Source organism: Amphiura filiformis, chromosome 3 (genome assembly GCF_039555335.1).
Source record: "Amphiura filiformis chromosome 3, Afil_fr2py, whole genome shotgun sequence".
Taxonomy (NCBI): Eukaryota; Metazoa; Echinodermata; class Ophiuroidea; order Amphilepidida; family Amphiuridae; genus Amphiura; species Amphiura filiformis.
The window spans coordinates 62,243,308-62,304,255 of NC_092630.1; the positions used below are offsets into that span (position 1 = coordinate 62,243,308).

At 36.7% G+C, this 60,948-nt stretch overlaps 1 protein-coding gene across 1 annotated transcript; it reads right to left on the reverse strand.

The window, feature by feature from the left end:
• Positions 1–7,166: 7,166 nt before the first annotated feature.
• On the reverse strand, positions 7,167–49,739 carry LOC140148903 (tumor suppressor candidate 2-like). Its single transcript, XM_072171001.1, has 3 exons — positions 49,346–49,739; positions 16,579–16,699; positions 7,167–9,954 (listed from the first exon to the last, which is right to left on the reverse strand). The coding sequence occupies exons 1-3, from the start codon at positions 49,495–49,497 to the stop codon at positions 9,874–9,876; spliced, it is 354 nt and encodes a 117-aa protein (XP_072027102.1). The 5' UTR covers positions 49,498–49,739; the 3' UTR covers positions 7,167–9,873.
• Between the last annotated feature and the right edge of the window lie 11,209 nt (positions 49,740–60,948).

Genomic DNA, 60,948 nt, shown 5'->3' on the forward strand with positions numbered 1-60,948 from the left:
TAGTGGAAATAGGTCACTGAACTTTGCACAGAGGGTCAAGTTTAAATTTACTCAAAACATTGTGGATTTTATTGAAACTGGTATCAAATCATTTGGCTTGTTACAAGAAATCAGAAAAGTGTGCTTTCTTATCCAGGTAGTAGCACAAGCACAACAATTGGCCTGGTCAAGTGACTGAATGGATCATCCTATTGTGCCGTTACTGAGGTAACAAAACATCTTACATATGGCAAACTATTCTTTTGCTGATTTCCCATGTCAAGACAAATAATGGAGTCTATTTTCAACAAAATAAGAGCACTTTTCATTTTCTCCCCTATAGAGCTCAATGTTTTCTCTTTGCGTATAACTCCATTACTGTATATGTCGTAGATAGGTCAAACTATCCTTTTTTTTTATCCTTAAGATGAAAGGGACATAAGTAGGTTTCTTTTTATGTAATTTCAAATAATTATGAACTCGACCCATGTGTAAAGATTCAATGACCTTTTCCCACCAAGTAAAATGGGGTGCTGTTGAAATCACAGCCTATAATGATCAGCTCTATCAGTATTGTATCTCTCTCAAATACAGCAAATGTATCACCATTTGCATGATGGTTACAGAAAATCTACATGACACCTAAACCAAGCAAACACATTGTTTTTATCATTTGGTTCACCTCATTTAAACATAAAATTTCTATAGTTCTTAATAATGCTACTAAATTTGAAAATTTACTTTTCACAACATTATTGTAAAACTGTTTTCTAAAATTATAAGATCAAACAGTAATTGCATCCCAAATACATCTGTGCAATGCAGCATCTCTTAAAGTGATTGACTATTTTGATATGCTTTGTAAATGATTCCAGGTTTAATCTGTCCTATACACACAATCATATTTACTAGTAAACATCACTCTTCTATCATATATCTTACAATATTATTGTACATTTAATAGAAAACATCTTATTATTTACATATTGCATGTATTTTAAACATATACATTATACAATTTGGCTTCTTCGATGCAGTATCGTATGCATGTGATACACACATGATCAAATACATTGTATCTGTAGGGCACAGTCACTTTGCACTGCATCACACACGACAGATGCACCGTCTTTGATTTTGTGTGTATCACACGCATATGCTACAGTGTCGAGGTGGCCACTGGACTGTTATAGCACTATGAATAAGGGGATCTAAAAAGATTGAGGAGCAGAAAGAGAGAGAGAAGTGAAGTGAATGAATGCAACATCTTGACATAATGTGTTACTTCATCCATAAAGAACCATCAGTGGTGTGTTATGAACAGAATAAATATTGAAGGTCCAACTTCCACAACATTCAAAATACATTTTGCCACAGGTTAGGCTCAATAAAGTAAATCCACCACTCAGTCTCCTTCCATGCAGCTTTAGGAGCATGACAACTTTAAAGGTACTTCAACACAGTAACTTCTCATTTATCTGTGGCATGTAAGTTACAGAGAAACACCTCAATGCAATTTCTTCCACATTTACAAGAAATTATATATCCTTTTGAGATATTTAGAGAATTTGTGATTTAGAGGAGTTGGTAGCATGGGGGAAAAGTCCCAAAAGTTGAACTTTGCCCCCAATCAGAAAAAAAAAACCACCAAAATAACTGATAATAACAGACAAAATTCCTGGTGCAGTGGTGCTGCCTCTGTCCAGAGTCCCACTTTCACCCTGCCCTAGAATCGGACACTATCCAAGACCTCACCTCCTTTTCCCTGGGTAAAAGTAGTTCACAACATTTCATATTATTTTTACCAGGAGTATGAGTATTATGATCAGTACAATGAGCATATTTAGTATTTTATTTGAGCTGACTTGATCCATATTTCCTTTCTTCTGATGACACTTACAAATTTTGATATGTATGAACAAAAAACAAAAAAGTTTATTTGTTGTTAGAATAGCTTGCGGCTGTTTCCTATGCAAGTCGTTTCCAGCACATTCAGGAAATTATCATCAGGGCAGGGGTTGTTAGAAAGTTTGAAGGGAAAATGCCTGAAGTTTGTCAAAGCCTGGATTTCACTCAAGCGACTTAAATCTTAATTGCAGGAAATTGCCTGTAACATTATCAGAATGCCTGAAATCCTGTAATTGCAGGAAAACTCACATGCAGAGAGTTTGTGACTTAATAATCTTACTGTTGAACCAAATTTTCCAACCTTCCCAGACTTATCACAAAAAAAGATTGATGATTATCATGAAAGATTTGGTTATCTTCTTGCTAAAAAAAGGGTTTTAATGGGAATTTTAGGCAAAGATTCATAGCCAAAAAATCAAGGGTCCAGTTAAACCCAATTTTGTAAAACAAAACTGCAATCACGTCAGATGAGTTCCAATATCAAGAATAAGAAACGGATGATGTATATTGTGCTAATTTAGTTGAGTGCTTGTGCTGTCTAATTGCATATTGAATTTTTTTTATAGTTTTGATTGCAACGCTAGGCACCTATCATCAAACATATAACATTAGCACCTTGTTTAAGGTGAGTATTAAAATGGGCTATTCTATTTGAAATCCACACTACCCCTGTGGAAGATTTCGGAAATATCTTCTACAGGGGAGTGTGTTTTTGAAATGTAATTGGTCAGACTTAATCATTTTGAAACCCACACTCCCCTTGTATTGTGGCTTTACCTATATCTTTCACAACTGGGGTGAGTATTTCAAAAGGAAGTTACCCAATTGTCTATTCTATTTTGAAACTTATCTCCCTCTGTGGGAGAATTTAGCTGAGTCTTCAAGTTCCACAGGGGTAGTGTGGATTTTAAATGGAAAAGCCCAAACAACAGCTTCATCCTCTTAGTCTTACTTATCTCCATAAAACTGAGATTTTGATATCAAAAGAAAGCTCAGGTTTTTCTCATTACCCCAATAAAATTTAAAACCCAAGATATGTTTTGTTTCTAGTGTGAACAAAACTGGTAAAAGATGGTGTACCACATTATCAGAAGTATGTACTATTCTATGGGGCATTAAATTGTAATACACATCTTTGTTTCTAAATATTGTATCCATTAGAGTAATAATATAACTCAACATTTGAAAAAAAGATTGTTTTAATGGTAAGCCTCAATGTAAGATAGAAAACCGAATATGAACAAATCGGCCACCCACCTTTAACTGTTCAAGTACCTTCCTTAAATACAATCTGTTGCGCTATGAAGTTTATTAGCACCATCATTTTGTTCAATATTTTACAAAAAATGGAATCTTTTGACAAACTTTTATGACATTAATACTTGTGTGCATTTAGAGCTATATACACAATATTGTATACTGACATTTCATAGGTTCAAATCCATGCAGCATGCCAGGCTTTTCCCCTAAATTCCATCTTTTTGTTCCACTGTGATGACTGTGTTCAACTTGTTACTGAATTATGTTTGTTTCTTACAATTGTTTGCCCTCACACCAAATTCCTGGTGAGCATTCCAATTTATGAACACAAATTTGCATTCTTTTTTAGACATAAAAGAGGATTGTAAATCACATATTGTGTCACGGGAATAACATGAATAAATTTGGCTCAAAGTTAGTTTACATAACTTCATTTATAACATTCGGCAGGAGCCATGCATGCAAAGCAATGAACTTGAAAGCCCAATAGTGCTCAGAGGCTACTAAATTCAAGGGATGCCAACCGTACATGATGGGAATGGAATATGGAAAGAGGTCCGATTTTAGGTGTTTCATATTAAACATATTATACTATCTTGTTCAAATCACATATTTAGTAATTTTGTTTTGTTTAGACTATGCACATTTGTTTCATCTAACATCAAAAACTTCAAACAAAAATCTGAGGGTTGTTGTAACCCCCTCTGGTTTACAATCTGACATGCTAAGTCTCAAATGACTCAGATTAATAGTACGGCCATCATTGTGCTCCATATTGAGCAAAAAAAAAACATATTTTGACTTTTCACCTTATTACCCTGGCCTGGAAACTGACCAACAAACCTTGTTGGTAGGGGCACCATATATTGTGCTGGAGGCGCTTTACAATAAATTGTTATGCCTCAGTGGTTCAATTACAAATGATCTGGTGACAATCTTGAGTTCATTTAGCCCCTAAATATGGCTGTTAGTTTTTAATTTCTCTATTTTGAGAGATTTTAAGAGATGTACTCAGATCAATGGTCTAGCAGTATAGGACATGCAATATATCAACATCTAACTAAGGTGTTGCAACAACCATATATTAGATGTGCTACAAAAAATATCTTTGTGTATTAAGGGTTAATATTGTAGTTAGGCATTAGACAGAGACCTGAAAGATCCTTGGAACCAAAACTAAAAGAACTGGTATGACCTATTTGAGCCCTGCTCCATCAAAAGCAGGAAAAGGTCACAAAATGATTTGTCGCCATTGTAAAGCAACTTTGCCAGGTTTTATGAAAACATGTTTAGGCTATATGGATGTAAAACAAAGACCAATTCTCCCACATTAAAGCCCACCATTCTTTAGCACCTAAAGCCATAGCCTTGTTCATCCAACTCGGTTCTTGTTCTGCAAAACTGGGCTTATCTGGACCCTTGATTTTTGGCTTTAAATCTATGCCTAAACTAAAGGCTTAGTTAACCCATAAATTTAACACCATTTACTAAAGCCACAGCTTAACTTAAGCTCTTATTTTAACTTTGACCTTTGCATATATTGGCCACTAGGGAGACAATAATAAAATTGAACTGCTATAATATTTTGGCTACTGCATTGTATAAGTGTAGACTGTTGCATATTGAAGAGAGGTCTACATTCAAATTACTAAGCAGTGGTCACTATCAATAACTTATGTGTATACGTAAATAGTTAGTGGGGTAAATTAGTCTTCAGAGACTAGATACACATCAATGCCAGTCTTCAGTAACCTGCATTGCATCGAAGGGTATTCGCCGTAGAAGTGATGATGTAACAGCAATAGGTTAAAACAATTTTTGAATATATCGCACTGCACTAGTATGTTCACGCAGTACCTCTGCATTGAACCATAGATATCAAAGAACAGGGATAAAGACCTGGATCGTAATTCTATAGAATATTCATATCCGAGTGATCACTCGCACCTGTAAGATTTTAATATACATGTAGTATCTTTGAAAAGAGTGGTATTGTATTCAATCTATGATTGCAGGCATACACCGGGTAATGAGTGCAACCTGCTTGTAGTGCAGGGCGATATATTCAAAAATTGTTTTAACCTAAGGCCTATTGCTATGATAGTTAATCCTGTTACATCATCACGTCTACGGCGAATACTGTGATAAAGCACACCGGGCCTCAAAATTCAGGGAGGCCACAAAAGCCATGGCTTCTGTTGCCCTTAATAGATGTTGGCCTTGGTGCCCCTCAATTTCAAAGCATCTTTACATATTGGCATTTCTGTCCTTTGCTCACTGATCTGACAATGAGTGTTCTTTAACATGTGAATTTCAAGGCACGCTGTAATTCACTGTGTGAAAGCAACTTTTACTGCATATCATAAATATGCAAGGTTAAAGCGTGGCTTCTCTTTTTTTGTGTTGCATGATATACATGCACTCACCTCAGATGTTTTCAAATGTTAGAACATTTATGCTGCATGTGAAATTTGTGTGGCATGTTGGTTGGCAATCTCAAAGCGTGTTACGCAAGTAGTTCACATTCGAGCGAACCACATTGAAGTGGATTTCATATTCTGTGTGGATACTTCACTGTCCTAAAACTCGGTGTAATTAGTATCGGACACATACAACATGCGCTTGATTTCTTATACATGAAAGATTATGTGAAGGTTTTACAGAAACCAACTTGCTGTTATGTTCTACATGTAGGTTTGCAAGTCTTGTAATGCCTGTCTCTTATATCATACACTTAAGCACTCTAATACAGATAAATTACATATAGGAGTAACCAATATCAAATACTTCAAGGTATTAAATGAACTTTTTGTGTAGTGTTTCTTGAGGTGCTACTTATCTTTGAGGTATTTATCCAAGTACTATCCATCATATGATATACATTGAGTCCGACCCATACCCCGGACTCATACTAATAGCAAGAAAAATGTTTTGCCAATTCCTTACAAATTAAGCATACTGCCAACTCTCCCACACATATTATTTTGTGCATACTATGAGAGGATTATAATCAAAAAGAACTTGGCAAAACATATTTTGAACATTATTTACTACATCGTTTGTATAATTAAAATGCATAGTTTACAAAAACAATGTTATTTATGACACATCAAGCTAAATGTTCAACAAATTTCAGAATCAAGTTTGATTTCATGAAAATTCTTTGCCCCCTTTTTTACCATCATCCGAGTCCTTTACACATGAGTTGATATGTGTTGCGTTCATCACATCTGTTCTCCGTTATGTAATATTAGGTTATTCTACATGTAGCTAAAGTGGAAATTTCAATTGAATGAACACAGCCTGACATAGCGTGACAAATTTTTACGCACACTGCATGACCATGCCAGCACACTTGTGATTGGTTAGTATTGAATCCAAGGACGTACGTTCGGGTTGTAGTTTGAAATGCGCGATATACAATCACGGTTGGATCGAACAGCTGTTGAAAGCTGTGTTCATTCAATTGGAATTCCTGCTGTAGCTGGGTTTTAAACAGGGTAGTTAACCCTCCAACACTAGGGTTGAGTCTTAGCATTTCCACAATTGGGCTATTATTACAGTTGGAATCCATACACCCTCTATGAAAGACATGACCATGATCTCCCACAGTCCCACACCGGGGATGTAAATTTCAAATAGAGCCACCCATTCAGGTAAACCCATTTGAAATTCACACTCCCTGTTGTAGATAAGGTAAGATGTTTTCCATTGGAGGTGTATGGATTTCAGCTGGAATAGCCTTATTTTCCAAATTACCCTCACTTTGCTTGATTAAGTCACATACTCCTGCACAATACACACTCACTTGAATACAAATGTATCTACAGTAGAACCTCATTATAACGAAATCTGATACAAGAAAAACCCTGTTATAAAGAAGTATTTTTCCAGAACCAAGATACAAAATTCTTTTGTTATTCATTGTTTTTACAACCCTGATATAACGAAATTTTGATATAAAGAACTAATTTCTCTGTCCCTGACAACTTCGTTATAATGAGGTTCCACTGTATCTTTATAACAAAGTCTTATTATAAAAAACATGCATGCATACTCTTACATGACACTTACTAAATTGACATCATCAACATAAATGTGTACAAAAATGGAAGCGTAAGTCTATTCAACATATCAAAGTCCTTAACACATAAAGGAAGAAGTAAGTTAGGGATCATTTTGTAAATTTCACAGCTAAAATGTCTAATATTGGCATTTAGAGTATAAGTGCTATCTAAGTTTCACTTACATGCGTACATGTTTGACCTATAAGTGAATACAGCTACTGCATTCAATTATGTAATTGTATCAAGTTCACTGGTATGTGCACCTGAGCAGTCAGTAGCCCTGTCAGGGATTGAAATGAGGACCTTCAGCAGGCCTTGTGTGTGTTTTAGATTTTTCCAGGTGAGCTGTCAACAGCTCCCCTTGAGAGTATTAAGGAGAGCTGTTCAACCGCTCCCTTGAAATTTTAAAGGAGAGTGGCTGAGCTGTTTTTAAAAAGAGAGTGGTGGTCGAACTAGCTAGGAGAATTTTTCAACATAAAATGCCTGATAAAGGACACTTAGAATGCAAAAAGTGTAATTTTAAATTGAGTAAAATCTATTTTATAGATGTTAAGTATGTTTTACTGATATTTAGTCATAATTTGTGAATAAACTTTTGCAAAACTATTGAGTGAAGTCATAAAAAACAGCTCCCCTGACTGCATTTAAGGGAGTGATTTATAGCTCACACCAGAAGCATTTAAGGAGAGCTATTGGAGAGTGACAGCTCTAGTTCTCCTCAATACAAAAGGCCTGCTCCAGTACCAGAGGTTACTATAACCACCACACCATGCTATCCATGACTGAATGCATTATCAATTAAAAGTTAAATACAATCATGTTACTGCAGTGATACAATAAAACATTTCATTCTTGTTGGGCTATTCAAATTGAAATTCATACACCTCTTATGGAACTCGTGACCTTAATCTTCAAACACAGGGTTAACCCATTTTAAATGGGTGACTCCCTTTGAAATATACAATGTGCACTCCCCTGTGTGGGAGATGAAGAACATGTCTTCCATAGATGGTGTATGTGGATTTCAACTGGAACAGCATTTTTGATCAAGTTGACAGGTGGGATGTAAAGCAAATTTAATTTGCATTGAGAACCAAATTTGGACAATGACAAACAAGCATCACAAAATTTCCTGCACATAGCTAATGAAACTTACAGCAAACAAATTTGATGTTCAACAAAATTTTAAAAAAAAGCAATATCTTAGCACTTTGTGTCACAAAAAAATCTTGTTATAATTTCACACTGTATACATCCAAACAGTCCTGTATGTACAATAGATTTATTGACTTATGGCTGCTCACTTTGATTTTTGCTCAATGTCATAAATGAGGATCAAATAATGCACCTCCAGATTCACTTGCAAGGGCCATAAATCAAACAATAATCCCAGTCTAAAAGTATTTGTTATTACAAATATGTGATATGCAGCACTTAACAAGCATAGTAAACACAATGTATACAGGCTCAGATATCGCAAATAATTGCACTTTATCAAAATTTAAATTTGCCAGGACCAGAGGTACATCATTTGCCCCTCCGTGAGCAAAACCCAAACATAGTGAAGTTCTGACATCTTTGCTTACCTTTCTTTCTTTGAAAATATTTGATCGCATACAATAGTTTGGAATTATTTAAATCTTTTACTGGAACTTATTTTTTGCAAACTTGCTACATTGTACATTACATCTGGAACCTCCAGTAAGATTTCATCTGACAACAGGCAACTGGTCCTGTGATCATGGTGATAGACGGCTATAGGTATCGTCTTGATGGCCCAATCCCATGCATGAGATATGTTAATTAAATCAGAGTCCCCTTTTCTTGTTTAGTGATGGCTGCTCAAGCCGTTCCCAGATGGCTTCCTTGGCTTCTAAAAAGTAAGTTCCAGTAAGAGATTTAACTCCAAACTTTTCTGTTTGCTGCTACAGGATGACAGAGAATATTCCCTAATAATTACATGTAGATCACAAACTTGCATAACATCACATAAGTTTAGAGATGTTTATAGGAACAACCAAAAAAAAAAAGCGTAATCAGATTATTGGTTTGGTACAATTCTGGTTTACCCTGCGAACCCATACAATTCTGATTTACCCTGCCCACCCTATTTTTTAGGGTTAGGGTTGGGGCTTGGGTTAGGATTAGGGTTATACTTGTGCGCAGGCTATACCAGAATTATTCCATCGGTTTGTTGTTATGATTGTCAGTCAGTCAATCAGAACCCCACTTCTGTGTTTACGCTCTGCATGCTCTCAAAATTTTTAAAACTAACATTCTTCTCTGCCAGAAACTGTAGTACATTCATCAAAGTATAGAGTGGTAATACAACCAATGCATAATCTGTATCATTTTAGTATATGCTAATAAATTACAGACCCATTTCCTCAAAATAAGCTTCAATTCTCCTGAGTTCCATTAACTCACTGGTGTCCTGCACCTTCAAGGATCCTCTTTCTAACACACGGTGATTCCCATCATTTCCACATCTCTCTCCGTGGCAACACCACTTTCTCAGCCATTGCAATAATTTTCAACTGCTACTACACATGTAGAAGTCCATTTCTGAATCCATTTTCCAAAGTCTTTCAGTTCATGGAATGTATCAAAAACACAGTACATAAAATGGATGTCAAATGCAATATTTTGTTAGTTTTTGTCACGATGCTGTTTCTGCTTTTTCGTACATTACGACTGGCAGATCAGAGTGTATTCTGGGAATTTCTAGCTGAACTTCACCCTGGATTTAAAACGAAAGAAAAAAGAAATGAAAGCATATGAAATATTGTATTATTTTTAGACTGATAACATAAATAGCTCTGCATACATTTACACTACTCATGATAACATGGATGCATCCCGCTATGTTGAAGGTGTGATACATCAAAAATAACCCTAACCTCAACCATAACCTTGAGGTTAACTAGTCATAACCATATGCAACATAGCGAACCTTATTGCATATTTGACATTGCAAACCTTACTTCAGATATGACATAGCAAACTTTATTTCGTGACATAGCAGACCTTCAACATAGCAGTACACCAAAAAAAAAATAATTGTCTATTCTGGTTCATTAATTAAAGTTTAAATACATGTAAGCAGAAAGATATGACATACATGCAATCAAGAGAGGGCAAATCATCATCCTGAAACTTGGCAGAACTTGAACCTATTTGTTCACACAGGCTGAAACAAAAACCTAATTTCGCATGATGTAATCTGGTCAAGTAAAAAATGTGCCCCGTTGGTCATCCGATTAAATAAGTCATGGCTAGGAAACGCTGTCATTTTGGTTTTAAGGTACATGTATTCTCACAATACCTAAATGTATTTCTTTGATTATTTTAAAAACTATCTTAAAACTACTGAACCAACACTACATGTAGGCTTGTTTGTACTCATTTTAATGCATTTGTCATGCTGATTCCAAATGTGGTCATGATAATTTACAATTCTGAAATTAAAAAAAATAATTGTTGTCTGCAGGCGACACCCGCTTGAAGAGAGTTAAGTAAAGTGCATACAATCTTCCTAATCACTGGTCAGTCAGTGGATATTAGACAGGATTCACCGCACCATCGCACCTCATCTACTACGAATCAGAGGGCTAATTGGACCCAACATAATGGTCGACAAAGATGCATTCGCCGAGTACTAATGGAATTAAATCACACCACCACACTGTCAAAACAGTTTTGCCCATTTGCATGCACGGAGGCTCTTGTCGGCTATTGCATTATAATCCGCATTGGTGGACGGTTGAAAAACAAAACAACCCCAATGAAAATAGTTGAGTATGATCACCTGGCAAAATGTTGGATAATATGTATACACAGAAACATACTATTATCTTGATTGAACAATTTAAAGGTTTTATTTGTTCGTTAGGTGTCTGGCTGTCTGTGACTGTTTATATTACCGTATTGGTCCGAGTATAGTCCCACCCGTTTTTTATGTGAAATTTTTTCACAATTGGGGGTGGGATTATACTCAATTTCAAAATTTTTTTTTTTTTTAAGTTTTTTTTTTTTTTGGTTTTGTAGTGTCCCTGGACCTAGACCTAGATGCTAGGATCATTCATGGTTGACCTAAAAAAAAAAAAAAAGATATTTTGTATTTTAATATGAAAATTGATACTTTGTTTTCATGTCATACTTTATTAATGATTTCAAAATGCATTCAAATTCAATGCATTTTGAAATCATTAATAGAGTATGACATGAATACAAATTATCAATTTTCATATTAAAAATACAAAATATCTTGAAATTTTTTTTTTTTTTTTTTTTTTTTTTTTAGGTCAACCATGAATGATCCTAGCATCTAGGTCTAGGTCCAGGGACACTCAAAACCGAAAAACCTTAAAAAAAAAAAAATTTTTTTTTTTTTTTTTTTTTTTTTTTTACAATTTCTGAAATTTTTCAAAAAATGGGGGGTGGGATTATACTCGAGCATGGGACTATACTCGGACGAATACGGTATGTTGTTAAAGAGAGGATATCATCTACATGTACAATGTATGAATAATTCCTCTTATTTTCACTTAAAAACACAATTTAGGCATTATTTTGAATCATTACAGTTCCTTATCATATGCAGCAATTGATGTGTGATTGCCCCCCCCAATGATCAGTCCATCATGCCATATTCATATTCTTCATTTATGGATTCTAATCATATTTTATCAGTCAATGTTTCACATAAAGAAGCAGATGTGATTGTAATTTTGAAATACAAGTTTATGTTCAATAACAGCTATCAGTAAAAGAATGTTTACAAAAAATAAAACATTGCCTTATGGCCAAATAGGGCCTTCATATTATAACATATTGGTGGTGGACTAAGGAAGTTTTAGAAAAAAACCTCTCTTCAATTGCAAATTTAACTGATATTTCAAGAGGTAATGTGCCTTCCCCGACCAAGTCATTGCCCTTAAAGTTAACTTGTAACATTATACTAAATGAATCTTCAATTTACCGAGTACTTACTACATCTCTACACAGATCAATAGTAACATTTCGCTCCATGACTTACAAAAATGTACATGTACAAGAAGTAAGCAAACATTTTACATGTCTGCCAAATCAAACAAATCATTACTCCTGGGGGTAGGGGGATAACAAGATGATATGATGGGGCATATGCAGGGTCCATACATGTAGGGCCAGTTTTCTCCCATGGATGTGATTCAAGTGGTTCATTGTCACAAATTTATCAAGGGGTGTAGTACCCCCTTAGTAATAGCATATCACTTCAGGTCATATGTGACTTTATATACAACATTACACATTAGAAAATCAATTTGTAACTACTATCTCGCAAGAAATAAGAAGTGGCATTGCTGGATCTCTGACATTGGTTACACTACGGCCAATCCAATATGTCAGCCACAAAAAAATTGCCTAGAAAATCTTCACTCCACACATAACAAACAGGAAATAATCTATTGATCCTGATCTCATAGATAGGAACTTTAAAAACCCCATTCTTCCCTCAACACCTAGACATTCGCCTCTGTCGATCCTTCCTCTTGGGCATGCTATCGACAATCGCGAGGCAGAAATGCGCTACCGTGAATGTTTTCGAGAGGATACAATCACCTCCTCAATACATGAATGTCTTGAATAGAGGATGGTGGCAAGAATAACATAGAATACATGATGATGATGAACTTCATTGAGGCTATTATGTTTGAAATCTGCAATACCCCTGTGGGATCTAAGAAAAGTCTTCCGCAGAGGGAGTGTGTTTTTCACATGGAATTGGCTAGGGTTAATTATTTTGAAACTCATACTCCCCCTGTATATTCCACAATTGGGAGTATTTCAATTGGAAGTTACCCAACTGTCTACTCTATTTGATACCCATACTCCCTCTGTAGAAGACTAGCTACATATTCCTCAAGGGAGTACGGATGTTAAATGGAATTGCCCATATTTGCACTGCTTGTGATGCGTTCGCAGTAATGGAACCTCTTGGAGAGCTTGGAGGCAGATTGGGTGAAAGCTATTTCGCATATAATTGAGACACAAATGCAAGTCAAACTAACACATCTTGCGTACGTTGCCATGGTGGAGGCACCTGTTGATGCAAGGTAGATGAGGGAGGCCTGTGAGATGCTGTCTGATGAATAACACATGCTACTTTAAAGGAACATTTGAAAGTGAACAGGGTTGCTTCTACATCATCATTTAAAGAGATTTAGCTGAATTTTTAGAAGTTTTAAAGCCCAACAATAGTCCTGAAATGAGTTTTTACAATCAGGTGATGATAGATCTGTTTAAATACTAGCAAGACACAATTTGATATTCATTTAAAAATCTAATTGAACTTGACCAAAACAACATTTGATAACAACTTTTGAAGTCGCAATCAAACACACTGTATGTGTTATCTTATACATGTAGCATTTACCAAGCGCCAATTAATGACTTTGCACACATGTATAATTTACAGAACTTTGTGCACAAATCAACCCCGCATAATATGACTGTTATTACACAAAGACTTCATCATACCCCACCCTAGTTCCATCTTGTCTGTGCCTTGTAAAGAATGTTAAAATTGCTCTCAAATCATAAATAAAACATGTTTGACCTTCAGTTTCCCTTTCTGGCAATCAATTAAGAAAAGATGAGTTATAAACCTCCAAACATTTGTATTGCATTTGTAGACATCATAAATTGCACAGTATGAATGTCTGCCATGTTTCGCAACATATCTGAAATGCCGAAAACATCAAGCATGATGAAGATTAGCAAAGCTTTGCCACTAACAACATATTTATGCAATTATTGCATTGTCGTCAGAAATAATGATGTAAAAACTGATGAACTGATGCAAGCAAGTATACATTGTAAGGAGTTCCAACGAGGAAGCTCCCAAGAAATGTGTGGATTTCTTTAAATTTCTTTAAAACTTGTTTTAGTTCATGTCACGTGCATGATCTGGCAAACCTGAAAATACCAGCATCATTGAGCAAATACTGTTATCGAGAGAACACAGCATTAAACACATGGTTTTTGTAATAAGTTATATTAACATTTGCTATCTTCAGTAGATAGCATGTGACTTGCAATGTAATTCTGGCTGTCTTCACTGAATGATGACTCAGTCAGGGTTACCCAATATCCATCACAGATCAGCCTAAAATTTAACCATGGTCAATAGTTACCATGTTGCTATTTTAACAAACTTGAAATGGGTAAAAATTACATGCTTTACATGTAGTACATGTTTATTAATTGACAAAATATCAATTTTGCAGAAAAAAAGGTACAGTAATTAACAGTATGATCTGATATTTTGAGATAGAAACACATCCAACCCTCACACACACACACACGCACCCCAAGTGGCAACTCCACTTTTAAAATGAACCCATACACACCCCCACACACATAAAGTGGCAACTCCACTTTTAAAGTGAATGTTCCCTGCACTTTTCAATCACAGACATCTTTCAAGGATTTCTATTCTTGACCAAATCAGGCTGCACTATTTTGCCATATTATACACAGCTATCCAACTCCCACGGGACACCAAATGGTCTGCATCACATCGTGGGTTTTCATCTGAACTAAATCCCCAACATTACGACAAACATGGATTGATTTGTTTAAAAGTGCACTTTCGAAAAAAATGCAAAGCCGACATATATCCATGATATCACACAAGTTCAGTACTTTGGTTACACAATCACCCCAACTTTCAAGCCCTATTACCACACCATGCTAAGCATAAAGAATAGAGCGCACTCAGTGCAGTGCGCTGCTAGATACTTCATCATCTGATAGTATGGATGACCAGTCACTTAGGCTGTGGCATATTTATCTATCCCTGGATACCTTTCATTTGATAGGAAAAGTGTTCTGCCAGCTGGTCATGTATATATAACTACCAAGTCTCTGTGAGCCATTCATCTTATCAGTCACAGTAGTTGAGGGTGATAAATGTATGGATGCTTCAAGAATTACTTTATTACATGTGCAGCATATGGTTTCAAGTCATGGTACCTTTTGGCTTAAAATTACAACCCAACATAAAATGCATCTTGCAATGCAATGTTTGGATGATGGATTGCTCGATGTACTCAACTGAGAAGAAAAAAATCTGAACCCAGTCACTGCGGTCAGAATCAAACCAGCACATACATTGTAATATCACTGATCTCCATTCTCCATGTGTGTTGCACTAATGTTCCACATAACCCTGATGCGATAAAATAATCCCAATTTCATTTATACATACATGTATACCATTTCCTGTGAACTAACTACATAAACAAGCACTATCCATGTATAGGAGTGTAAATAGTTTTTCTTTACCCAAACAAGGCACACATACACCCCAAAGATGTGGAAAAGTTGATAAAATACTTTGAAAGTTAATGTTTTATAATGTTTACATAAGGCCCAAAAAAAAGGTGTTTGCTTGTCCTCTTCCGACCAACCCTACTCTGGAAAATCTGGAAAAAGGATTTTTTGTTGTTTTACTGCACAAATGAATACTGACCCTAATTTTGGAAATTCCAGAAAAAGGTCTTTTTCTTTCAACATTTTCGACATCCTGAAAAGTTGTTTTTTTCTTTTACAGATTCTACACTTCTAAACTGTTTTACAAAACATTAACGAAGTGGTATACAGTAGAGAAATATCCCAATTCACACTTATTTGGGCAATTTAAGCTAATTACAGGCATACATGTACATGTACAGTCATGTTTTGGCTATGACCTTTAAAAAAAATAATCCCGGTCAACTGACCGACCCAATTCTGAAAAAAGCAAACTATCTTTGTTTTGCCATATTTTCACCTACAATGTAAAACTTCTTCAATTAATCAATTAATTCAATTAAGTATTAAGCACAGAGCACGGGATACCCAACAAGAGTACAGAAAAGCCAACCAACAAAGACACATCATCAATCCATAGTCTTTGTTCCTAATCCATGTCCAGATGCTTCAGGTATTTTGTATGCAAAATTTATCCACATGTGTCAAGGGTATATGGAAAGATTAACACTATTACATGTAACACCTAACTGATTTTGTGCAAAAGCGAAACATCCAATGATGTTGTTCGAAAACCATCTCGGAGAGGGTTTAATGTAATACCGAGCCTTAACAAAGTCACTATAAACAAATGACCAATTGCGATTGGACCAATAGACTTCAGTGGTCAATTGGCAAAGACCCTGGGCAAAGCCACAGGTACACATGTACATTGTAGAATACACATCAACAACATCATCGGTATCAACTCTTTTCTTTGGATTCAACTTTTGAGCAAATTGAAAAAAAAATAAACAAACATGAAAAAAAAACCACATACTATTTTATTACAGTTGTCGTTCATTACCTGTGGACTGATATTCTGACTTATTCTCATCATTCCTGCTTTCATTTTCCGTACTTTAGATCCCGGTATTTCTATGTAGAATTCATGTGCTAGAAACCCGTCTTCATCTCTGTATAAAGAACTGAAAGAGAACAAAAGAAAGAAAGCATTTAAATGTTGATGTGTGTTGACACAAACTCCTGTCGCAACTACCTACATGTAAGTGGAAGCTGTGTTCCCAGGGAATAAACGAAATGATCAATGAAGTCCCATGAACAAATCTTGTTGTATCAGGTGGGTGGGGGTTAAATATATTATGTTACAATTTTCATCTACTCCTACAGAAACATGAAAGCTATTTTGACATACTTTTAAGTATATTTACATACCTATTTACATATACATGTAACTATTTAAAAATAGTTTTGTCACAGATAGGGAGTGAAGGGATTTAACTACATTTAACAAAACTTAATCATAATACCGCTTCATCAATCTTTTGGTTTGTTCCTTTTTAAAATTAACATAGCAACATACATGTATTTGATTTTATTGGATTCTGTACAGAGTCAAGTACTATACACCATAGCAAATATTTTTATATTATTGAACTTTTGCTTTGCATTTGCATGATTTATATCATCAAGCAAAATCAGTCTGAAGTCGGACATATTAAATTTTCAGTTTCTTATAGGATTTGCAAAGCTACATTTTGCAGAAAACCCCATTGAATTTATACAACCAGTTCAAAAGATACAATGTAGGAGCAGTTAAAGTGTTTCCCAAACAATAGGAAACAAAAAGGAAATACTTCATTTGTTTTGGCTATATATCTCAAAATCAATATTTCCGACTTCCGACTGATTTTGCTTGATCACTTCAGATATATGATTGAATTTCTTTTTTGCAATAGCTCCTGTCTCCTGACTGTAAACAGACCTGATTATTATGCAGAAACTTATATAACAATTTTCTACCTGTTTAATCTCTTGCCTCTTTCTGTTTCTGCTATAAAACAGACTGTAATCTAATTTCAACAACTCTTCCTATACCTTTGTACAGGAGCCAACCGTTGTTAAACCGTGATGAACCCACACGTTTACTGTAGCGGATGTGGTACGCGAATGTGAGAGAGACTAAGCGTTAGGCGAGAGCGCGTAAAATTCGTCATGCCTGGAACCTTTGTGCATTATGCCAGCTTACAAGTTGAATTCAGTATTTTTCAGGTAGCGGCTAAACATTGCTGTTTTATTCTGTAGTTTTATTGCTGATATCAAAAGAGAAATCATCGAAGTTTTTGTAAGGCTGAGTGGCAATGATGAACTGACATTCCTCGTAAAATAATCGTGAATTATACAATATTTAGCTTCTTTTCGTTGTTGAAAGGATTCAATCATGTTTCACCGTTGTTCATCACCGTTTAACAACTTCGCGTCCGGTAGCGTCTGGGTGAGTTTACTTTGCTCGGGCAGCTAAAGCTGCCCTCGCGAAGTAAACCACGCAGACGACGCGACTGCATCGTTGTTAAACGGTGATGAACAACGGTGAAACATGATTGAATCCCTAAATGAACCAGGGTTATCATGAGTGGCCAAAAATTCAGTTGGAGTCAGTGGCGTAGCATGGGTCATCATATTGGGGGCCACTGCCCTTACGAAAATGTAATCATAAAAACAAGCTCGAATAAGCTTGTTTCGAGCTCGAGTGAGCTTATTTTGAGCTCAGATGTGATTGATTTTGCTTGTGTAAGCAACATTGAGCTCCTTCAAGCTCGTGAGGTCGAAAGGTCGAGCTCATATTTACGAACACGAGCTCACAATACAAACAAATTACGAGCACAAGTAGTCAATTGCGATCTTGCCCACACAAACCTTACGAGCTCAAAATGCTCGTTTCTTATATGTGAGCTTGCACGAGCACACATGAGCTCATAAACTTTACATGTGAGCTCACACAAGCTTGTACATTTTTAAGTAAAAATTTCTATTAAATTTGTAAGCTCAAAAATTTGGCATGAGCTCACATCATGAGCACATACAAGCTCATTAATTTTGTACTTCATATTTCTAAAACATGTTGTGAGCTTGCAAATTTGATGTGAGCTCGCATGACCGCATACAAGCTCGTAAATTTTGTACTTTTGTAAAATTTCTACTATGATAATTTGTGAGCTTGTAAAAGTGTAAGCTCATAAATGTTGTACTTGATAGTGACAATTTCTCCTTTGAATGATTCATATAGACATAGCTGTCATCACATCACTTTTTACATTTTTAATTCCAATATATGTATTAACATTTTTTAGCGAAATAAGGGGTATTGTCGAAGGGCAAATAATTCGCGAAATCGCTAAAAAAAGGTGTTTTTTCACCGACTAGCATGAATATCTATATATCTGTGGATGCGCTGCACGGAGTGCCGGGACCGGGGGTTCCCTGTACTAAGCATCATTTCAAATTCAACAAGTTGTTGTTTATCTAAAAATGCAACAAAACATTTAAAGAAAAAAAAAAGTTGTTGTTTATCACATGATCAATCACAATTCAATTTTAAGGCTTAAGCTTACTTCGAAGTTCGACATCAGCTGTCTTTAAATTAATGAATGGTGCATTCATTCTCAAATTGACACAAGCTCCAGTACAGGAGCTCTTACTTAAACACTCATCATTTCATTACCTTCCCTGAAAATGTGAGTTTACAATATACAAACCTGAATTGGCTCAAAATATTTTCAACAGTACTGGGCGCTGACATCTTGGATTTTCAATTTGGCATAATAAAAAATATTTTTACAGCTGAAAAAAATATTTACAATAAACAAAAACTGCCACAATTTTTGACATAAAAATATATTTAAATGCGAAAAAAAAATATTTAAAACAACAATTGTACATTATAAAAAGATTACTAACCAAATATATTATGTTGAAAGATCTTAGTTTTAGAACGAGCCGACAAGTTAACCTCCACGCATGCGCACAAGCCTTAGCAACGATTTGCATAGGAAGTTTATGGAATCCGTACGTACGTATGTGACTATTTTGAAGAGCATTTGTCACGCAAATTCAACCAATTTACAGGTGTGTGTAGAGTATTTTTAAAAGGAATGGTTAACGAGACATTTAAGAATCACACGATTGCCTAAATATGTAAAAAGTAAGGTGTATGTTAAGGGTTTTTTGCTAAATTGAAATTACGAGTCGCAAGAAAACTGCCGAATTCGTCAGCCTTGGCACCTTTGGTCATGTATCAGTACGGGCATAACTGTGAATTCAACGAGGTCGGTCGTTGGATGCAAGGGCGTAGGCAGCCAGCCGTGTAGGGAGTGTGTTTTACACACTCAAATTTGTAAATACACACCCAGATTTTGCCCACATGGCCTATACTTTGTACACAAATATCTTAAATTTTCACACCCAGTGCATTTACACCCGGGATTTACACACCCAAACTAGCTTGAGATACTGTAGCTTTATCTGTCACTGCACATAAGAATATATCAACTAAAAACACAATGTAGGTATAGGTTTAGTTTAGTGCAAAATAAGCATTTATTAAGTTTTATCATAAAAACATTTCAATAACTGGAAATGTACATCAGTCATGTAGGTGATGCACTGAAAGGTTGCATATTGCACCTACTCTTTTTTGTATTCGATGTACCTTTTAAATGTTCTTTAAATTAAATGTTCTTTAACTTTATACAGATGTTTGTTTACCTTGTTATTGTTGCAACTACAATAGTCAATCACAATTTTTTTTTTAAACATCATAATATACCTACAGGTGTAGGACCACATGAAGCCCTTTGACCTGACAACAGGATGCCCATCAGCTGACCTGCATATTAGCCAGAATGTGCTTTTTGGAAAAGACAACAATCGAGAAATTACGAATATTGGCTTGTGATATGGAGCTCAATTGAGCTTGAAACAAGCTTGCATTTGTTACAAGCTCGTTAACAAGTTAGCTTGTGAGCTTACATTTATAAGCTTGTGTAAGCTCGATAGAAATTGCTGTTGCGAGCTTGTTTCCAGCTCACAAATGTTGCAAGCTCGATATGTTTCAAAAATAAGCTCGTTTTGTTTCAAAATTGAGCTTGTAATTTACAAGCTCGTATTTGTGAGCATATATTAGCTCGTAATGAAACTGCGAGCTTGTTTCAGCTCGCTTGGGGTGCAAGCTCGTTTTGTTCCAAAATAAGCTCATCAGTTCCAATATCGAGCTTGTAATTTGCAAGCTCATCAAAATGCAAGCTCGTAATGTTTCAAAAATAAGCTCGTTCTGTTTCAAATACGAGCTTTTTCTTGATCATTACGAGCTTTTTCTTGATCGTAACAAGCTCTGAACGAGCATATATAACAAGCTCATAACAAGCTCGTATACAAGCTCAAAATGTGCTCGGCATTTTCATAAGGGTGGGTCTGATTGGGGGCACAAGCCATTTCTCTGCAATTTGGGATTTTATAAATTTTGCAATCGATTGGAGGAAAACCAAATTTCTTTATGGCCAATTATCAATACCCAACAATTCACATTGGATCTATGTGCATATTTATCAAGCTCTTAACGTAATAAAGCCTAAGTTGAACAACCTGAATGTTACACTTAGCTTCCTCCATCACCACAAGCTCATCAGTTTGCATGACATGAGCCACTGATACATGCACAATTTCAAGTTTATGATGTCACAATGATACACAACCCATGGAGCAGTGAATGTCAGATCACTCAATGCCATCTTAATGCACAATGACACTCGTCAACTTGTCACATACATTAGGCCTATAAGTGATGCAAAAATGCAAAGCTATCATGAATTTGATGATTGCTTGTGATGAGCTATGTAGACATTTCAATAGTTTTTTTTATAACTAGTTTTTTTTTCATCTTTATAGCATAGGCATTCTCAAATAGATTCTATGAAGTGCCACCTTTTAACTATAAAATTACGTGGTTCGTAATTAACGTGGCTCTCACATAAAGGGGTGTAGATAACAAAGGTTTATAAATAAAAATAATAAGCAATATATGCAAATAAGCTCATTAATATTCATAAATAATGCAAATAACATGACACAAAACTAAATAGCACACCAAGCCACCATATACTATCACAATACCAAGTTAGAAGTTGATTGGTTATTGCGTTTATATTAAGCGTGGATTTATCCAAAAATGACTTTAATTTAAGTGCCCCTAACCAAATAAAGTGTAGCACCTCACAGATCAGGTCCACAGTCCAGCCTTATTAGGCCCCTGAGGATGGGGCTGAGGGATGCCCATGGCATTCCTGGCAGGGGTCCAGGAGGCAGAGCCCCTGGAAGCTTGTGGGTTTTGACCATTGAACTTAACATTTTTATTTTTCTGATGTTTTTTAAAAATCGAAGTGCCACTCGGGAACCTGTTTGCAGATGCTTGCTAGAGCCATGGAGGTAGTAGAGGCTACCTCCATGCTAGAGCGCAATTGAGGGAAATGGAAGGGCAACTTCAGGAATTCACTACAGGTGTACAACTGTACATGCATCACACAAAAAACAAGTGTAGGGGACAGACTTTTTGCAACAATTACCTTACTCATAATGCATTCAGGAATTAAACACTCACTTGCAAGCAAAGGGTAGATTTCTTGATTATGCTTTTACTTAGCTTGTCTGCTCACTTTTTTTTCAATTTATTTTGTAAATTCAGTGCAAGAGATGTACTTTTTTTTGCCAAATGCTTGCATTTTGGGGCAAAATTTGATTGTAAAATGATCTTATTTTGGCTGTGTTTTTGCTGGTATGAGGAAGCTCATTTTAAGGGTAGGCCTAATTATTTGGCTTTTATTGTAAATTCTGTCCAAGATGCATCCTTTTTCCCCACAAAAGCTTACATGAGGGGAGGGAGGCAAAAATTGAGTGTAAAATATTCTTCTTTTAGGGGTAATTTTTGCTGGTTGGATGAAACTGATTTTAAGGGTATTATTTTATTTTATTTTATTTTTATTGTAAAATCAGTACTAAAATCATCTTTTTATCCCAAAAGCCTGCATGGGCAAAATTTTGAGTGCAAAATGTTTTGGTTGTGGAAATTTTTACTGGTAGGGTGAAACTCGGTTAGGGAGTGCCAAGAAACAAATTTGTCATGCAAGTACACTATCATACTTGAGTCCCCCCTCCCCATCTCATCATACATACAATGTCATGAATACATACAACAGCTTTCGTATAGCACAATTTCAAAAAACATCATTACACTCTACAATCAGAAAACCCATGCCACCACCACAAACCACAAGAAATGTATGCAAAGGCAACAACACCAACAATGGCTAAAACATGGGCCCTCAGGTCACCCTTGAAAGAAGCTACCACAACAGACGACCCAACATGCAGACGAAGGAAGACCACTCCAAATTCTGGGTTCAAAGACACCAAACGATCTGTTGCCCATCTATCTGTTGGTATTTGGTATGACAAAAAGCATGTGAGACCTCGCCTCGAACGAGGGACTTCACAGATGGAACATAAACAGTCAAACAACGAGAGAGGCGGATTGGTGCCCTGATATTGTAAAACCTTTCAGACGTGCAAATGTACAACTTAAGGCATGTTTTGTATGATACATGTACTACAATTCAGTGAAAATTGTGATGGATCTGAATGCACGTGCAATGCTAAAAGCAATAACTCACACTCTATAGGTAACTATTTATACAAAGTACCAGCTGTCTTTTCCCATTCACATTCAGCATTTTGTTCACTTCACAAACATGGCCTGTGATGACTTTTTACTAACCATAAAAAATTTCTAGGAATTAAAGAGCTGAACTACAGTTGCCTATCTGAACTAGTATGTACATTTCACCATTTTCTCAATTCCAAAGTGATCTCATCTGTCACTCGGCACATCTTCATCAGTCATGTAGTACATTGACATTATACAGGGAAAAGGATCACCAGTGTGATTAGTTGATGATGGGTGACAATGGAGGATCCAAATGGGTAGAGAACAACCTTGTTGTAAACCTAACCTTGCCCCTGTATGACAAATTAATGTGCAATGTATCCAGCACACTGCAAAGTTTGTCAATACTGTGTTTTATTGCTATTTTTCTGGATCTGGATCTGGATATATAGTTGAGTCGGCAGCTTCAACTAGTAAAAGTCGTACTATCACCAACTTTGGTGGAAATACTCAGGTCAGGTCGAATGTACGCGCGAATAATGTGAGAGTGTGCGAAAAAAAATTATTTTGCGAGCCGCCTCTTGAAATGTAAGCAAATTCTATTAGTAGACAAGGGTGGATCCAGGTCTTCCCTCCCCAGCTCAACCCCCCCCCCTCCTCTACAAAAGAAAAGATATTTCTTTTTATGAACTTGTTAAAAATGTGTGCAATACTTTTATACTCCAATGCTGTGATGGGAAGATGTCACAAGACAATAAAATATATTGATGATTAAAATCTGTCATGGTATAAGGGCCATGCACTGATTACATACATGTACAAGCTGATCACACTATAGGAAAACCATTTGTGACATGATCAAGGGGAATGAGTCACATGTCGTCCCTGGTCGAAAAAGAGTTTTACATTATGTTTCTAAAGAGGACATTTAGAGCTTTCAGAAATTGAAAACCTCAAGTTGATACGACTTTTCTTTGCGAAGTTACGTCACTTTATCAATCGCTGAAAACAATAGAAAACAAAAGAATTTTAATACTTTCTTTGCCAATATCTCAAAAACATTGTTAGCGACATCCGACTCATTCCGACAACGTAAAGAAATCAGCAAGTTTAAAAAAACCCACCTCGGCTCACTTTTTGAAACTTGGTCCCATTTGAACACCAACAGCAAATCAGTGTTTTTCAACAGAATACAGCGTTTCCAACAAGCCTACTTGTTATTCGTTTAATTCAATCATTAATCATGATATTATAAAACAAAACACAAAAAGATATTGGCTTATCATGCAAGAACAAGATAATAACCTTTCAGGTCGTTCCAGAAAGCTTACAAATTAATATCGCATCTGCACATTAAAGATACATATAACACTTCTGGAAATGTTTTAAATTGATATAATTATGATAAAGTTTAAATCAGTACCTTTTACAAATGGGACAAAGTTTCAAAGAGTGAGGCGATGTGGTTTTTTTAAACTTGCTGATTTCTTTACGTTGTCAATGTTTTTTTTGGTAGATTTCTTTTCTTTTTATGAATGTAGCCAAGCAGCTCCAAGCTTGGAAAGTCATCAGGTTACGAAGTGCACCATAAAACAATTAAAACGAAAAATGGATGTTTGAAGTTGCTATTCTTGATTCATGACAATAAATAATTAAACAAAACTTTAACAGTCGTTTATTTTTAAAACTTGCTCGTCACGCGTGACGGTAATGTTCAGAGGCGTACACAATGATCAATAAACATTTTAATATACTTTAATTATTCAAGGCTACGTAAATATGTAAAGAAAATGTAAATATGAACAACACACACCCAATGTTGACAATGCCAGAGAGACACACATAGAGTAAATCCGATTTAGGCCTACTTCATGTCGGAACTGGTAAATGCGCATATATTTAAGCCTATACTACGGAAGCGTCTAAATGCCCCAGATAATCGTGTTTTAATGTTTGTGGTTCTTTGTAGCCCTGGGCAATCTACTTAGCTATCCGAATTTAGCGGTTTGTGGTTCTTTGTAGCCCTTCGGGCAACCTAGTTGAATATTCCTATTAAGCGGCGGTTGTCGGCGATCTTTCGTGGTTTGTGGTTTTCATCAAGCCCTGCACTCTATCGGGAGCTAATTTATAGTTTAAGCTTGTTGAATATCCATATTTCGTGGTTTGTGGTTCTTTGTAGCCATGTGGGGCAATCTAGTTGCATATCCAAATTTCGCGGTTTGTGGTTCTTTACAGCCCTGCGGGTAATCTAGTTGGTATCAATATTGAGCGGCAGTTGTTGTTGATCTCTCGCGGTTTGTGGTTCTTTATAATCGATAGGCCTGCGGGCAATCTAATTGGATATCCAAATTTCGCGGTTTGTGGCTCTTTGTAGCCCAGCGGGGTAATATAGATAAATATCGTGGTTTGTGGTTTTAATTTCCCTCATCAAGCCCATCGGGAGCTAATTTATAGTCTAAGCTTGTTGGATATCCGTATTTGTGGTTTGTGATTCTTTATAATCGATAGGCCTGCGGGCAATCTAGTCTTCGCGGTTTGTGGTTCTTTGTAATCTTTCGTGTTTTGTGGTTTTAATTTCCCTCATCAAGTCCTGCTCTCTATCGGGAGCTAATTTGTAGTTTAAGCTTGTTGGATATCCATATTTCGTGGTTTGTGGTTCTTTGAAGCCCTGTGGGGTAATAGTTCCATATCCAACTTTCGCGGTTTGTGGTTCTTTATAGCCCTGCGAGGCAATCTACTTGGATATCAATATTGAGCGGCAGTTGTTGGCGATCTTTCGCGGTTTGGGGTCTTAATTTGTTGGATATCCATATTTCGCGGTTTGTGGTTCTTTATAATCGATAGGCCTGCGGGCAATCTGGTTGGATATCCAAATTTCGCGGTTTGTAGTTCTTTGTAGCCCTAGTTGGATACCCCTATTAACGCGGCTGTGTACTATAGACATTGTTTCTTTCGCGAAATTGAGTTTTTTTGATATGTTTGTATTTTGTTATGTTTTTTATAAATACAAGGAATGAAAATCCAGATTTGTAAACTCCAACTGCAATATTTTAAGGATTTTATTTCACTATTCCACTCGTGTTTGAAATTGAAAAGAAAAGAAAATCTTTGTTGTACCAGCCAGGGTACCTTGGCACAACAAGCGCATCGCGTCGCGTATCGCGCATAATTTGTTAACGCACAAATCGCTTACATACGCCGACGCTTATCTGCATCGTGGCGCATCTTATGGAAACACCACGGAAGCACTGATTTCACAAGAACCTAGTGGTCAAATGGCTCCGTTTTAGTTGATAAAATGTGGGTTTTTTCAAGTTCTTTCCCCCGATTTAAATATCAAGTTATGAATGGATTTCGCTCAAACTTCTCAAGGGGCCGTGGATTTACCCGATGTTCATGTAATGTAAGGTAGAAAAACGAAAACTGCCGCATTCTCCTGTGAGATTCGATGAAAGTGCAAAATGTGACCACTTTAAACTTCAACGGCCATTATTTCAATGTTCATTTTCTCGGTAAAATGACGATTTAGGTACACGATAACTCAATAAATACAGCATCTATAGGTAAGCAAATATGATCATTGTAAAAAGCATGATCGACTCAAGAAGCGGTTTTCTCATTTTTTTATATTTTGGTCTATTTCCGATTTTAGGCATCATTTTGTGCAAATAGGCGTTTGTGAATTTTAAAAAGTTCAATTTGATGCCTTATATGGTCAATATCAAAAAAAAATAAGGCAATATCAAAAAAATAAAAAAACCGTTTTTGAAATGGAGCCTCAAGATTGAGCTACAAACAAAATAAAATATTTTGGAAAGAGTGTTTTTTTGTTATGATGTACCTAACAAATATTGCCAAAAACTCATTTTTTGTGATTTTCTTCAGAATTGTTGTTTTAACCCCAAATCTGTATTTATATTAAGATTTATTGATGTCTTGCCTTCATAAAAATGTATACTTTTATATGTCTTATGCGAATAATTACAAAGTTATTGCACTTTTGCTACATGCATGTCTGAGAGTACACAGCCACCTTAAGCGGCGGTTGTCGGCAATCTTTCGCGTTTTGTGATTTTAATTCCCCTTATTAAGTCCTGCCCTGTATCGGGAGCTTAATTTATAGTTTAAGCTTGTTGGATATTTCGTGGAGTGTGTGTTAAGCTTGTTGGATATCCAAATTTCAAGGTTTGTGGTTCTTTATAGCCCTGTGGGAAATCTAGTTGGATATCAATATTCAGCGGCAGTTGTTGGCGATCTTTCGCGGTTTGTGATTTTAATTTATAATATTTATATCAAATATAATTTCAGTCTGAGCTGTGAACAGAGCCACTAATAAATGTGTTTTAAATGACGAAGATGCCATGATAGTCAGGCATGGTGATAGCATCTGGATGGTGAAAGTAGGCCCTAGGCCTAGGCCTAAATGTGAATAAAAAATCAATCATGTTTGTTTGATGAAAAAAATATAATATCACAATAGCAATGGATGTTCGAAATGGTGTTATTCTGGATTTACGACAATAAAATGATTAATAAAACATTTTAAAAAAAGTGGTGGGAAGTTTCGAACTTGAGCAAAAATTCATAAATGGATTAGAAGTCCATGGTCTTAACCACTTCGCCACGGGGACGTCCCGTTATTACGATGTGTGAAAGTGGAGTATTTATTAATATGAATATATGCTGTGGTCCGGAAAGAATAAAAGAATTGTGAAAAACTTGATTTTTTGGCGAATGGGGTCCAGAATTTGTATGTAAGGTATCCAGGAAAATGCCTGGGTATATTTGAAAGTGAATCTGAAAAATTAGTGCGACAGTGACAGCCATGTATGGCTGTAGCAGTGACGAAAGATTGTGGATATCAGTACGAATAGCTATGATTTGCCACTAATTTTGGCTATGAAATACCGCGTGAAATAAAGCAAGAATGTTTGTTTATTATCAAACAATCGGATTGACTGTAAGATTGGTGTAACTTTTTGAAATAAAGAGTTATTAAAATATGACACTTTGGACAGTAAATACGATTTAGTATGGTTTTAGATATACTTTGTACCCAGCGAAAAATATCATAGAACAATAGCGTTTTGTTCCGTGTAAATATAGTCTCGCGGCGCATCTGTTTATTCTTCTTTATCAGTCGTTTTTTTAAAACTTGCTGGTCATGCTACCGCTTGACTCTAATAATATTATATTACGGTACTTAGACCTAGGCCTATACATTGTTACATGTATTTCATGATGCCGATGGGATTGCAAAAAGAAACATGTAACAATGTACATATTGGATCACCTCAAGTTCTGTATAATTTACGTTAATATTTTCGGCGTTGCGCCTCAAGCGTACCAATCAGCAAACCGCCTTGTAATTGTACTTGTGTGTGTATGCTCTGTGCATTTAACTTGTATCTGTGCGAATTTGCGAAACATATCCCTACATGTACAATTGTACATCACTAGTCACTACTGAACTTGATGTAAACCATATGTTTACTCATGCTTTGCAGGTGTTAGACTGTGTAATTAAGTTACGGTATTTATAAATATCCAACTTTTTAAATGAATAATTTCCTTTATTGCTTATGTTTTCATTTGTGTTGAGTGTGGCTTTATATATATATGAACTGATGCCGAGTGACCAACACAAACTTGACTGTATGACAGCTACCCAATACTTTTTTTTTTCATTCATTTTTCATTCATTGTTAAAAAATAACCTGAGACAATTATACACATTGTGCAATCAATTAAACATCAAAACAATATCTATCAATCAATCTAAATCACAAATCACTCATTCAACCAATCAATCATCAATTAGTAAATTATCAATTTTATACATTGCACTTATTTAATTTCTATAATATTCTTATAATGTTTAAAAACAAAATTATAAAAAAGTAATAAAAAAGTAAATATGTACTGTACATAATTATGTAAAATTGATCCATTCTCCACATCCAGGATCCAAAAAGATAATTCTACTGTTTTTAATAATAATAAGAGACTTATCACTTAATATAGCGCCCAACCATGGCCCAACGCTGATAGCCACTGGGTGCTTAAAACATAAAAAACCTAAGCTACAGATAACTTTAACTTAAAACATGATGATAACAACCATACTTCTGCACAAGCATTAACATTAAGATCAAGTTCAAATCACAGAACTTTGTAAAATATCATGTATTTACAAACTTTGTAAAATATCATGTATACAAGTATAATACATGTAGTAGAAAATTACACAATAATTATGGAGGTGTGAAGATGCGTGACCAGCACAATGAATGGTCAAACATAATGGTTGATTCAAAATGTAAAATTTAATTGCTTTCAAAATATGTTTACAAAATGTAAAACCATAATGTACAAAATAAAAATGTGTTTAATTTTAGCTACAATTGCACTTATGACTGCCAAGTACAACCGCCTCTCCTTTAGGCCATTTAATAATCCTCTACTTAAGTATCATCTAACAAACCTTATAAATGTACCGAAACAACTCCAATCTTCTCTTCAGGCACTTGTTGCAGGAAATACAAAGCATTTAATATCACAGGATATTCTCGAAGTATAAGACAATATTGAGCATGTTAATTCATCTGCATCCAAGCTCATAGGTCATCCATGTAAACAGCCCAGATAAGCTAATCCCACTGTTTAGTTAACATTTCCTGGGATTAGTTATCTGCGAATGAGATCGGAGTCAGTTGATCTTCAGCTCCAAGGCAGGGACTTGCTGGTCTACTTATGGGTTACAGTTAACATTGATCAATGCAAAGAGTTGAACTTCAATAGCATGAACTGCTGTATGGAACATTTAAAATGATCTACATGTATCCAAGGCAGGGACTTGCTGGTCTACTTATGGGTTACAGTTAACATTGATCAATGCAAAGAGTTGAACTTCAATAGCATGAACTGCTGTATGGAACACTTAAAATGATCTACATGTAGGCCCATACAGGTTTCAGAAGAGAGTTGGAAAAAACAAGGTCAGAGAGGGTCTATTCAGTCTATAAACATTATTTCTAGTCTTACAAAAATATGCAATATAATGAGATGCTCAAAAATTAAGAAATTATTTTAATGACATTTTCAATCAAACCTGCTTTCCTCCACACCCTGCACAAATACGATGGCACAATTGAATTCATCACCAAAATTTCCTATATACTTGAAAATATTATTTTTAAGTAGGGTGACTCCTTCCACAGGAAAATTCATTTGGAAAAATTATACATGCCTAGCACTGTACATGAAGGGACATAATAGGAAAACTGTCTTAATTAGTAATTATATCTATTAGTTACATCTCTGGTTACAACAGTACCAGTTCTTTTTAAGTTAAAAAACACAATAAAAAAAAAAAAAAGAAAAGAAAAATAATACCCGTGTTATAATTGCAATACAAATGTTATGCCCTAAATATAGTCCGGATGTGTCACAGTGGAGCCATTGGTGGAGGAGCTGGCAGTTGAGAGCCCATTTTGAAAAAAAAAAGTATAGTGTAAAACATCACTTGGAAAAGAATTAGTTTTAAAAGTCTACACTTGCCGCTGTAGACATTGCAATTACCGTAACCACTCGAATATAAGCCCACCTTAGGCTATAAGCCCACCCCCTATTTTGCAAACCATTAGGGAACAAGGGTGCACTCGGGATATAAGCCCAGTAGTCATCTTGGCTTAGTTCTTAAATCATATCAATGCTTTTCTTTCTCATTTTAGAACAAATAAAAAATATCAGTTAAAAATTAACATTCCATAAATTTCCTTAAAATTAAAAAAAAATTGACAAAGATGATCGAAATTACTGATACATTGGGCATATATACAAATGGGGAAGATTTTTTTAATTTTTAAATTCAACTTCTAGCCCCTCCCCAGTTATAAGCCCACCCCCATTTTTGAAGTGAAATTGCCCATCTAGGGGGTGTGCTTATATCCGAGTGGGTACGGTAATTGAACTGGACATTAAGTGGACACAAGTGGACATACATAATTTTGCTACAAAATTCGCCATTTCCATGTGTATTAATGCACATGTCATATGCAACCCGGCCCCTGGGTTCCTGGGGATGGCCGGGTCGTGGGCCGGAGATTTTTGTTTTAAAAGTTCAAGTCTTGGGTAAACCCTTGGCCAGGCCCGGACACCTCCGGGCAAAACCTTGAGCCATTCCCTGGCTTCCCGGGGCAAATATCCGATGCAAACTCCGGGTATTCCTCGATCGGGCCCTGGACATTGGTGGACATACATGTAGGCCTAGATCTTTTGGTTTTAATATTGCAGCAATTTTGTCAAATGGCTTCAAAATTCAGCAAGTATGTCTTCAACAGACTATAGAGTTCTAGATGGATTCTTGAGAATAACACCATGTTGGATTTCACAGCATGGATTTGAATCACATGTTAACCTTATCCCCAGGGTGTACATACATGTAGGGCTGCACGACATGGGCTTTTTTAGCTTTGACTGCCACTGAAATAGTCGTGACTACAACTATTGGCGACTATCTAAATTTGTTCAAGCTCAAGTTCCCTTTTAAAAAAGCTGAGAAGGCTGACGTTAGTCCGGACATCAAGCCCAGGCTGCAATGCACTGCATTGGTGCTCCTGTCGAAATGAGGGTTCTTTAAGTTCATACCCAAAACTAGGGCTGCTAAGAATACTGTACGCGATTGCAGGTCAAGTACAATGTTTATGTTATACATGTATTGTAGAAGGGTGACTAGACTAATTCCAATCAGCCGTCTACACTTCGCATGTACTGTGTATGCTTCGTAGTGACGACTGATTATCTTACAGCCAATATCATGACGGACTTCTGAAAACTATTCAATGCGACTTTGGTTTTGCGCCGTAGCGCGACTGACTAGCGGCGCCCGTGTACTGCGCCGCTGTGACAAGATCGCGCTCTGAACTTCTAAAAACAACAAACTCGGTCAAAAGGTCAATTTGGACACAACTGCGCATGCTCTATGCCACAGGAATCCTGTTGCAAAATCCGTCACTTTTTTTTTCCATGTAGTTTTCTCAGTCGTAAATCCGGACGATTGACGACTGAGGGCAGCAGTCTAAAGGGTGACTTGTCTACGCTGGCAACGCAACCAAGTAAGCGCACTGATTTTTTATTTTTTTTGTATTTCTGTTTTTATTGCCCTGTACTTGGAACTGGTGGGTGGAGAAAGATATATCGAGATAACCACCAGTCCCCTTCTTTAAGTCAGCTACATGACTACAACATTAAAGTGCAACCATTAATTGCAAAGCATAATTTGAATAAATTGCAATGAGGAATATTAAAACAAAGGTAATTGATTTCCACCACTCGTAAAAGATGCTGTGATATAGGCCTACAAATGTATAGCCTACAGATGAAACAGCAAGCCTATGGCAAAAGGACAACGCAAAAGCTAGACAATGCCTGGCTAAGACACATGAAAAAGGCTATCACAGCCCCCATAGAAGGGGTAAGTCCCAATTTGAATATATGCAATGAGTCATCACAGTCATGAAGGCATCAATATTAAAGGCATCATGTAGCTGCATATAGCTGAAAAAAATATGTACAAAACCAGGTTTTTTTGGACAGACAAACAACCACGCTCACCTCCATACACATGTACACTGCACACCCAATGCCCAAATGTACCATCACCCACTCTCATCACATAAACAAGGCAAATAATACAAACTAGAAACCACAGTTGTGTTTGACCAAACACGAATATCTATGCCCGTGACCCCACCCCTTAACCAAGCACCCCCCTTGTCCCATCATGAAAACCTTTTGAAGTGGTCCAAGGAATCAAAATCAAAATGCCTACACATTCCCTTTTAAGGGAGTTTTTGTCAAGTGCTCAGTTTTCTTGACGTACGATTCAGACCGTTATCATTGCAAACACAGGTAGCTAACAAAATACTACCTATTGCGCTACACTGTGTTAATATGTCGTACCAATTTTGCTTTTTAACTTTGCTTTGACCTCTGGGGATGCGGCTAATATAGAATACATCAAGGGTCATGGGTCATCATTGTACCAAATATGAACCCTGAGGCGCTGTAGTTCTTGAGCTACAGCTGTTTGAAATTTTACACATATTGCTCACTGTAGCCCATGACATTTGACCTCTGGGGTCGATGTTACCGCAGGAAATATCTAAGGGTCATGGGTCATCATTGTACCAAGCATGAACCCTGAGGGCGCTATAGTTCTTGAGCTAGAGCAGTTTTAAAATTTTACACATATTGCCCCCTGTAGCCTGTGACCTTTGACCTCTGGGGTCGAAGCTACATTAAGTTACATTTAGGGGTCATGGGCCATCATTATACTAAGTATAAACCCTGAGGGCGCTATAGTTCTTGAGCTAGAGCCGTTTGAAATTTTACACATATGCCCCCTGTAGCCCACGACCTTTGACCTCTGGGGTCGGGAGTACCCTAGGATGATGCTAGGGGTCACGGGCCATCACTATACCAAGTTTGGGCCCCGAGGCTACTTTGGTTCTTGAGCTAGAGGAGTGCAAAAAGTGATCTTGAGAAGAAGAAGAAGAAGAAGAAGGAGGAGAAGGAGAAGACTAAACAGAACAAATACAATATCTATGCCACCGTTCCACGGGCATAGATAACTAAAAAAATAAATAGTAGAATTAATGTTGTAAGCGCACTGATTTGAATCTGCCATTGCATTTATCCAACATGGCGTTACTCTCAACTTGAAATGAGACATACATTGTATAGTCCATGATATACCTTCCTCGAGTACCGTAAAGTAAAATCAAATTTTGCGATTTCCTCAAAAACTGTTAATTTTTGCAGGAATTGGGGGAAATTTATTTGGATTCATTGCATCATGAATTTCCTTTTTGAATAATAAGTATATACTTTAATACTTCTCATCATTAAATTGAGAGTAAAAACAGTATAATATACTGGGTATCTAATTACTTTCTGACTCAAGGACGGTGTACAGACTATCAGTTACCGTACCGACGAACTGTAAATGGTATTTCTTGTGAACAACATCTATATTGTATGTATTACATTTCGAGTCTAAAGCAGCTTTAAAATCAAGAATCCATAATTTGAACAAGAAATCCAACAAGAGACTCAGAAACGCTGTCAGATGTAAGGTTCTATTGCTACATTTATGTGAATGAGACAAAACATCAACTGACAGTGGTACAGCCCTGGGTATACATGTAATGTCACTAACATTTCTGTGTTACCCCTGCATCTTATTTTATATCATTTTCTAATAGATTAGAGTCAGAGATTAGAGTCTGGATTAGAGTAGTAAGAGCTTTCCTGCAATATATATAATATGGGGTTATCACTTTCGTAAAATGATACAACCCTTCAAAAAGTGACCGAAATAGACTAGATTAATTTTTCTTATCAATTATCTTGGAGAACATACTCATTAACTATTATACCCTAAAGCAGCTTTAACTATTAAAACTTAATATTTTAAATAATTGGTGTTTTAGCTGTCATTTGATACCAAATTTACTACCAAATGTTTTTTTTATTCCAATTGATACATTAAAAATGACCACAGTGAAAAATGTGACGCCACTCACCCATTTTAGATGTCGAGTTCAAGGCACATGCCCCTATCATTAGCTCTCAGGCAGTTTATTGCTTCAACTACATGTATTTTACAGAATAAAAGTGCAGAACAATGTCAGCTTCTTTTGATACCAAATTTATATACCGGTACACTAGTTTTTAAAGAAAATTTCAACATTTTTGCACTGCGAGGCACCAAAAATGAAATTTCCCATTGAGTTTGTACATAGTGAGCCGCTGCCACATGAGCCAAAAATCGTCCCACAAGCTGGCAAATTTAAGTCAAGTCAAGTCAAGTTAAACTTTATTAATCCATTTCTGGAAATTACATATGAGATCATAAAACTACATTATATTAGAGAACAAGCATTATACAAAAACAGGTATTATAAGCAAAATGAATTTTTGCGCCTACACAACGAAAACGAAGTTGATGAAAATAAAATACCATTAAAAATTACAGCGATAAACACTAGTCCTGATTTGCGTCTCCTTCTCTGATTCGTTTTGGCGCTCGCTAAAATTTAATATTTTAAATATGCTTGCGAGTGTACATTTTTGTACATGTCAGTAGTTGGTACAGAATCAGATACCTATGAAAAAAACATTGTGTGAAAGGAATACAGGACACTTCGCCCACAATGCACTTCGCCTACACACAATTTCGCCTACACGTCATTTCGCCTACGTGCCATCTCGCCCCTAAATTAGCTATAAGCGGCAATGCAACATAATGGCATTGTGGATGTATACGATCGATCGCACAGGATGTGTGTGTATTCAGACCATACTATCAATGATGTATTCATTAAATCGCCCCCAATGAATGGACGAGAATGAGCCTGGTGTAGTCTTGAGAATAGCCCGGTGTCAATAGGTGATGATTGTTTTTAATGATCGTGCTGTGGTGATTTGAAGTTGAGAAGTATAGTTGTATTTCTCCCTCACATAATTTAGCTATAGCGGCAATTAGAATAGTAGCTCAGTATTGCGTTTCCGTTTTTAGTCTTTTTGACTTTTGCATGTTTTTTAATTCTTTATTGGGTAATTTGTAATATAAGTAGGCCTATCTTTTCTTTAGTTTTCTACGGGCCCCTGAGGTCCCTTTTATTTGCTTTACAGGCCTGTAGTAAAGTATCTTTTCTTTACTTTTTACGGGCAGCACTGTATCTTTCTTGACTTGACTGGTGAGAACTACTCTTTGACCTTTCCACATCAGGGATATCCCTTTTAACAAAGGAGCACCTGCGCATATGATGTAGCATAAACACCGTCATTATGATCTGACTCGTTATACTTAACTGCTTTGGCTTCAAGTATTTAGCATTATGTATCCTATATAATATATTTATTTGATTAAAATGCAAGTAAGGCTTTAGGTATTTTAGTCTCAGCTCAAACCAAAAAATGTATGTATATGACATGACCATTGACAATACAAGAACGTATCAAAGGGGAAAAAAGAATTAGGCCTAGGCCTCAAGAAAGAACAGGATTGAATAAAGAAAAATTTATTACATAAGGAAAGAAAGACTTTGGCCTTATGCCTGAAGGAGGAAACCGGGTTTAACAATCTAATAGGGTATTCGTTTATAGTTTGAACCCCCGGGTTTGAACCATGTGATTACCAACGGAGTAGGCCTACAAAACAAGCATAATTGGACGGGAAAGAGAAAAAATGATTATAATGGGTGTACTGAAATGACATGTGAAAGACTAAGCTAAAACTAAAAGACCTACGCATTTACAGCTGCAAGTGTTACGTTTCTCTACGCAACATGTATATAGGTGGTCGTCTCATGATGGAAGGGCCTTTTGATGACCAATGCTCAAAGTCTATTCGGGCCTTCCCGGAGTCCTTCTTTCTTAAATTTCTTGGTGACAAGCTAGCTCAAAGTCGAATCCTTCCCTGATCATGCTGATTTTTTGGCATTGTAATGTTTTAACATGTCCACTGAGTATACATTGGAATCAAATTCATTATGTTTGTAAGACATCGGAGCTACCCTGGGAAAAAATTTCAAATAAATGGAAACTTTTTGTGCAATAAATGTGTTTATTGATATACGAGCTGTGATTTAATTTGAAACTTCACGTAACTCGTTATTTTCCCCAGATTTGGAAGATGTAGGTTGTTTGGCTTTATACAGGTATGATTCATTTTAAACTTCATATAACTCGTTATTTTTCCTTGATCCTGTTAACACGCGCACCGCGTCTTCTAGGTCTAACAACTACCATACATGATTTCATTTTAAACTTCATATAAATCATTATTTTGCCCCGTATTTTGCGAATACGAATAGGTCTACGAATAGGTCTTCCCTATATCAAACACCCAGATTTGGAAGCTATAATTACTCGGATGTCGTTTGCATGATCAGGCTGGGCATACACACAATATTAACACTTGTCTAAAATAATTCCTTCCTTGTTTCTATTATTATAATTATTATCTTTCTTTCATTTATCATGTGTATATACCTTCTTGTATATTACACATATGCACATCATATTTCTTTACTGATTTCTAACAAACACCACCGTCAAAAAAAAACAAAAAATTCAAATTCGGATTTATGCGCGCAAAAGTAACATTTTCAATTTCCGCGCTTGTTTCTTCGAGATGTGTTCGTGAAGGGGTATGTATGGAGTGTTAGATGGGGTGTGTATGCGGGAGTGGACGTAGAGAGAACAAATAAACAAACCAAAGTCATTATAGAATTATAGGAGAAAGAAAACAAAACACAGATTCCAGATTCAGTTTTATGCGCGCAAAAGTAACATTTTCCATTTTCGCGCTTTATTAAAATTCTTCGAGGTGTGTTCGTGAAGGGGAGTGTGAGGTGGGGGTGTGTGCGGGAGTGGACGTAGAGAGAATAAATAAACAAACCAAAGTCAATGAGAAAGATTAGAGAATTACATACAGGAGAAAGAAAACAAAACACAAGATCAGTTTAATGCGCGCATAAAAGTAACATTTTCTATTTCAGCGCTCAATTCTTCGAGTAGGGACTATGTGTGTTCAACATATGAAAAGGTGTGGGGGGTGTGGGGGGTATGGTTAAAGGTTTAGTATACCTACAGCGTCAAATATCCCATTCCTGCATTAAAAGTACGTGCATGATGATACATTCCAACCCGTGCTGGCTGCACTCCAAGAGTAGGCCTGCAAATGTCGGAAACCCCGTTCTTCTATATAGGCCTAAAAGAAATTCAGCTTCAGTTTCCTCTTGTCTAAAATTAAGTAAAACTCGTAGGAGACCCGGGTCCCCGCTAGTATAATTATATTTGCGGTCATAAGGTATTTCGGGGGCAAAATTGTGCAATAAATAGGAGTAGGATCCAAAAAAGAGGTCTTTCGAGGGCAGTTGCTAACATTAATGAGGCCTTTCGAGGGAAGACCCCCCCCCCCAAAAAAGAGTTCTTTCTGGGCCATATTCTAAAACTTAGGACTTTTCCACAAAATGGTCTTGGGAGCTGGCCTTTTGCGTGAAAACAATAAGAAAATGATGGGTCTTTGGATGTGTAGGCCTATAAGGGAGCACGTTAAGGCGATATAATACCCTGATTTTCATCAGTACCCCCATCTTCTTTTTTTTGTTGCAAATTTATGAAGTATATAAATATGTTCATCATCTCATGTCCTGAACTTATAAAATATCTCTACATACAAAGTGGTTTTAAACCATTTTAGAAAATCATTTTAGCCCTATATATTTTTTTTTTTACTGTATCCTGGTAACTGAGATGTGTGTTTTATAACAAACCATAATTTATTCTATTGAACATGTCCAAGTAGAATACATGAATAGAATACATTAAATCCTTTGTTATACTATCTATAGAAATGTACTCACTGATTATAACACTGAATAAATTAAATAGGCCTAATCTCTTCCACATAGACAATTCAATACTACACCATGTATGTATCTTCTATAATATGTTGTTAGGAAAAGAGATTAAAAAATGCTATAAGGTTATCAAAGGTCAGGTTATAGGTCAATTGGTTCAGGTCAAATTCAGGCATCCATTTTGAATACATGTGATAGTCTGTGATATCATACATGTCATGCATAATGAGGCATCAATTTTGATATTTTGTCTGTTACTGGATATATAATGGAAATGTGTGAGGTGGATATACTAAAATACCTTGGGATGTAAATGGTGAGTACAATTTAGATTGCCTAGTTGAGTTGGATTGGGCAAATAAATATAAAATAGTTACCAAAATCACAAAAATGAAGCTTACGGAAAACTACCTAATATGGTGGTATAGGTGACAAAAATACAATCTTTTTCAACATTGCTGTAGTGTAGTTGTGGTAACCTGTTAGGGGGCGGTCACTATTTACGCCAGGGGGGGGTGGAGGATTTTCCAACTTTTCCCTCAAATTTTTCATGTTCCCCTGTTGGCTTCAGAAAAAAATTCAGGTTCCCCCCATCGATCAAGTAAAAAAATTCAGGTTCCCCCCTCCCTAACAAAAACAATACTACGGTCTTCATGTATTTTTACTTTGACTTTTATTGTCTCTCTTTTAAAATAATGAAATATATGAGTATTCATAATCATGGAAAGAGTTCTGTATACTGTACCCCTTGTTTTTTAATAAGTTTGTACAAGAAATGTTTTCTTTTTCTTGGCCTTTTTAAAATCACAAATGGAATATAAACAGAAAAATAAAATTACTGGTAAAAGTATAGTAGTAGTACAGGTGCACAGAACTCTAGCCTGTACATGTATTAAATATCACAGTACTATATTCACAGGCAGATTCTTGTGACTGGCAACACAGGTTTAATATGTGCACCAAGCGACTCGAGGGTGCTACAAGTAGGACTCAAGGTGATTAACATTTACATTATACCTGTGTTGCCAGTTGATTTTGAAGATTCTGGCTGTGTACATGTACATACCCAGGGTGCAGCTTGTTGCTACGCTTTACTGGTTATTTCCAACACTGTTTATTGAAGAGAAAATTCTGAATACTATTATTTACAGCAGAAGAACTTGGTGAAATTAAAAAGGGCAGGCCAATTTTGACCTGTGTATTTTCAGTCTACTCTATTGATAAACCTTCATGGCCCCGGCCACATTTTGTACAATGTTACCTCTAAAGTTGCTTTGTATTTTCTCTTTTGGGGCAAGAATGTGACACTGAAGTTCATATATGTGTACATCCATATCAAAACGATGCACTTGTCGGATGCTACATGTGTCTCATTTTACATGATAGCTAGGAATAAATACCAGACTCATCTCAAGTGGAGGCCACTTCAAATCACCCCCAAGTCACATGGTTTAGAAATACAGAAAACATTCCTTAACCATGTGACTTAGGGATTATTTGAAGTGGCCTCCACTTGAGATGAGTCTGGTTTATATTTTTAGCTATTAGGCCTATGTGAAATGAGACACGTGTAGCAGCCGACAAGTGCATCGTTTTGATATGGATGTAGACATATATCAATAGTATCAGGATATTTTCATCTTTTCTGTAGACCATCATCATACAAAAATGACTATCAAATATGGAAACCTTGTACGTGTTGAATCATTATTTGCCTGTTGGTAACGCTGTGCAAGGAACATACCACTTTAAAATGAAAAAACACTTCTCCATGACCAGGGCTCGAAAAAGTGGGGAATTGGGGAATCTCATTCCCGGGAAATATCCATGGCTCGCGGGAAATCAGAGCTGCAGCCAAAAAAAAAAAAAAAAAATAAGCTTACCCAAAAAATTACGGAAAAAGATAGTCATTGAAGAGGCAGAACTTACAAATTATATTACCCATGCTTTCACTTTTAAACATTTTTGTTGTACCAGTAATCTATCTCAATAAAAAGTATAAACTTCATCAAAATAGTTACGTTATTGTAGTAAATATTTATACGGTTAAGTCCCAACATAATCATCACACATCGGCGTGCGCGTCGGCCGTTCGTGTACACAGGAAGCCAGTCAGCCAGCACTAGCACATGTTTTCATCTATAAATACTAAGTATATGCAGGAATGAAAGGTATTCTACTCATCGAACCATCACGTAGCGCTTAAGCTGCCGTGCGGAGTGGGATTTGAGTCATTCCTTATAATATTTATTGTTCCCGATGCAAAACTTTGGTGCCCGTCCTTTTGTGGATTGATGTATTGCTATAATGCTAAGATTGAAAACCGTGAATACCAGCTAAATTTCAGTCATCATGCGATTGAGTTTTGTAATATAATGTGGATGGCGCTTTAAAACAAAAATGGCACCAAATAAACCTATACCAAGATCAAAGCAGTCAACGAAATGCGGACATTGCTGTGTGACAATCCGCCGGGATCGCCTTGCGGAGCATACAAAACAATTCCACGCTGGGCAGCCAGTAAAGGATGGCATTGGCCAGAAAACCCAAAGTGTACTTCATATGTTTAAATGCGCTAAGCTTCCCGCATCATCACAGGATGACACTGATGTAAACACTAACAGAAAGCGAAAATTAAAGAAAAATAGTCAAAAATACACTACTAGGGTATTTTTCTTTAATTATTTTCTATATTTGTATTTTGTTTCAACTTGTTTGTTGACTAAAATGATCAATATGCTTCATTTGATTTGTTATTTATGGATACAGTGCGGTTTAAATAGTACCATACCAAAATACCAGTATAGTAGCTTGTTTAACTTTAATATTGCGTGCAGCATGAATGCATGACTCAATTCGAGCCTAATTCGGGTGTCTGAAATTCTGGGAAATCCCCGTATATTTAGCGCCGTCACTGACCGACGCGCCTTGTATCATCAAGATAGGAAACCCCAACTAAAATATTCGCACGTGCTGGGGCTGAACGACTGGCGCTGTGTGATGATTATGGAGGGCATTAATCTAATCATAATTAGCGAGCATCTGTCATTCATCGGATCTCTACTTCCTTCATGATCGGATCAGAAACATTTTTGCACAATGCATAATCGTGATCCATTTCTTAGTCTTAGGATATTAAAGAGAAAGACCAAACAAAAAACGTAAGTTTGTTGTATTTTTATTCAACCTTTGGTACATTTGTATAGTTTGTAACGTTGGATACACGTTTATATGCTGGAGTCTACTACCATTCCACTTGTTACTTCTCACACACAGTTCAGCTACAGCTGTTCTCCGCGGCAAGTCGGCAACTGAATTTAATACACCCCAGATCCCATGCAGTGACCAGTGTAGTTCGGGTGCAGTACTTGGTTTTGCCAATTTTGTAATGCCTCAACTCGCGGAAAATCATGTAAAATCAGAATCACATTCCCGGGAAATAAACATTTTTTCGAGCCCTGTCCATGACCCTGCTTTCCTTCCACTTCTTGTGACTACAACATGATCTTCAAAGTTTTCTCGTGCTCACTATCACTTGTGTCTGATCCTACAACACCATATACTTGATCACTCTCCTCCTCAATACTTTCACTTTCAACTTCTTCATGGTCACTGTCTTCACTCTCCTCCTCAATACTTTCACTTTCAACTTCTTCATGGTCACTGTCTTCACTCTCCTCTTCAGCATTCTCAGAGTCACTTCTGGGCACATCTTCCTGATTCTGGATGTGCCTTTTAATCAGTTGTATTTTTGCCCGCTTATTACCTGTGGTTTGAAGATTGTGTTTCTTGAGATATTTAGTAAGTTCACTAACTAAAAGTGTGGAAAGGGAATCATTGCCCACCAGTTCATGCCAATCGTAGTCATCATACATCCTTGCATTGCAAATGGTGAAGGTGCTTCACATATTTTTGGACTAATTCATCATTGACTGCAAATTCTGATGCAAATGCCTTTGGCCTCTCCATTTGAAGCTGCTAGGACCCCTTCTCTGAATCTGATCTTGATTTGTGCCCGAGGAAGGTAATCATCAACTTGGCGTGCACTGTCGCCATCCATAGAAGGGGTATTAAAGACCCATGTAGTGCCCTGGATTTTCTCTCTCTGGCATAGGTTGAGGAATACGTGATGCAACAGGGCCTATAAACGGAAATTGAGTCTAACACTCTTGCCCTTTCCAAAAATGTATGATATGAGTACATGTATAACTTTGAAAGGTAAAACTTGACAGCATTTTGTATTTTTCACAAAATTTAGGTTTGACGTACCCCATGCCCCAGCAAAAAGTAATTTACAAGCCAAGAAAAGTAGTGGGATCTGTCCTTTTGTCAAGATTAAAATTTGAATAGTAATAATTATATTTGTCTTCATATACTGGTTAAAAATTCAATTTACTTTTGGATCATATCAATAATATACATTTTTCATTCAAGAAAACAGTTTAGAATTGTGGGTTAGTACATTGATACTTTTGTATATGATTAATATTTTCCTGGGTTAGTCAGGCTGTAAAACTTTTTTCTCCGTCTGCTTTCAGATTTGCACATACATTTTGTATTTTGTACTTTAATGGTTTTGAAAGAGTGTACTGTGCTCAGTGTGCTGTTTTGTAGGTGTAGAATAGTAATAACAACATCTGTATTTGTAGCAAAAGCAAAAATGAAAATACTTTCAAATTTGTTTCGAAGCTTGTGGTGAAAGTGCTGGCTCTTGGGGCCATGGTGATAATTGCGTAGCACCTAACATGCACGTACATTGCAAGTATTTGCACATTTTACACATTAAAAGAACGAGGCCCTGTAGCCTGCACTTTCACAAACCTGGGAACAATTTTGACTTTCACTGTAAAAATCAGTAGTGAATCAGCCTTGTTTGTACATTGTATTTTATGTTACATGTAATCCAAGAAAACATGTCATGCCACCAAGGCTGTCAAAAGATTAAATAAAGTAGTGAATATGCACATATGCTTTAATATCAACATGTACTACCGCTCTGTCACTCTGCTTTTCCTGTTTTACAGTGGGTTTTTTTTTTTTTTTTAATATAATGGGGGGAAAAATTCATGTTCCCCCCAAATGGAATAAATATAATTCGTGTTCCCCCCAATCATAATAGAATTTTTTTCGTGTTCCCCCCTTCAATCCTCCACCCCCCTGGCGTAAATAGTGACTGCCCCCCTTACCTATGGCTTAAAGGAGTATTTCGTGATCCTAGCATCCTCTATTTATGTCATTTTTCATTAGATATCCACTGAAAAAACCTATTCCCAAAATTTCAGTTGATTCCGATTTTGCGTTCATGAGTTATGCATGATTATGTGTATTATACACTGCTCCATATACGTTGTAATTTAGTTCTGGTGCACCAGAACGAAATTCAAATTTCACGATATCTTTGCTAAGCGAATTAATCTGCAAGAAATATTTTGTACATAAACATTATGTAGCCAGAGGTTTCCAGTGATATAAAATCTCAACTTTTTTGAGAAAAGTGGGGGATGAGGCTGTGGATCACGAAATGCCCCTTTAATTAAGTTTCAGTGACATAGTGTCGCAAGTTCAAAATACAAAATATAGCTCGACATTGAAAATAGAAGCATTTTAACCGGTTCGTTTTTGATAGTTGTGGAGCACCAAGTTCATGAAGTCATAAAAGAAATCAGGGACCACTTATTCCCATTTTACATATCAACATTATTTCCCTAATGTGTTAGCAACACGTATCCAAAATTTTAACGAAATCCGTTGATAGTAAGCTTTCCAAAATGAAGTGAATTTAAATCATCAGTGATGTACCTCCTTTTGGCTTCTATCTTCAAAAGCATGTAAGCTACATTGATACCGATGCCACCAATAAAACGAGAAGATTTGCCCCTTCATTTTGCATACCACTTTGTCATAATTTCTTCACAAAATGCAAAAAAATGCAAAGAAAATCAATGGGTGTAGTACCCCCTTAATACTAATAATATTTGACAAAGAATAACCCCAAATTAAAATTTTACCGAAATCGTATTTAGTATTAACCAGTTTTGCAAACATTCGCAACTTTTTCTTCTTCGCGTGCCTCCGATAGGCCTACGTCGCAAGAGCATACTTGACCCGCGACTTGTCAAGCAATCGATCGTACATTGTACATCAGTGTGTATGGCATGCGGCCGCGCGCGGGGCCCGGCCTTGTCAAGGAGAGTACATCGGTGTATTCTGGCCCCGGGATTCTGGCATTTTTGCGTGCTTGGATCACGGTACCATTGATTGAACATAATCACACCCGGCGTTTTCGTGTAAGTGGTAGCTAATATCCGCCGTTAACACGCGGTGCAAAAATGGGGCATAAGTCACTGCACAGCACCCCACAAAATATCTCAAAGCTGCATGCTGCTGGCGTTTGTTTTGCTAGTTGTGCACATTTGTCTTTGAAAAATTTGGCAAATATTTTTTCCCTTAATTGTTTCATTAGGCTATATGTCAAAGACGATCTTCTCTGATTTAATATCTTTTATAGGACTGCAAGTTTTAAAAGTTTTGAACATCTCAAACTTTATTTTAAGTGAGTTTGAGCCGGTCTTGTGATAAAATGAATGATTCGGTAATAATTAAATAAAAATACACAAACCTCGCAAGCGCTTTTTTTTGGCCATATTATATAAATTATTAGGCCATACTGGCCATAATTAATTTAACACTAAAAAGTATGAACTTATATGAAGTAAGTTTAAACATAATTTGTAAAATAAAATAACACATATAATAGGGCCTAATTGATTCTTTTGTTCATTAAAACATACCTGTAAAAATAAAATACATAGGCCTAAGGATTTAACATAAAAATACATTTATAAGGCCTAAATTTGGGACATAGTAAATTAATTATTGGTCGTGAAAATATAATGTAAAAAAGTGATGCCGATGATGGGAAACTTGGAATCAACTTTCATTACCCTTATGATTTTGTATCATAATTCAATGGCTTTCCTTCATCTTCGTGTGCATAATGCGGACTTACAAGCACAATGATGTTTTAACACGACCCGCAATTACAAATTTTTTTGTTGCGCACACTACCCGTCCTCCAACACGCTGGCAAGTAAAGACTTCCATGAAATCGCCGGGTATGACATGGGTAAATCAATGGCACTGTGACCGTTATTCCATTTCCGGGCCATCCGTGGTTTGGCTGGCGGTGTGCAGGCACGCAGGGGACTTGTCAAGCAATCGTCGGCAGCAAATACCCGCGGTGTAAAAGGGGCGAAACGCACAGCATAGGCCCTGCTCGCTGAAAATGGCCAAAAATGTATTTTAAACACTTTATCACGTTATCAAGTTATTAAAAGTAAGCTGAAAGTTTTAACAATCAATGGTATTAAGAAAATTAAGACTGCCATATTTTTCTTTATAATTATCTTCATAAAAATTCACGTATAAAACACTTTAACACGAAGTTATCAAATTATTAAAAATGCATGTTGAAAAAATGCATACACATATTAAAATATTTAAAAATATTGTTATAATCACATCAACGGTGTGTTAAAACCGAACATAATCTACACCGGGACGCGGACGGTAGGGGCCTCAATTTATAAAACGCACACACATACCTCCCCCCCCCCCACACACACACCCCCACAAATTTGTTGAATTTTCCCGTGCATTCATTGGAACGAATCCTTGATCGTACAGTCTGCTACCAACACAGGAACACACGACCCTTCCGGTCACATCGATCGTCATGATACATCCACAACCGCCATTGCAATGCATTGCATTGCATAGGGGGCGAGATGGTATGTAGGCGAGATGCCGTGTAGGCGAAGTTGCGTGTGGGCGAGGTGTCCTGTTTCCGTGTGAAAGGTCAAATCGCAAATAAACAGCGTCTGTGATTGGCTCATACTTTACCCATTTCGCATAACTACCGTACCCAATCAGTGTGCTTGTTTCAATAAATATAATATTAGACATCATCAGTTGATCATCAGGGACTTTCCCTGTTTGCCAGGGTTGTCACTACACTGGTCGGTGCCGGTTGGTAGTAACCAGCACTCAGGCAGACCAACCGGCACTCAAGGGAATATGAGGACTTGCCAACCGGCACTTAAGTAGAGAAATTGTACTTTTTACCCTAAAAAACAGCTGGAAAGTGACGCATGAGAGTATTTTGGACAAATATCATGGAAATTTAGCCGGCACTAAATTCAGTCTAGTGACAACCCTGCTGTTTGCCAATGTTACGTGACAGTAAAAATGGCGACTGCCGAGTGAAAGAATTGGATGCTACCAGCGTGCGATAGATTGAAAAAGACACGATGAAAACGCTAAAGAAACACGACAAGAACGTCAGGGAAATCGACAAAGATGTATTAAAGATTAAGAGATCCCGAAAATACCTTGGTAAATTTTGGTTAGGATGTTAAACTTTTTGAGCTTTCTTAGCCAAAAGTTTTTGTTTACTTTTTGTCGATACATGCAAAGCTCTTGTCGACAATCAGCAAAAATGCTTTTGTCAAGAATTTGGTCAACAAAGCCTTGTCGATACCAGCACTAATCGCCTCATAAAAAGACATAAATACATGAATAACATGATAAACATCCGTTGCAAAAAATGTCAACGGACAATGCTGACAGACCAAAAAATGATGGCAACATACTCCAGTATCATAGAATGTAATTCAGCTCTATGTACATGTACTAATCAGGCATGAGACTGCACTTTCCTAAAAAAAACTGAAAATGCGCGTGAAATCGGGCAAAAAGTACCAAAAACAGGCTGAAATGAAATAAAGTAGGGGAAAATTTGACTATAAAAAAAACTGAATTCAGTTTTTAAACTGAAAATTCTCATGCCTGACTAATGTTGTAGGGGAGATTGGGGTTAGTTGGAACGCGGGGTAAGTTGAAACATTGTATTTTTTTCTGACACAAAAAATTAATTTGGTAAAATACTGTCACCTAGTAATAGGTATTAGTAAGGGTCATCCACAAAATTAGCAACAGCACTGATGCCCCACCAGTGTTGGCTTGGGAAAGGAATATCTGTTTTTTGACTTACTGACTAATTTTTATACCCCTCGGAAAAGATGCGTTATCTCCATGTTATTTGAAGATTCAGGGATTATTTTTGAGTATCATAAGCACTAGTAGTAAGTCCCAGAATAATGTTAAATAAAAGTTTTATTGTATTTCTTCTTTTGTGTAATGAACTTTGAAATGTAAAAATAGGCATTGGGGTTAGTTGAAACATTTGAGGTGGGGTTAGTTGACACGTGAAAATCACATAGAAAAATATGGTTAAAAATTTGACTTAAAAAATTTGTAATATGTTTACCATTTCTTCAATATTGCTTTAATATGGTTAAAAAGCAATAATGCAACTAAAAAGTGCACACAGAAAGTACATTATATAATATTTTAGGCTTCTCATATTTTGGTCCATGGTGACACTTGTCACCTTGTGTCCAAAGTATTGACCCGCGCTCCTACATATTTATTTATTCATTTTTTCACACTGATTGTATGTTAAAGGGTGCCTTCAAGGGAAGTATAACCCTAACAACACAATAATAATTATTTTGAAATTTTTACAAGCCGTGTTTCAACTAACCCCACCCTATGTTTCAACTTACCCCAGGGGTGGGGTTAGTTGAAACACTTTTTTCAAATTTTCAAATTGGATTATATGAATAATCATAAGCAGGTCCAATAAAGTTTAAGGCTGTATTTGTAGCATGTATGTATATGTTTATACTGATATGGTTAGTGTTTCTTGAAAGTAATCGGTTTTTCGTTAAAAAGACGATTTTGTGAAAAATGTTTCAACTAACCCCAATCTCCCCTACGGTAGTTCTCGAGTAAGATTTCCCGATGAATGAACCCCTTCAATTAGTCGGTGTTATGCACTTTCAGTTTCCCATGCGTTTGAATGGGAATTATTTTGCCTACTCGCCACAAGTTTAGGGAGCACATTTCTTCAATATTTTGACAAGATGACATCAAATGTTCTATTCTATATTGTTTGGCAATAATGTCTTTTGCCAATAGTACGTCCAAAGTTGTAATTTTGTTTTTTTTGATTGCAAAGATCGGATATTTTTATTCCCGATTCCAATTCTGCACTCTTCGCAAGGGTGGAGAATTCGGCAGAACTTTGACGATAATTTTGCCTTTTTGGACACTAAAATGCATTCGATCCTTAATTTTGTTTCAACCGAGTCTTGATTTAGCAAGCACAATAAGGTGGGTACCAATTTTATATACCGTACCTTTGATGAAATTTTGAAGACATTTTTCGAATATCTGACCTGCGCAAGTGCCGTTAAGTGTGTATTTTCCATACAGACAAAATGGTGTGAGCCAGTCCTTGCATGTAGGTACGGTATGTACATGTATCGTAGGACTGGCGGCGAGTCTACCTTTAACTCAGAAATTAATAATTACAATCATGTCTGATTCATTTCAATTCTAATTGACATTCATCAATATGATCATGAATCTGGCAACATCTACAATCAACAATGTAGATGCATGCATGTTTGAAATTGGAAAGGGACCGAAAGTGTAGACTCAACTGAACTCTCACTCAGGCATGCAGGCGATTCATCGTGCAAATTTTGCAAATCATAATCATGAAGACATGATCATGATGATAATGATAATTCATGAAATTTATTTATCACTCAGCTCACCTTCTCCTTTTAAAAACAAATGGACTGGCCTTCATCTTGGCCACAGGTCCTCCTTCACCATCAAAGTTCATGTCGCCAGTGCTATCTCCATAGAAATAGTTTGTTACTGGGGAAGTAATCTTGTGCACTAGTGTTGAGCTTTTTCCACCCATTACGTTATCCTCGCTTCATTAAAATTCGGAAATCATAAATAATAAACAGAGTCGACAGACTCGATATAAAATTATTAAAATTCTAATTTTATGGGACTGGCAATTTGCCCCAGGCTGAAATCCTGAGCGGAACCTTTGTTTCCGTTTATAAAGTTGATAACTAGCACTAACACGGATGAGGAATTACGCGAATTTGACAGCTGATTTCCGACAGAAAATTTCCAGTCATGGAGGGTGCCATTTTTAAAGCTCTCACTATGTCACCTGTAGAGGGCGATGTTTAAATGACCTGACTTTACGCAAAAGTAGATTAAAAACTATAATCAATCAAATGGGCTAATGTGGTAATATTGTAGTGTTTACCCATTTTCATCGACAAACGTCAACACAATATTTGTAAATACGTTTAGGTTGAATAAATTAGGTTAAAATATATAACTATAGGAACACTACCCCGTTGTAGATTATAGATACTTTGGAAAAGGTTGAAAAACAGTGACTTCCATACCCGGGCTTCCATACAGCTCAATGGAGAAATAAGTTGCTAAAAGTTCAAATAGCTTTATTTTTTTGTCTTTATTTTTTTGCTATCTACTGATGATAGCAACTCGGAACTCGGAACTCATACCGTAATTAAAGGGGCATTTCGTGATCCACAGCCTCATCCCCCCACTTTTCTCAAAAAAAGTTGAGATCTTTATATCACTGGAAACCTCTGGCTACATAATGTTTATGTACAAAATATTTCTTGCAGATTAATTCGTTTTGCAAAGATATCGTGAAATTTCGTTCTGGTGCACCAGAACGAAATTACAACGCATTGTCTATGGAGCAGTGTAATACACATAATGCATAACTCGCAAACGCAAAATCGGAATCAACTGAAATTTTGGGAATAGGCTTTTTTCGTGGATATGTACTGAAAAATGTCATAAAAAGAGGATGCTAGGATCACGAAACACTCCTTTAAGAATGAAAAAAAAACCTTTCATGCTCATTATATTTAAACGGACAAGATAGCCAAGGTTCAAGTATTTTCAGTGCGACTGGGCAACGGCGGGATGCGGAGTACCGGTACTTCTGCCATTTTCTGGGGTGTAGACACACTCGCTTATAAATGGGACCTTTTTTTTTTTTCAATGTAAAATTAGCATTGTCAATAGTTTTCGGTCTTCTCCAACAGTGCTCGAGGAAACGATGAGGCCCTTTGTTTTTCAAATGTGAGATTCTGAGGGATAATACCCCTAGAGTACCACAAAAAGACTTGGAAGTGATGCTTGTTCTCTAATAAACTTATTTATATCTATGAAGATTTCATAAATCATTCCAAAGTCTTAAAAAATCTATTTTTAAAAAAAATCTGACAAATCCCAGAAATTGAGGAGGGAGGGGACGAGAACCAAAATATTAATTTTACACGGCCTAATGCATACAAAGGTGAATCCGACTTGTATACCTGAATGAACTAGCAGTACTAAAAAAAAGAGCGTTAACTTTCTATCATAGCTACAATTTGATTTCGTGGATGCATGGATCCAAACATTAAATTAAATTAAACGTACCAGGACAATCGAAAAATATTAATACAATAACATAAGCCCTATAAAGGGCCTACAAATTAAACTTTTGTTTTTTCTAAATGGATTGCATTACATTTTACATTTAACTCCACCATGATTATAATATGACCAGCTCCACCAAAACCCGGAAGTCGCCAGGCATGGTTTTGAGTTAATGACATTCCCATAAAAAAAATCAAATTTGGGAATTTAAGGAGTGTTCATATATACTTTTGTGGGGGGTTGGAAAATGTGGGGTAGGGATCCAAAAAAATGTGGGTCCTAAAAAGGGAGGATCAAAAATAATTCAGTCCTTAATAGGGGGGATCAACAAAATTTGAGGGTTGAAGTCCGGGATAAAATGTACGAGAAGGCATGCACATTCCAATTTTTTTTAGTATTACCTATATGCACAGACTATATACAATATTTATTCAAGGAAAGGCAATGTTTTGTCTAATTATTGGAAGTATTTCGCTTTCTTGACATTTCAATAACACATAGTCTGCTATTAGCATGATTGTTCAGTATTCAATTGTGTACTCTCAAGCTTCAAAATCAGCAAAATGTGCAAATTTTGGTGTAGGCACTTTGACTCCAATGAGTACCGGTAATATAACTCCAAACGGTAATTTTTAGCTAATGAGTTAATGATCATAGGCGTAGATCGGGGGGGGGGGGGGTTAAATCCCCACCCAATATTTTGATAGGGAGATGGTCCATACAATCACCCCCCCATGTTGACGCATGTAGGCCTGGTTTCTGACCAAATTAACCCCATATTTGGCCATTTTAACCTAAAAAGTGCTAAATTTTTTGAGCTTCGCGCGAATTCATTCCAGTTTCGTAGCATCACCAATATAGCTTCAATATGCAAGGTTTTTTTGTCTCCAATGAACTACTATATGTGGTGGTGGGTCATGATTGGATGTTATATGTTTGATGTGAACTACTGATGCATATCTCATCAGCTAGCTTAAACTACACAAATTGGTGGTGCGTCTGAATGAAAAGGCGGAATAATCTTCAACTGAACTGAACTGAACTATGGCAAAATTTTTCACACGCTTCGCGCGCATTTGTAACATAAACTTATTTTGTCACCAAAAGGTGCTGGATTATGTAAAAACTCAGGCTAGACATCAATACATTTTCTTCAAGCCCACCCCCCCCCAAAAAAAAAGAAATATACGTCACTGTTAATGACGTATATTTTTGGTTTCTTTTTAGGACATGAAGGGGGGATCAAAAAAATGTAGACCATAAAAAGGGGGATCAAAAAAAAATCCACCCTTTTTTAGAGGGATCAAAAAAAAATTGATGTCCGAGGTTCCAACTTTTTCAACCACCCCCACCAAAGTATTTATGAACACTCCCTTAATTTCATGGTATTTGATCTTGGGACTAAGAGGACTTTCAAATCCTTGAAAGTACTTATCAAAAAGAGGTTTATTTAATCTATAATTGACAGTTGAATTATGATAATCCCTATTCAATCCTGTGTAAAGCAGGAAACTAATTAGCCCATCACTCAGATTAGCAGTTCGGCAAAACATCATCAAGTTATCATTTACAAAATTATCCATATCCTGAAAAGTATTGATGCTATGTATATAATTTTGGTATCATTTTGAAGCTGATTGCCTCGTGCTTACATTTGTATGCAAATCATGAAATGTCAAAAACTCCGACTTGTTCCTGATTTTGCCAGAATGGGTTACATATGAAACTTGAAATTGGAGTGAGAAAATGCCAAAGTTGATTTACAAGAAATCCTTACGGTGGCGAAACGAAAAACACTTGAGACTTTAGAAGATGGAAGTCTGTTTGGAAACTAGGCATGCACTCACATGCATATTATTTTTGGAAACATAAAACTCGGATTTGAAAAACAAAACTACACTTACGCATGGCAAATTATATATATATAATGAAACCAGATAGTAGAAACATCCATTTCTTATAACCTGATGATAAGATTGTAAGTGGTGGAAAACAACAATAATACTTTATGATTTTATTAACATGAAGCCTTGTCAGTTGAAATCAATAGACCCTACAAACATTTTCATGTTTTTAGGATTATGATAACAGTACAATGATTACCAAATTGGTTGCTTCATCATTATCAGAACACAAAACACAGTAAAATATCGGTTTTGTCATCTACACTGCTTACTTGCTTACTTGCTTACTTGATTGCTTGATTGTTGTCCTGTATAGTACATAGTGTATGTTATCTTAGTGTATGAATTTGAATTTTGATATCTTTGATCAATGTATTGTAAACAAGTGTGTGATATATGTATTTTGGTTTGTTTCTCCTTTGAGCACAGAAAAATAAAAGCCCTTTCTGGGCATGAAAAATAAACAAATTCTACACTACTGGCTAGTTATTAAAGTACGTGTTAGGTTATACGCAATAATGTCAGGATAATCGACAGTAAGAACTCAAAGCTATAGCTGAGGAGATCTATGTCGGGCGTGACCGATCGAATGGGGAATGACGTCTCATCCCCATCATGAAGTCTCCGGCAATCACAACATTATGCCTTATAAAATTATGTAAGATAAATAATTATCAAGCACGAATCACATGGTTTTATTTTAAAAAACAAACTCATGGTGACCATAAAAATGAATAAAAACATCCGTCTCTTAAAAGAACACATATTTTACCACTTCTTGGAAATCAATTCCAGTAATACAATTGAGCACGGATAACCATTACGTCATTGCACTCAGACAATTTCAGCTCAGAAATTTTGAATATCGCGAGTTGAGAGCCAACTGTTTTTATTCGTTTTTATGGTCATAGTATGAGTTTGTTTTAAATAAAACCATGTGATTCATGCTTGATAATTATTTTTCTAACATATAAGGCAGAATGTTATGATTGCCGGAGACTCCCTTTAAACTGAGATTTCATTTTGGTGTCAGAAGAAAGCTCAGATTTTTTCATTGCCCATGTAAAATTTAACGTCTTTGACCACAGCGGCCTTCGCCATCGGGCCAAAGTGTTTTTAAAATGTGTAAAAACAACTTGGTTTCAATGCTAATTATTGCATGTTGTAGGGAAGTCTAATTATCTTTATATATAAAATAGCCGAGTGGGCGAGTTTTCGCTGAAATATTTTTTGTGTAAAAACTGAAGCATTCTATGATGTATAAAGGAATATATGAATATTAACTGCACAACGATTCGTGATACCCAATTGTGGTACAGTTGGTGTTGTTTAGGAGGGGGAGAATTGTATTTCAATTTTATATACGTGTTACGAGTCGTACTTGACTCAAGGCCAAAATCACCTTTTACCCGAACTCATGCACGAATGCACAACACAAATACACTGTTTGATTAAGCTAACAAATAACAAAATACTTAACCAGCGGTTTTTTTGTTGGTGATCCTAGAGTTCTTGCAATGTTCTGGACGACTGATGTAATATATCCTTATTCACTTGTCCTGCGAAAATCAGCGAAGTCCAGTGTACACTTGCGTTTATAAATATCCTTGTGTAATGCGTATGAAATCCTCACACTTATCTTCTTACGCTGATTTCTCCAAAAATATATCTCCTTGCGCTGCTTTCTCCATAAATGGTGTTTCTTTCACCAAACGTTCTTTCTCCGGGGAACAGGTTTCTTTAACACAGCTCCGCTGCATTTGACAGATGTGTGGTTTTCATAAACCCAGCAAACTCCAGCAATTCGACAGATAAACTTTAATCCTTTGATGAGGAAGAGCACATTTGTGTGCTCGCAATCTCCTTCGTTTCGTATTAAAATTAGCTAAATTATTGGCTATGTAAACTGGTTAAAATGTACTTCTTATTTGAAGCACGAAGACCATCACACACATGTGGAGTTTCACAATCTCCCATGACATTCTGTAAAGTCCAAACTCAAGCCTCCAGCCTTTTATACCAGTACTCATGCAAAGCCCATCATCTATTAATAAACCATCACTTCAATCACATCTTCACAGATGATACAAGCTTGGGATTTCCCAAGATTAATTATACACATTAACCTTTCTCATTCACTTCCTGGTTTTTTTTCTCTATGGTGCAATACGCTGAACTGGGGATTTCCAAGTTCCAATGTACTCTTGCAAGGTCAAACTCCACCTCACCAGTCTTTGGTTTTTGTTCTTCATCCTGTTGATGAAGGTGAGGGGATTGTGATCCGTGAAAACAAGCACATGGTATACTGTGGTACCCAAATACACATCGAAATGTAGCAATGCTAATAGCAATGCCAGACACTCCTTCTCACTCCTTCTCTCTTTGGTGTTTGTTGAACTTCCTTGAAAAGTAACAAATGGGGTGATCTATTTGATCTTCACCCTCTTGCATCACAACACCTCCACAGCCTATGTCACTGGCATCAACAGTCAACTTGAACTGCTTCTGAAAATCAGGTGCAGAAAGTACTGGTGAACTCATGAGTATTGATTTGACTTTGTGAAAAGCATTTTCACACTGTTCTGACCAAATGAATTTTGCATCTTTCTTCAACAAATCAGTCAAAGGACTTGCTATCTCTGAAAAGTTTGGGCAGAACTTTCTATAATAGCCAACCATTCCTAGAAATCTCATGAGTGCCTTCTTATTTACAGGTGTGGGGTATTGCTCAATTGCTTCAACTTTGGCTTTGATAGGTTGCACCTGACCTTGACCTACAACATATCCCAAGTATGTGACTGTGGCATGGCAAAACTCACTTTTTACCAGATTGACTGTCAGTTGTACCTCAGACAGCTTCTTAAACAATTGAACAATTGATGGAGTTGTTCCATGTGTTGTTCCCAAGTTTGACTGTATACAATCAAATCATCTACATACGCTTCACATCCCTCTATGTCTGTCACAATTTGGTTCACCATTCTCTGAAATGTTGCTGGCGCGTTTTTCAACCCGAATGGCATAACTTTATATTGGTAAAGACCAAATGGTGTACAAAAAGCAGAAATCTCTTTAGCACGGTCTGTGAGTGGAACCTGCCAGTACCATTTCAAAAGATCAAAATTTGCTAACAAATTTTGCATTCCCAATTTTGTCAATGCAATCATCAATTCTTGGAATAGGGTACAAGTCTGTCTTTGAATGAACATTTGCAGCTCTCATGTCTGCGACCAATCGGTATGAACCATCAGGCTTGGGAACAAGAATACACAGTGAACTTCATTCACTAGTACTATCTCATTTTTGAGATGTTCCATTTTCAATGGATTGACTCTGTAAGGATGCTGCTTGATTGGTTTTGTATCACCAACATCTACATCATGAAATGCATCATTTGTTCTACTTGGCGTATCAGGAAATATATTGTCAAATTTGTGAATCAAATTTGCAATTTGACTTTGTTGATCTTGAGAAAGATGACCTAACTCTGAGTCCAAATTAGTGAGCACATCAGAATTGTTCAATTTTACATTATACTCTTTGTGCTCTAGCTCTTTATCCTGTTCAAATGTGACATCAGAATTGTCATCTTTACTCTTGTCTACATTGGCGATTTTGTCTACATTATCAGCATGTTTTACTGTACACACATGTTTTGGAATGCCATTGTCACTTCTTTCAACATACTCTTTGAGCATATTTATGTGGCATAACTGCCTGCTCTTGCGTCTACCAGGAGTCTTGATAATATAATCTTCTTCACCCACTTTTGACTCTACCTCACATGGGCCATGATATCTGGCTTGCAATGGGTGTCCTGGAATTAGAAACAGTACTAGAACTTTGTCACATGGTTTGAACACTCTTTCTTTGGCATGTTTATCATACCACTGTTTCATTTTGGCCTGACCCTGTTTCAAGTTTTCTTTGGCGATATCAGATACTCTGTTAAGTCTATGCTTAAAATTGGACACATAATCCAACAAATTGATATCTGATTTTTCATTGAGCCAATTTTTTATTTCAACAACTTTAAGGGCCCGCGCACTGTGTGTCCAAACACTAACTCAAAAGGACTAAATCCCAAAGTTTTCTGAACAGCTTCCCAAGCAGCAAACAACAACAAGTGCACTCCCTCATCCCAGTCCCTCTGAAATTCCAAACAGTATGTCCTGATTATGTTTTTCAATGTTTGGTGGAACCTTTCTAGTGCACCTTGTGATTCAGGATGGTAAGCACTAGTCTTGAGGTATACTATAAATTAATACATGACCTGCTGAAATACTCCCAGAAGTAAAGTTTGATCCTTGATCAGACTGTATGGATTTGGGGAGCCCCACAAATGTGAAGAACTTAGTTAAAGCTTTCACTATAGTCACTGCTTTAATATTTCTCAAGGGTATGGCTTCAGGAAACCGTGTTGACGCGCACATAATTGTCAGAAGGTATTGATTACCTGACTTAGTCTTTGTTAGGGGGCCTACACAATCAATAATAACCCTACTAAATGGTTCATCACAGGCTGGAATGGGCTTTAATGGAGCAGGAGGTGTTTTCTGATTTGGCTTCCCTACTACTTGGCATAAGTGCATGTTTTGCAATATTCAGAAGCATCTTTTCTGAGAGTGGGCCACCAGAAATGTCTCAAAATTCTTTCATGAGTTTTCTTAACACCCAAATGCCCTGCCATGGAACTATCATCAGTGTGGTAGACTTTTGGCACCACAATTTGGTGCACTACCTTCCACTCTTCATCGGCAGGTGCATCAGGAGGGCGCCATTTTCTCATTAACACATCATCTTGTTTGTAAAAACAGACAAAATTTTGTTCTGCTTCTTCTAAGGTCAATGCCCTTTGATTGATCTCTTTGAGTTCTGGGTCATTTTGTTGCTCCAGAATCAGCTTGTCATGACTTAATGGGGTCTTTCATGTTTTCCCCAATTTGTTCATACTCAGAGGCTGTGTAATTTTTAGGGGTATTTTTATCCCCAGGAGAGGGAAGTTTATCTTCTTTCTCATTCAACTTTGACACAAATGTGTCTTCCAAATTGTAGCCTAAATCATCATTTTTGTTGTCCTCAATTGTTTCTAATCAAGGCTCTCTTACTCATTGCCCGTGTCACTGCACATGCAGGAAATATCTCCTTTTCCTCACCATTATCTTCCTGCAAGCAGGGCTTATCTGTAACTTGGGTCAGGAAAACCCTTCCACCCTGCCAAATCATTTCCCAGCAACATGGGCACTCCCTTGACTGGCAATTCATGGTTACAGGACCAGAAACCAAATCAAATTTCAAGTTAATTCTGTGGAGAGGTACATTAGTATTTCCATCCCAATACACTGGATCAAAGCATTACCTGCTGAACTATTCTCATTAAAGGGCAAAGTTCCTTCCAGAATCACAGAACGTGTACAACATGTGTCTCGCACAATCTTTATGGGCTTTGGACTACCATTATCACCTAGTGATACTACTCCCTCTAACACAAATGGTTCAAATTCCTCACACCTTGTCTGTGTCACCTCCCTTTTGTGGGAATTCTTGTTTCTTGATTTCACTGACTACGTCTTTGACCCAAATGACACTGCACATCCTGCAGTATTATTAGTAGATGGCTGTTGTCTTTGTGAGTCTTATCTTGTTTGCCTTTTAAGAAATAACACAGTGAGTACAAGTTACTTTGGATTTAAATCAGTCCCACATTTTGATTTGTTACCTGAACTCTCTGATCTGAGGTCCCTCTATACCACCAGCACTGTGCTGTGAATTAGACTGAGGTTTCCCTTCTTGTGTGCCACGCTGATTTGATCTAGGTTGATTATGGCTGAACCTGTTTGAACCTGTCATCCAAATGGGTTTTAATGTCAACGTGGACACATTTCTTGAACTCTTCTATAAGAACCAATTGCCTAAGTTGGCCGAAATCATCTTTGACTTCTTTTGAACCAAGCCACCTGTTCTTTTACCACTGTGGCCTTTGACGGTATGTTTATACTTGGTGAAGTTGTTAGCTCAATCGATAAGGCGTTCGACTATGATGCGAGAGACTGCGGGTTTGAACCCGGGCGGTGGTTTAGTACGCTCTCGTGGAAAAATTCAGTTGGTTTGAACTTCCCCTGGACAAGGAACTTGACTGCTAATTGTCTCGTTATAGACGAATCTCATTTCACGCATTCCTACACCTCAATGGCAGCCATTAACTGGGTCCCGGTCGGCTACAATGCACCCAAAATGTGAAATGATTCGGCCTTGGCGGGAATTTTAAACTGCATTCTATCACCCGTTTTACACCTGCGGCGAGAACACACGTAGACAAAAGAATGATGAAAGTTTACAACACAATAGAATTCCCTTCGGCAAAACACACAGCTTCTACATGGTCTATTGCCTTTTACATGCGGTACAAAGAAAATAAAGTCATACACCATATCAAACGGTAATTCAAATGGACGTCTAGTACTTGCGAACAAAAGGACTATGTATGAATAGATGCGACGGGATTACCTGCGGAATTATCTCTATTATTAACCCTCCTCGTCCTTGCATATTCTCTAGGCGTTAGGCGGCTTTTATTCGCACAATTTGGCGGTCAAAATACCAGTTTGGTGTAGCGGGGACCCAGTAATGGCCGGCCAAATCCTGACCATGACTTGGCTCGTGAGATTAACCCGAAACTCGGAGAGCCTATTATACCCTGTATGCGATGGTCATTTGAGGAATGTCTATAAGGAATCACCTTTTACTCAAATTCACATGTATAAACAGCTGTTTGATACAGAGAGGTGTAATGGGTGTGAACCTGGTTTGGATTCCAGAGGGAGTGTGCCTGTAACAGACACAGCCAACAGGAAAGGACCAGCTCAGATCGCGCGCCAAATAAGTTTGCAGTTCCGAAATTTCTTTTTTTTTTCTCAGCCTTGAAAAAATAGGCAGAGCTGGGAAACGAACCCGGGACCTCCGTGTTGTAAAACCCAGTGCGTTACCACTGAGCCAACTGGCAATTAGCTATGAGAAGTTTGATAGTAATCCTTGATATTGCTGAATAGAAAAAATCAATACTGATAGGCCTATTTATCTAATGTACGATGCTGTACACTAGGAATATAATGTGAAATGACTATCAATCGATATACAAAGAATGGTCAAAGGTCAACGTTTCCAAAGAAGTATAGTAATAGATGTAGACGCAAGCTTTCGTGCGGGAAACATAAAAACATAGTCGCCAGTCGTGTGGTTTTTATGAGATTTGATACGAAAAGTCTAAAGCTATTCCAAAATCAGTTCTAGACCCGGTTTCCAGACGACAATGTGTGTGTCGTTACAAGGAATTCAAAGTAATTTGATCATCAAGTGACCCACATAGAGGAATACGACATCTATCGTGAGCCAATCTGCATTCTGTTGCCTGCAAAAGCCGACGATCAGGTAAAAATTCTAAAAGCAGCGTGACTAGATATTTGCGTTAATTTCATGATACGTTTAAAACGCATTGAAAACGCCAAATTGCAGTCATATAATATTAGTAATTCACCCAAGCGAATGGTAACGTAGGTATGTGGAAAAGAACTGCAATAACAATAACAAACTATGTGCCCAATGAGTTGTCTTTGGCATGTCGCTTTTTTGAAATATCACCAAAAATATCGAATTTTGGAAAAACGCCCCAAAATTTAAAACAAACACGAATCTTCCAAAATAAATATATATCAGCACTCGGCGGCCCAGTCACTACCTGCCGCTGTGATTTGGGGTAACTCCAGATACCTGTACTTCAAGTTTGCCCATACCCCACGCCTTAAGTTAACAATATAGCTGAATCAAATTTTGCAAGTCAACATAAAAACATACAATCATTCAGAATTAATCAAAATCCACTCTTTGGTAACTTATCCAGTAGCCTTCTTCTTGTTGTTAATTGTAAAGTTCTATTTCTCAATACTCTTGATGTATTATCATGATTCACTTGTCCTGCGAAGTTCACT

Excerpts from the sequence above, each read along its gene's own strand:
- LOC140148903 (XM_072171001.1), bottom strand. The coding sequence starts at position 49,497 with ATGGGTGGAAAAAGCTCAACACTAGTGCACAAGATTACTTCCCCAGTA. Across the intron at positions 16,700-49,345 it reads TTTGTTTTTAAAAGGAGAAG|TTCTTTATACAGAGATGAAG; the intron begins GTGAGCTGAGTG and ends GTTCTCTTTCAG. Across the intron at positions 9,955-16,578 it reads GTCAGAATATCAGTCCACAG|GGTGAAGTTCAGCTAGAAAT; the intron begins GTAATGAACGAC and ends TTTTAAATCCAG.